A 72,089-nucleotide genomic window follows, 5' to 3' on the forward strand; every position below is an offset into this window, starting at 1 on the left:
AATAATTTCTGCAGTACAGGAATAAGCTCTTCCTTGAAGGTTTGATAGAATTCTGGAGTGAAGCCATCTGGACCAGGGCATTTTTTGGTTGGAAGCTTTTTTATTGTTTCTTTGATCTCAGTGCTTGAAATTGGTCTGTTCAGGAGCTCTATTTCTTCCTGGCTGAGTCTAGGGAGAGGGTGTGATTCCAAATATTGATCCATTTCTTTCACATTGTCAAATTTCTGGGCATAGAGTTTCTGGTAGTATTCAGAGATGATCTCTTGTATCTCTGTGGGATCAGTTGTTATTTCCCCTTTATCATTTCTGATTGAGGTTACTAGAGATTTTACTTTTCTATTCCTCGTTAGTCTGGCCAATGGTTTATCTATTTTATTTATTTTTTCAAAAAACCAACTCCTTGTTTCATTAATTTTCTGAATGATTCTTTTGTTTTCAATTTCATTGATCTCTGATTTGATTTTGGATATTTCTTTTCTTCTACTGAGTTTAGGCTTAGATTGTTCTTCCTTTTCCAATTCCATAAGATCTCTTGTGAGATTGTTGATGTGCTCTCTTTCAGTTTTTCGAATGTAGGCATCTAAAGCGATGAATTTTCCTCTCAAAACTGCTTTTGCAGTATCCCACAGGTTTTGGTAGCTTGTGTCTTCATTGTTGTTATGCTCAAGGAAGTTAATGATTTCCTGTTTTATTTCTTCCTGCACCCATCTGTTATTCAACAGAAGATTGTTTAGTTTCCATGCCTTTGGGTGGGGTCGAGCATTTTTGTTAGAGTTGAGTTCCACCTTTAGTGCCTTATGGTCTGAGAAGATACAAGGTAAAATTTCAATTCTTTTGATTCTGTTGATATTTGTTTTGTGTCCCAGGATATGATCAATTTTGGAGAATGTTCCATGGGGTGATGAGAAGAATGTATATTCTTTATCTTTGGGGTGGAGTGTTCTATATGCGTCTATCAAGCACAGTTGTTCTAGAGTCTCATTTAAGTCTCTTATATCCTTGTTTAATTTCTGTTTAGAGGATCTGTCCAGCTCTGTAAGAGGAGTGTTAAAGTCCCCTGTTATGATGGTATTATCAGATATCATATTGCTCAGACTGAGTAAGGTCTGCTTCAAGAATCTGGGAGCATTTAAATTGGGTGCATAAATATTTAGAATTGAAATGTCTTCTTGTTGTATTTTTCCCTTGACCAATATAAAGTGACCATCTTTGTCTTTTTTGACTTTAGTTGCTTTAAATCCACATGTGTCTGAAAATAAGATTGCAACTCCTCTTTTCTTCTGAATTCCATTTGCCTGAAAAATTGTCTTCCAACCCTTGACTCGGAGCTTTAATTTGTCTTTTGAAGCCAGGTGTGTTTCTTGCAGACAGCAAATGGATGGCTTGTGTTTTTTAATCCAGTCAACCAATCTATGTCTCTTCAGTGGGGAATTCAAGCCATTAACATTTATTGAGATAATTGACAAGTGTGGTAGTATTCTATTCATCTTATTTTGTGAGAGTCCATTGCTTAGTTTTATCTTTTGCATCAGTGTGGAGGTTTGGTTCTGTCCTTTAATTTCTGAGTTCTTACTTTGCTGCTGATCCATTGTGGTGGTCAGTGTGCAGAACAGGTTGAAGTATTTCCTGTAGAGCTGGTCTTGTTGTGGTGAATTTCCTCAATGTTTGTATATCCGTAAATGATTTGATTTCTCCATCAATTTTGAAGCTTAGCTTAGCAGGGTACAGAATTCTGGGCTGAAAATTGTTCTGTTTAAGTAGATTAAAGGTAGATGACCATTGTCTTCTTGCTTGGAAAGTTTCATTAGAGAAGTCTGCTGTCAATCTGATGGATTTGCCCCTGTAGGTCAACTGGCGCTTACTCCTGGCAGCTTGCAGAATCTTTTCTTTGGTCTTGACTTTGGAGAGGTTCATCACAATGTGTCTTGGAGAAGCTCGGTTAGAGTTGAGGCGACCTGGGGTCCGATATCCCTCTGAAAGCAGTGTGTCAGAATCTTTGGTGATATTTGGGAAATTTTCTTTTATAATATTCTCTAGTATGGCTTCCATTCCTCTGGGGCATTCTTCTTCCCCTTCTGGAATTCCTATAACTCGTATGTTGGAACGCTTCATAAAGTCCCATAATTCTGACAGTGAACGTTCTGCTTTCTCTCTCTTCTTTTCTGCCTCTTTTACTATCTGAGTTATCTCAAAAACTTTGTCTTCTACCTCTGAAATTCTTTCTTCTGCATGGTCTAACCTGTTGCTGATACTTTCCATTGCATCTTTAAGTTCCCTAATTGACTGTTTCAGTTCCTTCAGCTCTGCTATATCCTTTTTATATTCTTCATATCGTTCATCTCTTATTTGATTCTGTTTTTGAATTTCCTTTTGGTTATTTTCCACTTTATTAACAGTTTCCTTCATTGTTTCCATCATTTCCTTCATTGTTTTCAACATGTGTATTCTAAATTCCCTTTCTGTCATTCCTAACATTTCTGTATAGGTGGAATCCTCTGCAGTAGCTACCTCATTGTCCCTTGGCGGTGTAGTTCTGGACTGGTTCTTCATGTTGCCTGGAGTTTTCTGCTGATTCTTCCTCATGGGTGATTTCTTTTATCTGTTTACTTGCCCTAATTTTCCTTTCAATTCCTCTTGCTCTTTAAGTTCTTGTGCCTGTGGACTAAGGGTTACAGGACCAGAAGGGTGAGAAGGTTTAAGAGCAAAAAAGCGATGAAGGAAATGAGGACCGAGTGATAAGAAAAAAAAAAATGAAAAAAAAGAAAAATAGAGAAAGGAGAGTGGTTGGGTGAAAGGAATATTGACAAAAAGAAGAGAGGCACAGAAAGAGGGAGACAGAGCAATATAGGTGTACAGTAGGGTACTTTGATACAACCTTAAAAAAAAAAACAAAACACCTTCTGGGGGTGCCAAGTGGGGTGGTTCCCTTGAGGTCAGCAGCTCTTTGCTAACCTGATCAGACACAGTACCCCACCTCCACCAAGTAGAGAGGAAAGACAAAAATGCTATAAATCAAACCAAAACAAGCAAACAGAAAACTTTACGGGATAAAATTGGCTGGAAAAACCAAATAATAGTGGTAGAAACACTAACAAAAATGAAGTTCTGATTATTGAAATAGGCAGCAATGGGAAATTATAATTAAACTAGAAAAATTGAGAAAGAAAAAGGATCTGTATGGAAAAGGTTGAACTTAAAAAACAAAACAACAATCTATAACGTCAAAATAAACAAAAAAAACAACCAAACCAAAAAAAAACCAAACAAAGAAACAAAAAAAAACACACACGCAACCAAAAACAAAGCAGTATGTATATGGAATTGAATATTGTCTGGGCAACACGTGGTCTTCTGGGGTATGAGATGTTAATCACAGTTCTGATATGACTGGAGGCTGCTAGTTTCTCGAACCCCAGCAGGTAGACACCCTAAATCTCTCTTCAGCCCACTTAAAAGGCACTTTGAACTTGTTCACTTACTGAGCAGAAGCTTTCTCAGGGAAGTGCTTGTTGCTGGAATCACTGCTGAAGTGGCTATCCACTTACCCTGTGTGTCAAAACTGGTCTCCCTCTGCCCCCGAGGGTTAGGGCTGCAAGGCGGCTCAGACCCCGCCCTTAGGCTACTTGGTCGCTGGGTTACCAGCTCCCACCCAATTCCAGCTCTGCGACCCTGAGGGCGTAGCTTGCCAGGGCAGATCGCTCACAATGTCTGCCTGTGACCCAGAGCCAAACTCTATTAGCTCCGTCTGGCTCAGCGGCTCAGACTGGGGCCCTAGACAAAGGCCAGAGTTCTCCGCACTCCCGCTCAGGCTCTCCCCAAGGCAGTTCAGCTGAGTGCCAAGTCCAAAGACACCAAAACAGTTCACAGGTAAGGCCTTTCTGGTTTGCAGTCTCGCTGCTACTGAACTTACAGTTGCGGGCGGGTTTAGGCGGATTGAACACACGCGACCACTTGCCGGTTTTCCACTGTTTTAGTCCTCCTCTTGGGGTCCAGAAGTCTCTCGCTGACTCCCTGTATCCTCTCAGGGGTGATGATAGGCAGATCCCACCAGCCAGAGATGCCTGGAGTCCTATATCCCCAGACTCATGGTGCCCAGATGCAAGGAAGCTGTTACTCGGCTGCCATCTTGCTCCACCCGTCTGTTGACTTATTTTTCAAGTTTGCTTGAATAAAGGGTATCCAAACTGGAAAAGAGGTGATCAAACTTGCTTTTCACTGACAATATGATTTTGTATCTAGAAAATCCCAAAGATGCCACCAAGAGACTTCTAGAGTTAATAAATTCAGCAAAGTCTCAGGTTACAATATCATTGTATACAAATCAGTAGCATTTTTATATACTAATAACAGTCAAACAGTTAAAGATTCAATACCACTCACAATAGCTAAAAAAAAAATACATAGGAATATACTTAAACAAGGAGGTGAAAGATATCTACAAGGAGAACTACAAAACAGGAAAAAACAGATGATACAAACAAATGGAAAAACACATCATGCTTGTGTGATCAGGAAAATAAACATTAAAATGTCCATACTGCACAAAGTGACTTACAGATTCAATGCAATCCCCATCAAAATACCAACATATTTCACATATCTAGGAAGAATGATTTCACACTTTGGAACCAAAAAAAGAGCCCAGATAGCCAAGTCAATCTTAAGCAAAAAACAAATCTGAAAGCATCACATTACCAGACTTCAAAGCATACTATAGTATGCTATATAGTAACCAAAACAGCATAGTATTGGTAGAAAAACAGAAACACAGACCAATGGAACAGGACAGAGAACCCAGATATAAAACCATCTACCTACAACCACCTGATCTTCGTCAAAGGAGACAACATAACACTGGGGGAAAAGAAGCCCTGTTCAGTAAATGGTGCTGGAAAAACTGGATAGCCACAAACAGAAGAATGAAACAGGACCCCTATCTCTCACCACTTAGTTAATTCAAGATGGGTAAAAGACTTAAATGTAAGGCATGAAGTCATAAAAATTCTAGGAGAAATGTAGGAAAAAACTCTTCCAGATGTTTGAAAGCCCGAGATGAAAGTAGAATATTCTGTTGTGCCAGAAAGTAAAGAATTGCTTAAAAAATTATAGATCCTGTCACAAGGACAGTCAGGTTAAAGAAGTCACTGACCAAATCTTAGACAATTTGAACATCAAAATATTGTGAAGTGAATGCCTAAGTCCATCCTGATAATACAGGGACTTCTTGACTTATAATTTGGCTATGTCCCAATAAGCCCATTATGAGCTGAAAATAATGTAAGTCAAAAATGCATTTAATACCCTGATAAACCTATTTTAAAGTCAAAGTATCAGAAGTTAAACCATCATAAATTGGGGACCATCTGTATATAGTTAAATAGGGCAAAAATAGGACTCTCTTAGCAAATTTTTTCCTAATAAGTGTGGAGGAGATGCACAATTATTATTTTGCAACAATCATAATAAAAACTAGACTAGCAAAATTATTAATGCTGCTAAATCAGAAGAGAGGTGTTTGATGAGGGGCAGGGTAGTTACATGAAATTCTAGTGTCTCCCAATAAATTGTTTATTACTTGCAAGTAGAAAGACAGCAACTTTTACAGTGGAAAAATGGGACCAAACTAACATCACTAATGAAAGACAAACAACATCACATGCCTTCAAATGTGGTACCCTGTAAAGAATATAATATCACTTATGTAATCTTACCAACAGGAATGCATAACATGAATCTAATCATGAGGAAACATCAGATAAACCCAAAGTAGGCAACATTTATATAAAATCATTTCCTTGTATCCCACCCCATACACACTCAAATGAAACTATGGTAATAGATGTATTTGCTAGTGAAAATCATTTCACAGTGTACAGGTATATTAAATCATCATGCTGTACAACTTGAACATACACAATTTTTATTTGTCAATTATACCTCATTAATACTGTAATAATGAATAAATAACTGGCCTGTCTTGGCGCCCGTTGCACAGTGATTACAGTGCTGGCCACATGCACCAAGGGTAGTGGGTTTGAACCCAGCCCCCAGCCAGCTAAACAACAATGACAACTGCAACAAAAAAATAGCTGGGCATTGTGGCGGGCACCTGTAGTCCCAGCTACTTGGGAGGCTGAGGCAAGAGAATTGCTTAAGCCCAAGAATTTGAGGTTGCTGTGAGCTGTAATGCCATGGCACTGTACCCAGGCAATGTAGTGAGACTCTGTCTCAAAAAAATAATACGCCTGTGGCTCAAAGAGGTAGGGCGCTGGCCCCATATGCCAGAGGTAGCTGGTTCAAACCCAGCCCTGGCCAAAAAACATAAAAAAATAAAAAATATATATAAAAAAAATAATAATAAATAAGTAAATAAGTAACTGGCCTGTACTTTTTTTTTTTGGATACAGCGTCTTACTTTGTTGCCCTCAGTAGAATGCTGTGGTGTCATAGCTCATAGCAACCTCAAACTCTCCAGCTCAAGAGATTCTCTTGCCTTAGCCTCCAGAGTAGCTGGAACTACAGGCACCAGGCCATAACACCTGTCTATTTTTTATAGATGGAGTCTCACTCTTTGGCTCAGGCTGGTCTCCAACCCGTGAGCTCAAGCCATCTGCCCTCCTTTGCGTCCCAGAGTGCTGGAATTATAGGCATGAGCCACCATCTAAGGCCTGGCTTGTACACTTCAAAAATCTCAATGTTATCAAAAGACAAAAGCTGAAGAACCCTTCCATATTAAAGGAGACTAAAAAGACATGGCAAATAAATGCAATGTGTGATCCAATGCTACATCTGTACTGGAGGGAAAGAATGCTTAAAAAAAAAAAAAAAAAAGACTTTGGCTAGGTGCCTGTAACTCAGCAGCTAGGGCACTGGTGGATTCGAACCCAGCCCCGGCCTGCCAAACAACAAGACAACTGCAACAACTACAACAAAAATAGCCAGGTGTTGTGGTGAGTGCCTGTAGTCCAGCTACTTGGAAGGCTGAAGCAAGAGAATTGCCTAAGCCCAAGAGTTTGAGGTTGCTGTGAATTGTGATGCTACAGCACTCTTCCGGGGCGACATAGTGAGACTCTGTCTCAGAAAAATAAAAGACATGGGCGGAGCCTGTGGCTCAGTGAGTAGGGCGACAGCCCCATATACCAAGGGTGGCGGGTTAGGGCCCTCCACCCCCCCACCCCCCCCCACCGGCCAAAATGCAACAAAAAAATGGCCGGGCATTGTGGTGGGCGCCTGTGGTCCCAAGTGCTGGGGAGGCTCAGGCAGGAGAATCACCTAAGCCCCGGAGTTTGAGGTTGCTGTGAGCTGTGTGACGCCACAGCACTCTACTGAGGGCGATAAAATGAGACTGTGTCTCTACAAAAAAAAAAGACATTGGAACAAGTGACAAAATCAGAATATGGATTGTAGATTATATCTGATGTTAATAGTGTAATCAATGGCAAACGTTTTGATTATCATAAAAATATATATATCCTCGTTCTTAAGAAATTTACACTTTAGGAATAAGGGGGTATGCAAACTATTCTAGAATGATTCAGATATACAGTAGGCTTATTTATACATTACTACATAACGTATGCATGTACATTCCATACTGAGAATACTAAAACGAGGCAAAATGTTCAGAACTGGTGAATCAAGAACAATTAGGAGTTCTCTATTCTCATAACTTGTCTGTAAGTTTGAAATTATTTCAAACCAAAACACACACAAAAAATGACAAATTATAAAACTTCTGGAAAGTCGGCAACAAAAACAACTCTTAACTGGAAGAGTAGAATCTGGGATCTAAATAAAAACTGCGCAAACATTGTAACATACAACCTTTAAGGAAGGATTTCAAGAAAAGGAACAACGTTTACTTTTCTTCACAGAGAATTTTTTACAGCTTTTATGTAGACAAACTTGATGCATTTACTGACATAGAGCTTTTAATTTAGAAACAGGGTCTGTGCACTAGTTAGAAACAGAGGGTCTGTGCACTAGTTCTATTGGCTAGACCTCCTTCCTTAGCATCACAATTTTCTCAATACTTTACTAATTTAAAGAATGGAGTTCGTTAAAGTACCGTAAACATTATAGTTAAGAAAAACATGGAGTTTTTCATAGTAATAGTGTAAATGGTGTTCGTTAAAGGTCATAATCTTTTTGCCTGTGCTTTTCTGTCAAGTCTAAACATTTGAAATTTTAGAATAGTTTAAACATTTTCCGCAATAAATTGCAAGTAGTTCTTCAGACCGTGAAGTAAGTAAGCGGTCGGGTGGCTGTACACATCTCTCGTCTCTCAGGCGGCCAACTTTCCACAGACTGCCGGCTCGCGCCTCCCCTGCCAAGCTTGAGGCAGCCAGAGCGCTTCCGGGCCTCCGCTGCGAGAGCTAGAACTCCCGGCGGGCCACGTAGAACCTACTGCGCATGCGCGCCCCGGCGCAGCCGCTGCGGAGGGACCAGTCTGGTTACGTCACCGCCAGCCTAGCTAGGACGGCTACAGGCGGGAGTTTTTCAAAATGGGAGTACAGGGGCACCGCCCAGGCTTTGGATTGTGTCAGGGAGAACTTTTAGTGCCTTTACCGTCGTCGCCGGGAGCGACGGCCTAAAGAGCCAAGCCTGATGGGCGCCAAGACCGGCTGGCTGCTTGGAGCGCTGCCTCGAAGGGACTGCGTGAAGGGAGCTAATCCAAGAAACACGAGCCGGGGCTTGGAAATATGGCGACCTGCATCGGGGAGAAGATCGAGGTCGGCACTCTGCAACGGGGCGGGAGGGAGCCGAGCGGCTGGACTCGAGACCGCTGTGGGAAGAGGGACTAGCGAAGCTAACGGCTGCGGGGCGGGCGCCGAGGTGCTTTGGTAGGGTCCCAACCGCCGAGGCCCCTGCTGTTTGTGGGCGGAGCGGTCCGCCCTTCAGAGACTGTAGCGGGGGCGGGGGCGGCAGGACAGGTGAGTGGGTGTCATCTCGGCCCTTGTCCCCAGGCTCTGTGGTTTTCCTTTCTGTAATCCCGCCCGAGCTGCCGCGCTTGAGTAGGGAAAGGAGGCTACCTCCCCCTTCTCCAGGGGGATGGCGGTTACCTCCGGCGGGAGCTGCGGCGGGATTCTTAGGCTCTCAGTTCTCACGGGTTGGCTGGAGATGGGAGGAGAAAGCTGAGGCTGCACTGAAGTTTTGAAACCAGGTTATTAGTGTGCTTCACCACTAGCACAGCCTGGAAGCTTAGAATCCCGCAAGGCGGCAACATGCCTTCCACTTCAGACACCTGCTGTATTGAGGTGTAATACCTGCTTGATGTCAAATTGCTCTCTCGATCCATTTATCTTCTTTTTTTTGCCCCTTTCCATCTTCCTTTCTATTCGTATGAGTCATCCCACATAATCTTTAATTTTAACTTTTAAGGATTTTAAAGTTGGAAGTCTGCTGGGTAAAGGATCATTTGCTGGTGTCTACAGAGCTGAGTCCATTCACACTGGTTTGGAAGTTGCAATCAAAATGGTAAGAATATATTACTCAGCTTCTCTCCTGTACCGTTTAATTAAAAGATGTCAGAAATTCCTTACTCATCATTCTTTTCATTGATTATGGTGTAAAGAACACGTTGCATAGGCAGAGACAGAAATATCTTAAGGACATCTTAGGAAAACCTTGATCTTGGGTAAATAAGTTTATCTTCATTAATGTTCAGTAGATCTGGTATATGTTGTAGTTATGCATACTTGTAATAGTGGGTAGAAATCAGATAACTAATTTGTTAATAATAAGAAGAATATACTGTGTATACATCTATATTGTACTGTGACAATTCTTGTTAGAAGTCCATTTAATAGTAACATAAAATGGACGAATTAATCATTTATCTGAACTAATTAGAAAAGAGAGAAAATTTTGTTTTAAAGCTTTGCTAAATTTGGATTTTTTTTTGTAGATAGCATAGTTGTGTTATTAAATTCTTTACATTGAGAGAGGAAATTAAAATGCATTGAGCAAACTTACATAGTGTCACCTCTGTTGGGCACTCTGCTAGGTGCGTGGAGAATATGGAGTAAGATGATTTCTTATGGAGTAAGAAGTAGACCAAAAGACTCCAGACTATTTTAAAGTTGGCTTTGAACTGCACATTTGAAAGCTTACCAACATTTAAACCTCTTCTCTGTTATTTTTAGATAGATAAGAAAGCCATGTACAAAGCAGGAATGGTACAGAGAGTCCAAAATGAGGTGAAAATACATTGCCAATTGAAACATCCTTCTATCTTGGAGGTAAGATACAAATTCTATATAAGTGGCCAAGAAGACTGAATTTTTATTTTTTTTTTTTAAGACAGTCTCAACCTCTCGCCCTGGGTAGAGTGCAATGGCATCATAGCTCACAGCAACCTCCAACTCTTGGGCTCAACAGATCCTCTTGCCTCAGTTTTTCTTTCTCTTTCTCTTCTTTCTTTCTTTTTTTTTTTTTAAGAGACAGAGTCTCATTTTATCGCCCTTGGTAGAGTGCTGTAGTGTCACACAGCTCACAGCAACCTCCAACTTCTGGGCTTAGGCAATTCTCTCTTGCCTGAGCCTCCTGAATAGCTGGGACTAGAGGCTATTCAGGCTATCCAGGCTAACACTGGATATTTTTTTGTTGCAATTTGACCTGGGCTGGGTTTGAACCCGCCACCCTTGGTATATGGGGCTGGTGCCCTACCCACTGAGCCACAGGTGCTGCCCCTTTTAAAATCTTCCATTTTTTTTTGCAGTTTTGGCTGGGCTGGGCTTAAACCCACCACCCCCAGTATATGGGGCTGGTGCCCTACTCCTTGAGCCACAGGTACCACCTCAGTTTTTCTGTTTTTAGTAGAGCTGGGGTCTTGCTTTTGCTCAGGCTGGTGTTGAACTTGTGAGCTCAAGCTATCCACCCACCTCATCCTCCCAGAGTGCTAGGATTATAAGCGTGAGCCGCTGTACCCGGCCTGAATTTTGATGTAATTTATTATGCCCTTTCACGTTTCAGCTTTATAACTATTTTGAAGATAACAATTATGTGTATCTGGTATTAGAAATGTGCCATAATGGAGAAATGAACAGGTATCTAAAGAACAGAATGAAACCCTTCTCAGAAAATGAAGGTAGGCTTCTCTGGGGGGGAAGGGAAAAGATAAAAATTTTGCATTTTAAAATACAGTTTTGAAGTATGTGCTATTTTATGAATCTGGTAAAACTGCTTCAATTATTGCTTTAGGCTTCCCCCTGCAAAAGCTGTTAATTACAGTAGTTCAAGCATTACAGAAGTAAAGTAAGAAATTGATTATCCTGCTTCTACCTCCTAAGTCACACTTTAAATTAAATCATTGTTAGCAATTTATCGTGTATCTTTTCTGATGATGACTATAAAGTAATTGTAAATCAAGCACAAATAACCACTAAAACCATTTATGTAGATAATATGAAACATTTCACAATGAGCCCCCTTGAACACACAGCTGCCCAAACTGCTGACTTAAGGTCAGATTGTTTCATCTGTACCCTTTTTACTCTCCTGATTTGCCAGAGTATTTTGAAACAAATTATAGACATCTTTTTCTTTTCTTTTTTTTTTTTTTTTTTTTGAGATAGAGTCTCAAGCTGTTGCCCTGGGTAGAGTGCTGTTGGCATCACAGCTCCCAGCAACCTCCAATAGATCTTGGGTTTAAGCGATTCTCTTGCCTCAGCCTCCCAAGAAGCTGGGCACCCGCCACAATGCTTGGCTATTTTTTGGTTGTAGTTGTCATTGTTGTTTGGTGGACCCGGGCTGGATTCGAGCCCACCAGCTCTGGTGTATGTGGCTGGCACCATAGCCGCTTGAGCTACAGGCACCAAGCCTAGACATCTTTTTAACTATAAATTTTCTAGAATATGTCATTACAAGATTGAGACTGTTAGAAAAACATAACACAAAGTCATTATTGCACCTAATAATTCCTTACTGTCAAATACATAGTTTCAAACTTACCCAATTTCTCATAAATAACTTTTTACGGTTTAAATCAGAATCACATAAGATCCATACATTGTCACACAAATGATTGTTTTCAGGTTGTCTTGCCCTGTAAGATTGCAGCTTACATAAGAAAGGTAGTTGCATAAGAAAAGTATTTGCTGATAGGCTTTTTGTATATTTGACTGTAACCCATTTGAAAAACAGTTTAATCATGTGTGTAAGAGTTATGGAAATGTTCATAGTTTTTGACTCAGATTCCATTGTTGGAATTTATTTTGAAGAAATAGTGTGAGTTGAAAAAAATCCCTACACCCATTGATGATTACCTTTTTCATAATACTTTTATAATTAAAAAGGTCTTTTAATTAAGACAGAATCTGCAGAAGCCATAAAGGAACAGAATTATCAATTTGACTGAAATAAAATTAGAAACTTTGTGTGACAAGAGATCCATTCAACAAAGTTAAAAGAGAACAATAGGAAGAAAATATTTGCAAGGCATATGGCTGAAAAATTAATACTGTATTAAAAGATATAGGGCATGCCTAAAAAGAAAAAAAGATAATTGAATAGAAAAATGAATAAATGATATGAGCAGACTATTCACAAAAGAAAAAATAAAAATGGCCAGTAAACATGAAAAGATGCTAAAGCCCAATAATAACTGTAAGAATGCTAACCACAATAATGAGGTACCCATTTTTTTACTTACTGAATTGAGACCACCTAGTGTTAACAAAGTTACTTGTGAAAATACAGCCTTTTCAAATGTAATTTGGCAATATAGGAAAATACTAAATTTTCTTATCCTTCAACCCAGTGATTCTATATCTTGAATGTACTGTAGAGAAACAACCCATGCATATATACAAGAAAACAATCATGTACAAGAATATTTATTACTATATTTTTTTGTAATCTGGAAATTTCAGAAATGGCCCAAATATTCATCAATAGCAATTAAATAAAATTAAGATCTGTGGTACCAACATAGAAATATATCTAAGAAATATTGTGAAATGGGTAAAAAAAGTAATGAAACTATATATTTTATATCATTTTTATATTTAAAAAGCATTTATTAAATTGCCATAGATTTAAATGTATATAAACAACCAGAAGAATATTTGAAAGAATGCATACAAACTTGACAGTGATTACAAAATGTAATCACTTTTGGGAAGCATCAAAAGAACTTTTGCTTTTCTTTTATACAATTAGAAGATGTTTGTGAATTGTTGTGTAATAAATAAATAATTTTCTTAATTGCTATGGACTTAAAGTTACCCTGGTTACCCTAATGATTTCCAATTGCTAAAAAACTTAATCTTAACTGTATGTGGACAGCTCATTGGTTGAAAAGGACAAAGATTATAAAAGGAGTCCCTAGTTCTCTTAAAGAAAATTAGGCAATACTATGTATTATGATACCATCAGAGTGGTATTTTGGTTGGGAAATCTAAGCTTCAAGTCAGTAGTCTATGGCTAATGTAATGTAATGAGTTTATATATCTAATATAATATAATATTATAGCATATGTACCTAGATTCATAATATATTTCAAGTACATATTTCAAATATACTGACTTTCAGATTTTCTAAATTGTAAGTTCTCTTTTTTGCATCCTACAGCTCGACATTTTATGCACCAAGTAATCACAGGAATGTTGTATCTTCATTCTCATGGTATATTACACCGGGACCTCACACTTTCTAATCTCTTACTTACTCGTAATATGAACATCAAGATTGCTGATTTTGGATTGGCAACTCAGTTGAAAATGCCACATGAAAAGCACTATACATTATGTGGAACTCCTAATTATATTTCACCAGAAATTGCAACTCGAAGTGCACATGGACTTGAATCTGATGTTTGGTCCTTGGGGTGTATGTTTTATACATTACTTATTGGGAGACCACCTTTTGACACTGACACAGTCAAGAACACATTAAATAAAGTAGTATTGGCAGATTATGAAATGCCAACTTTTTTGTCAAGGGAAGCTAAAGACCTTATTCACCAGTTACTTCGTAGAAATCCAGCAGATCGTTTAAGTCTGTCTTCAATATTAGACCATCCTTTTATGTCCCAAAATTCTTCAACAAAAAGTAAAGATTTAGGAACTGTGGAAGACTCAATTGATAGTGGGCATGCCACAATTTCTACTGCAATTACAGCTTCTTCCAGTACCAGTATAAGTGGTAGTTTATTTGACAGAAGAAGACTTTTGATTGGTCAGCCACTCCCAAATAAAATGACTGTATTTCCAAAGACTAAAAATTCAAGTGATTTTTCTTCTTCAGGAGAGGGAAGCAGTTTTTATAATAAGTGGGGAAATCAAGAACAAGAAATCAGTGATCGTGGAAGGGGCAGAGTAATCCAAGATGCAGAAGAAAGACCGCATTCTCGTTACCTTCGTAGAGCCCATTCCTCTGATAGGTCTAGCACTTCTAACAGTCAATCTCGAGCAAAAACGTGTATAATGGAAAGATGTCACTCAGCTGAAGTGCTTTCAAAACCCAAAAGATCAGGAGTAGATGAAAATGAAGAGAGATACTCACCTACAAATAACAATATCAATGTTTTCCCCTTCTTTAAAGAAAAGACATCCAATAGTTCTGGATCTTTTGACAGACCTGCTAACAATCAAGCACTGTAAGAATAATTCTATCAAAAGCATTTTATTTTTCAGTAAGCATTGTACTATCACAAATATGAAGCTATATCTAAGGGGAGGCTACCAGGGTAATGAATGTCTTTTTTTAAAACACCGTCAGAGGCTCCTGAGGCATTTGTTAATTATGATTTCTATAATGATTTTGAATTGTGATTAAGAAACTTTTTAAAATGAATATATGCATTCACGAATGTTTTTATAGCCAGTCCCCAGCTTATGAACAAGGTATGTTCTGTAGGTTCTTAAGTTGAATTTGTATGTAAGTTAGAATAGGTACATTTACTTATTACCTGTAATAGCCTCCATATCTAAGTGTAAGTCAAACATCATTGAGGTGTTTTTAACTCGGGGACTTACTATAGCCTCTGTAAGAATGAGTATATATGTAAGTAATTTGGGGACTGCCTATATAGCATGTGTTTAATACCTGGGAATTTTTAGTTACATTTATTATACATATGGAGCAAATCTCTGGTGTAAAGTACCATATATTAGACATGTCTGAACTCTAAAACGCTCTATTAATAACTATATATATGTAGAAAAAATGAGCCTGAGTGATGAGTAATGATAATTTTGACAGCTTCTAACATGAAAACTAATTTTTTAGTTAACTGTAGTGTTTTTTTTTCTTTTTGTTCTATTTATGTTTAATTATGAGAGAGCAATAGTGATGTAGAAACATTGTCACAGTGCCATGAGTATTTTGGTATGAGATTTTAGTGTTTTAGAGACATTTTAGTGATGCAAACATTATTTTCTACAATTCTAAATTTCAGGTATTAAAATCAGAAGAAATCTCCCTTTTCTAATATTTTTATCTTAAAATATTCCCTGATAATTTTGTATTAGCTTACGTCATTTGTTTGTTTGTTTAGCTCCAATCATCTTTGTCCAGGAAAAACTCCTTTTCCATTCTCAGACCAGACACCTCAGACTGAAATGGTACAACAGTGGTTTGGGAATCTACAAATAAATGGTGAGTTTTTAGTGGAGTAGTTAGCCAGAATTTAATTTCAATGGATAGGATGAGGGGGGCAAAATTAATTAGTTGGACACTTGCTAAGCATTGCAGCTTTCTATTTTCGTTGTCTTAATAAATCCGTTTTGATAAATTTTAATAAAGCTATATTATAATAATAGTAGTAAGAAATTTTAAATATTTACCATAAGTCAGCCAACTGTGCTTCATGTTTAATGTATATACTAACTTATTAAATTCTCACAAAACAATATATGAGGAAGATACTGTTATTATGCCAGTCTTAATTGCCCAAGCTATATAACCAGTAAGAAGCAGGATTCTAACCCAAGCAGTCTGGCTCAGAGGCTTTGCTCTTAACCCATGTGCTCTTATAGCCTCTATTTAATAAGCACCTCCTATCAATGCTCATTAAATAATCAGAAGGTGGTTGACCTTAATTTTTTTTTTTTTTTTTTTTTACTAAAAGATTAGCTTCCTATAAGTTGATCTTAATTTTTAAGTAAAAGCTGATATGGACATTATAGTCTGTCAATGCAGCCTCACACTAAAATACACATACTAAAACCTGAACATTTTTAAACAACTATCATCCAAGTCATTATTTTGTTCATAGACATATAAAGTTTGAAGGTTAAAACCTTCCTCATTAATGAACATGACAGATTCACAGGTGGTGGGTTGGGAAATAATGATGGAAAAAGGAGAGAATAAAAAAGAAACATATGGAGAGGAGGTTTAGTAAGTATTGTGTTACCTCACAAAGAGGTATAATACAGCGTATTTTAAACAGGGTGTGTATGTCATCTCAAAAGTCTATTCTTTTTTTCTTTTCTTTCTTTAAAAAAACATTATTTTCCAGAAGCCCAAATGGGAATTAATCTTTTCATTTATATGTGTTAAAGATAATTCAAGTTTGTTTTTTAAATTATGAAACTGTCATGTACCTAATCTTGTACATCTGTTGTGTTTACGGATACTTTTACTTGTAACATGGACTTGTCTGAGATGAAGAAATAGCCTTGTTTGTAAATCTAGAAGTGCTACTGCACTTTTAAAGTATATTATTTGATAGCAAATATTTTTTGTCATAATGGGAGTGGGGGGAGATGACTTTTTCTAAAAGTTATTTAAGAAAAAATTGTAATGCAAATTTTTAGAGTTTTGCATGGAAAAATTGCTTTATAAACTTTTACGTAATTTAATCATTTAAAGCCTTTAAAAAATAATGTTCCGCTGGATATGGTGGCTCACGCCTGTAATCCTAGCACTCTGGGAGGCTGAGATGGGTGAATTGCTTGAGCTCAGGAGTTAGAGACCAGCCCGAGCAAGAGTGAGACCCTGTCTCTAAAAAAAAAAAAAAAACCAACAACAACAAAAAACAAAAACTAGGGGCATTGTGGCTGGTGCCTCTAGTCCCAGCTCCTCGGGAGGCTGAGGTAAGAGGATCACTTGAACCCAGGAATTTGAGGTTGCTGTGAGCTATGACACTATAGCACTCTATCCAGGGTAACAAAGTGAGACTCTCTCTCAGAAAATAATAATAATGTTCCTATGTGAAATCTAAAACCACATAAAGGGCGGCACCTGTGGCTCAGTGGATGGGACGCCGGCCCCATATACCAAGGGTGGCAGGTTCAAACCAGGCCCCGGCCAAACTGCAACAAAAAAATACCCAGGTGTTGTGGCAGGCACCTGTAGTCCCAGCTACTCAGAAGGCTGAGGCAAGAAAATTGCCTAAGCCCAGGAGTTGGAGGTTGCTGTGAGGTGTGTGACGCCACGGCACTCTACTGAGGGCGATGAAGTGAGACTCTTGTCTCTACAAAAATAAAAATTAATAAATAAAACCACATAAAGTATAAATTGGTAAAGTTCAATAAGAACTTTTTAAAAAATATGGGTGCAAATAAACATGTAATATTAATAATATTAAAGCTGTTTATATAATGTTTTTGCTTTTTGTTGTATATTTTCTAAGTAAAGTTGGGGTAGATAGTCCTTAGTTTAGGGAGAGTAATTTACATATTTTTCTTATGCAGAATGAACTCAAGTGTGCTTTGTTGAAGCCTTGAATTGCTTGCTTTAGACTCTCTAGTGACTAGTTATTCCCTTGATCGAAAAATTAAATTTCATGTTACTATCTTTTCTTAGTTTTAGAAATACCAAAGGTATTCCTTTAGGATCTGGCTTAAAATGTCCTTTTATAGTTACTATCTTATGTCATATCTTAAACCATTTGTTAGAAAAATTACGAGCTTTTTTTTTTTTTTTAAACTAGGTTTCTTTTGTTAAAATAAATGTTGTTACAACCAGCATGACTTTGTTTTCTGAAGACTTGGTTTTTTTGGTTATTTACTAAGTTGCTTTATTCTATGTATATCATAGCTCATTTAAGAGAAACTACTGAATGCAACAGCATTAGCTCAAAACAGGACTACCAAGGCCAGCCAGATTTGCAGAAGGACATGTCAAGAAGTGCTTGGACTGATATAAAACCCAAAAAGAACTCTAATGCTTCTGATAATGCACATCCTGTAAAACAGCTGAATACCATGAAACATATGACTGCACTTCATAGTAAACCTGAGATAATTCAACAACAATCTGTTTTTGGCATAGATCCTCTTTCTGAACAAAGGAAGACTAAGGGTGTGGAGCTATCGTTGGGTTATCAGAAACGTACATTACGAAGCATTACATCTCCTTTGGTTGCTCACAGGTTGAAACCAATCAGACAGAAAACCAAAAAGGCTGTGGTATGTCTATTATTTTTCTAAGTTCCTATATGATATTTTTCTTGAGATTTCAATTCTTGACAACATGATATTTCTTAGTTCCCTATAATATCCCTGTACTTTGGGGTATGTACTTGATAAACTTATTTAAAGAGAAAGACTAGATATTTACAGAAAGATAGCTCTTGTTTCCCTCTGACTTCTTAAGAATGGTGAATTGCTATTGATAAGTTTTGAATTTTAAACTATAAGTTTAAATAAAATAGATTTGAATGAAAAACATTTAAAAATAATATTGACTTAATGCTGTTAAATTTTTTAGTCATAATTCCAATCAGTGAGTTAATATTTAATATCCTTTGCTTTTATATTTTACTGTTTCTACATTTAATCCAGCCTTTAGTAGGTATACAAGAAAATAAAGCTTTTTTTAACAACTGAAACTAAAGAAAAGGAATATGCACTTTAGGAATATGTAGAGTTTAAAAACTGTCCTATGTGATTGAATTTTTTTTTTTAATTCCATTTTCATCCTGTTCCTTGTTTTCTGTTTCACTTCTCATTTCGGCCTTGCCTTTGTTGGGCTTGCTATTGTCTTTTCAAAGACCTTATTCTCCACCCTACCTTCTGCTTTCTTTCTGCTGACTGGTTGTCATTTCACACTTCATTATATATCTTACCTTTGCACCTTCTGGTTCACAGTTGTGCTTAAATACAAGACAGGGTCTAGACTGTTGCAGTGAAGCAACTATTTGATTTTGACTTTAATATTTGTTTCTACCATGGTAAAGTACTTTTCTTGTTAGAGCTGTTCTAGTAAACAAGAGAATTGTTACTAATTTTGGTGGATTATTAATTTTTGTGGATTTTTTTTAGGTGAGCATACTTGATTCAGAGGAGGTATGTGTGGAGCTTCTAAAGGACTATACATCTCAAGAATGTGTGAAAGAAGTTCTTCAGATATCTAGTGATGGAAATATGGTAATGAAGTTACTTTATTATCTTATAACTTCAAATTATCGCTTAAACATTTAGCATTCTAATTCATTCACAATGGTATCTTTCAGGGTTTTTTGATAGGATAATGTCTCTGGAATTCAAAAACAGAGAGCATGCTGAACATATTTAAATAAATTAGTGTAAAAACAATTATAGCAAAAAAAACAAAACAAAAACAATAATAGTAACAAAATCTAAACTTTTGGCTTAAGTTTATAAAGGAAAACAATTACTTTTAGAGAATATTTAACATTTTCCTATAAAATAATATTCAATGTTACATTTGATCTCTTACGCTTTTTAGTAACAAAATATATTTCTCTAACTTAATGGCAAATAATTAGAATTCTTAAAATATTTTTTGGCAGATCACTATTTATTATCCGAATGATGGAAGAGGTTTTCCTCTTACTGATAGACCACCTTCGCCTACTGACAACATCAGTAGGTACAGCTTTGACAATTTACCAGGTATGTAAGTTTACCAGGGAATAAATGTAGATAGTAGATACATATGTATATATATAAAAATTCTACATAGAGATACAATAGATTATAACTATCTTGGCTTTAGTCAGACTATAGGTCATGTTCTTGTACTTTGTATTTGGTGAGATTTGGTGTACCTTTTTAATCCAAAATTTATTTTTCATATTATGTTATAACATGTTTATTATATGTTTTTTTTCCTTTTTTTTACTCTTCTTAAATTATTTATTTTTGAGACAGAGTCTAACTTTGTGCAGTGATGTCACAGCTCAAAGCAACCACAAACTCTTGGGTTGAAGTGATTCTCTTTTTTTTATTATTATTATTAAATCATAGCTATGTACATTAATGCAATCATGGGGTTTTATAGACCATTTGACATATTTTCATCACACTGGTTAACATAGCCTTCCTGGCATTTTCTTAGTTATTATGTTAAGACATTTATATTCTACATTTACTAAGTTTCACATGTACCCTTGTAAGATGCACCGTAGGTGTAATCCCACCAATATGTTTATTATATGTTATGTGTTTCATATTATGTGTTATAATGTTTATTCTACTTACTTAAGTAAAACCTAATTTTGAAATATTAATCATATTACACAAATGTAATTTGTGCAGTTTGTTTAGAATTTGATTAGAGTCGTGTTAAAAAATTAGGTATAAACTGGTTTTTGACCTTTGAAATTATTGGTGTGCTACATAAATACATAAATGATCATTTATAACTATGGTTAATCAAATACCACTCCTAGTTCATTATGGATATTATGGATTGGGGAAATAATCCCTAAATAGAAGGGCTTCATTGGAGGTGATTTTTAGAAATGAACAGGAAAACCTATCTAATCTAACTCTATTAGAAATCAAAACAGGTAGATAAAACTACATATCAGGTCAACACTTTCTTTCCTCATATTAAGTAATTTGTTTTCTTTTTTCCTTTCAGAAAAGTACTGGAGAAAATACCAATATGCTTCCAGGTTTGTACAGCTTGTAAGATCCAAATCTCCCAAAATCACTTACTTTACAAGATATGCTAAATGTGTTTTGATGGAGAATTCTCCTGATGCTGATTTTGAAGTTTGGTTTTATGATGGTAAGTAGTATTTAAAAATGATAGTTTTTTTGTTTGTAATTTAGTAAGTAGTATGTGTGTCTTTTTTTATTCAACACAATAAATTTTAAAGATATATATACAACCGTATATATAAATTGCACAGTACAGTATATGTCAAATCATGTTATATAGAACTTATATATACAGTACCTTTCTATAAAGTTTTTTCTACAATATGTATATTAGTTCTCTTTTCCTACTTAGCTCCAATTTTTTTTTTCTCAAAATTAGAGCTAATTAAGACCTTCACATTCAGTCAATATAAGGTCCAATTTAACTACATCCACATTGGTGGTATAGAAATCACATGAAATAAGTAATATCCTATTTCTTATTGGAAAGTCAAATGGATATATACCAAATCATGGGACAAATGTGGCAAAAAGGATAGGGTAAATCAATCGTATTTTCCTAAATATGTAAAGATTATTTTTAGTGTATAAAGCTTCCTTCCTACATAGCATATATATCACACAGTATACATATTATTATAGCTATCCTTCAATTAAGGTTTTTTTGTTATTGTTGTTGTTTTTGAGACAGAGTTTCACTATGTCGCCCTCAGTAGAGTACTGTGGTGTCACAACTTACAGCAACCTCAAACTCTTGGGCTTAAGCAATTCTCTTGCCTCAGCCTCCCAAGTAGCTAGGACTACAGGCACCCACCACAATGCCCAGCTTTTCAATTATGTTTTTGCATTGAAAGCAATGGTTTTTAAAATGTCATAGAAGTATCAGACTTAAACCAGGTCTATGCTGGAAAAAAATGAATCACCTAAATTTCTTGAATACTCTTAAGAGTCTCACTTTGGCGGCGCCTGTGGCTCAGTGAGCAGGGCACCAGCCCCATATACCGAGGGTGGCGGATTCAAACCCAGCCCCGGCCAAACTGCAACAAAAAAATAGCTGGGCGTTGCGGCGGGCGCCTGTAGTCCCAGCTACTCGGGAGGCTGAGACAGGAGAATCGCTTAAGCACAGGAGTTGGAGGTTGCTGTGAGCTGTGTGACGCCGGCACTCTACCGAGGGCAATAAAGTGAAACTCTGTCTCTACAAAAAAAAAAAAAAAAAAGAGTCTCACTTTATTAATGGTCAGTGAATGAATATCAATATCTTAATCTAGGAGCCATTACATACTGGTATAATAAGTTTAGGAATAGTTAAGAAAATGATAAAAGAGTAGTTTTTTGCTTATTTTTTAGGAGCAAAAATACACAAAACAGAAGATTTAATTCATGTAATTGAAAAGACTGGGAAATCGTACACTTTAAAAGGTGAAAGTGAAGTTAATAGCTTGAAAGAGGAAATGAAAATATATATGGACCATGCTAATGAGGTACATACTTATTTATGGGCTTTTCATACCAATGAATAATAATAAATGATATGGGTGAAATAATGACAGAAAGCATTCTTCTTTTAAAATAGGGTCATCGTGTTTGTTTAACACTGGAATCCATAATTTCAGAAGAGGAAAGGAAAATTAGGAATGCTTCCTTTTTCCCAATAATTATAGGAAGGTAAATGTATGAAAATTTTAAGCGTATGTCTAAAATATGTAAGATAAGAAAATGGTGTTTATATATAAATATTCTTTATTTTTCTGTAAATTGAAAGCTAAGACAAATATTTGGATGTTTCTCCCTCAGAAAACCTGGTTGTATTAGTTCACCCACAGCTTTATCACCTCCTTCTGTGGATCCAAACTACTCAGTAAGGGATAGACCAGCTTTGAGTAGAATGATGATGAATAGTGCTGCTTCTGCAACACAGGCACCAATACTTAATCCTTCTGTAAGTACATACCTGTCACTTCTATATTTCAGACCTTTCAGTGACTTGCCTGATTTCCTTCATGTAAACTTAAAATGCCTCACTCTGCCTTTTCTTACTACTTCCCTGCTTTTCCAGGCTCATTCTGAGCCACTTTATCTCTACTACCTGTGCTTGAGTGTCAAAGGACTTTTTCCTATTCTATTCTCTTGACCTAGAACTCTTTTCTCAGCTCTTTAACTTCATGTGACCAATTATTTCTCATCTTTCAAGTCTCTGTTTAAATGTTACCTCATTGAGGCCTAATCTGACCCCTCTAGGAAAAAGCTCAATATATTAACATGTATATGTGGTTATTTCATTTTTACTAGTAAAAAATATTTAACTGCCTAAATATGCGTGATAGGCTCATGGTTAAGTAAATTTATTATATACTTACTGAATTATTATGCCAGTGAAGAAAAATGCAGTGTTAAAGAAATGCGGGAGGAGTGTGTGTGTGTGTTTATGTATGTATACTCACATACACACATGCTGATTATAGCTATGAAAATATATGCCTTGGGAAAAAAAACATAAGTCATCTACCAAAATGAAAACAGCAATTATTTTTTTCTTTTCTATGTTTTTCTAATTTTCAATAATGTTATATTTTAATTTTGAAATCTTTTAAGAATTACTTTAATGAAAATCCTGTAATTTTTTACTTTTGCTGAAGTTGGCTTATAAAAATGCTGAGGAATAATATTTTTCTGTCCTTTACTGTTTGTAGATGGTTATAAATGAAGGACTTGGTCTTACAACTATAGCTTCTGGAACAAACATCTCTTCTACTAGTCTAAAAGATTGTCTTCCTAAATCAGCACAACTTTTGAAATCTGTTTTTGTGAAAAATGTTGGTTGGGCTACACAGGTGAGAACTTTCTTAAAAAGTGAATTTTCTCATTATGAGTTTTTTTAGTTTTCATACTGATTACATAATTACTAGTTACCTTCATGTAAAATTACTGGGGCTTTACTATCACTTATGTATTTTTCCAGTCTTGTCTTTTGTTACTTTATCTCATACTATATGTAGTGATTATTTTATTTTATTATTTTACATAATTATTTTAATGATTTCACAAAGAAGTTTTTACAGTTTTTTTTACATTGGTTACATCATTAGCATTTTTAATTTTTGTATTGTTTGTATGCAGTTGGAAAATTCCAGATATTGCTGATCACAGAACGCCTTCTAAGGCCTAGGTGACCTGATTTTGCCCTGTGTTTTTACTTATTTTACAAAAATGTGTTTATTTACTATACATCACAATAGCTCAACCAGGGACTTAATTGAAAAAACAATAGCACAGCTCAAGATACAGAGTCCTATACAGAAATCAAGAAAAGGACAGACTATCTAAGGAAAAAATATAAGAAGAGCCCGGACAGCCTGGTTCAGAGCTCCTGGCTAAATACCTATTTTGAGTAGCAGTTTTCTTGCAGATACTTCTTAAAAGCTGTGAGATTTTTTCCAGAGCTCAGAAGTGTATATGTAGAAAGGGCTGTCAATGTTGAATTCTTCTAGCAGGCTGTGCAAAGAAAGTAGTGTGGTCCTGATGTCACATAGGGCAGACCACTTTCTTTCAGGATGTATAGGCAGATATTACCCATGGTGTCCACATTGGGGTGGTTGCAAGGCATAAGGAACTTTAATATGGGTGCATTCTAATGGTAACCGGTAAGGAACCCTAGGGAGAGCTTATGCCTCAGGTCTTCATATACTGTGCTAGCTGCTCCATAGGTGGTCCCTACCAATTTGAAAGTCTGAATCAGGGAAGAGAGAAATCCCTGCATCATGAGTGTCATCAGCTCCTCCTATTGTTTGCCCATGGGTTGAGATTTTTGTGAGCCCATCCTGTCCTTTGTTTTTAAAGTAGAGGCCATAATAAGGACTAATTGTGAGGAGTTGAGGGCAATTAGGCATTTTAAGTTTTAGAAATTATTTGTAATCTCTATTAGTGGAGAAACTTCCATTTGGTAAAAACAGGAAAGGATTCTTATATTTAAAAGTTAAGTGAAAGGTGCATGCCTGTAGTCCCTTATATTCAGGAGGCTGAGGTAGTAGGATCACTTTGAGTCCAAGAGTTTGAGGCCAGCCTGGGCAACATAGGAAGACTCTGTCTCATTTTTAAAAACAGTTAGCAATGGACGACATGATCTTATACTTAGAGAACCCCAAAGACTCAACCACAAGACTCCTAGAAGTCATCAAAAAATACAGTAATGTTTCAGGATGTAAAATCAATGTCCACAAGTCAGTAGCCTTTGTATACACCAATAACAGTCAAGATGAGAAGCTAATTAAGGACACAACTCCCTTCACCATAGTTTCAAAGAAAATGAAATACCTAGGAATATACCTAACGAAGGAGGTGAAGGACCTCTATAAAGAAAACTATGAAATCCTCAGAAAGGAAATAGCAGAGGATATTAACAAATGGAAGAACATACCATGCTCATGGATAGGAAGAATCAACATTGTTAAAATGTCTTTACTTCCCAAAGCTATCTACCTATTCAATGCCATTCCTATCAAAGTACCTACATTGTACTTTCAAGATTTAGAAAAAATGATTCTGCGTTTTGTATGGAACCGGAAAAAACCCCGTATAGCTAAGGCAGTTCTTAGTAACAAAAATAAAGCTGGGGGCGTCAGCATACCAGATTTTAGTCTGTACTACAAAGCCATAGTGGTCAAGACAGCATGGTACTGGCACAAAAACAGAGACCTAGACACTTGGAATGGAATTGAACACCAAGAAATGAAACTAACATCTTACAACCACCTAATCTTTGATAAACCAAACAAGAACTTACCTTGGGGGAAAGACTCCCTATTCAATAAATGGTGTTGGGAGAACTGGATGTCTACATGTAAAAGATTGAAACTGGACCCATACCTTTCCCCACTCACAAAAATTGATTCAAGATGGATAAAGGACTTAAATTTAAGGCATGAAACAATAAAAATCCTCCAAGAAAGCATAGGAAAAACACTGGAAGATATTGGCCTGGGGGAAGACTTCATGAAGAAGACTGCCATGGCAATTGCAACAACATCAAAAATAAACAAATGGGACTTCATTAAACTGAAAAGCTTCTGTACAGCTAAGGGCACAATAACCAAAGCAAAGAGACAACCTACACAATGGGAAAGGATATTTGCATATTTTCAATCAGACAAAAGCTTGATAACCAGGATCTATAGAGAACTCAAATTAATCCACATGAAAAAAGCCAACAATCCCTTATATCAATGGGCAAGAGACATGAATAGAACTTTCTCTAAAGATGACAGACGAATGGCTAACAAACATATGAAAAAATGTTCATCATCTCTATATATTAGAGAAATGCAAATCAAAACAACCCTGAGATATCATCTAACCCCAGTGAGAATGGCCCACATCACAAAATCTCAAAACTGCAGATGCTGGCGTGGATGTGGAGAGAAGGGAACACTTTTACACTGCTGGTGGGACTGCAAACTAGTACAACCTTTCTGGAAGGAAGTATGGAGAAACCTCAAAGCACTCAACCTAGACCTCCCATTAGATCCTGCAATCCCATTACTGGGCATCTACCCAGAAGGAAAAAAATCCTTTTATCATAAGGACACTTGTACTAGACTGTTTGTGTCAGCTCAATTTACCATTGCCAAAATGTGGAAACAGCCTAAATGCCCACCAACCCAGGAATGGATTAACAAGCTGTGGTATATGTATACCATGGAATACTATTCAGCTATTAAAAAAAATGGAGACTTTACATCTTTCGTATTAACCTGGATGGAAGTGGAAGACATTATTCTTAGTAAAGCATCACAAAAATGGAGAAGCATGAATCCTATGTACTCAATCTTGATATGAGGACAATTAATGACAATTAAGTTTATGGGCTAAAGAGGGATGGAGAAAGAGGGATGGAGGGAAGAGGGTTGGGCCTTAGTGTGTGTCACACTTTATGGGGGCAAGACATGATTGCAAGAGGGACTTTACCTAACAATTGCAATCAGTGTAACTGGCTTATTGTACCCTCAATGAATCCCCAACAATAAAAAAAAAAAAAAAATGTTAAAAAAAAAAAAAAACAGTTAGCAATGAGTTTCAAACTTACAAAATGTTATGTAGCTGTAAACCTATGTGTACATTATCCAAACACTTAAAGCATGTATATACTTTTAAGTGTGATACATGTACTTATTGAGATAAAATGCAGTGCAGGTCTTCATGGGGGTGGGTAACATTTGTTGAGTATGTGATACCATGTTTTTCACATACATTGTCTAGTTTGTCCCTCAGAATAACTTAGTAAAGTTGATGTTATTTGCTTTTATAGATACTAAAATTATGGTTTAAAATGGTAGTTTTACTTGCACAATCTTACGCTATGCTTATAAGTTACCAGAGTATGGATGTAAACCTTGGTCTGTTTGATTTCAGTGTCTATGGTTTCTTCTCTGTACAATGTGCCTCCCTGTTTTAAGTGACACTTTATAAATATTAATGATTAAAAGAAGTTTCAAAGGCTAAAATGTAACATTCTTAGGCAAGGGAGAAATTCTTGTGGCCTAAGGACAAAGAGTATTGCTTTAGTCATGTCCTAAATCCCTTTTCGGTAAGAAATACTATGTGAGAAAAAAACAACCAAAAACCTAGTCAGATACCCTAATGGAAATTATTGGGAAACAGGATTCATTTTAAAAAATTAATTTAAATTTTATAATATCCTAGCTATTAAAGGAACAATCTGGAAAAAACACAAATGTTCTCGATGTTGCTGCTACTATCATAGCACCAAAATTTGTGGTCACCCACTAGAATTGAGGTTTTTTTTTTTTTTCTTTTTTTATAAAAAGTAAATTTTTTTCAGGTTAATGTAAGGGTATAAACAACCAGTCAAAATGTTTGATTTTGTTAGGTAGATTTTCTCTTTTGGTTATGTCCCACACACAACAGGTGTGCCAAACACCCCTACCCCGCGCCCATTCAGTGAGAGTGCCCCAACCCCTTCCCCTCTTCTTCTCTTTCCCTTCCATCTTTACCCGTCCCCTCAACTTGAATTGAAATGAGTTTTTCTTCTATGTGGGCATGCATCGGATCTTCTACTGACTTCATATTGTACTGAGTACATTGGTTAATTGCTTGTCCATTCTTGTGATACTTTACTAAGAATAATGTGTTTCAACTCCATCTAGGATATTACAAAAGATGTGAAGTCACCATCTTTTTTATGGCTGAAAATTCACAGTATTCCATAGTGCACATTTACCAAAATTTGCTAATCCATTCCTGAGTTGATGGGCATTTAGGTTGTTTCCATGTCTTGGTGACTATAAGTTGAGCTGCGATAAACAATCTAGTGCAAATGTCCTTATGATAAAATGATTTTTTTTCTTCTGGGTAGATGCTGGAGTGGAGTTTTTTAAACTGTAATATGAGTACCTTTTAAAAACCTCAGACCTTCTATTGTCTGGTAATTGTATGCTTATTATTTTTCTAGTTAACTAGTGGAGCTGTGTGGGTTCAGTTTAATGATGGGTCCCAGTTGGTTGTACAGGCAGGAGTATCTTCTATCAGTTATACATCACCAGATGGTCAAACAACCAGGTAAGGTCTTAAAATACTAATTTTAATATTTGAGATTTAGCCCTTTGCTATAATTTTACGTTATGTGTTCAAATAAATTATTTAATAAAATTACTGTTTTTAGTTTGGCAGTGATCCTATCATTAAACTGTTATACTCACAGTTCACATAGTCTTTTACGCATGTTTTATGATTATCTATCTTCATTAATGCAGGGAAATTGGCATGAATAATCCATTCCAAGTGGCTGGATTCCTGGTAGCCTTATTGCATAGTCTTAATTAGGTTGACCCTTTCAGGAGAAATGGACTTCTAAGTTCAAAGTAATATACCTTTGGATATATGTGTTTATGATTTACTTAAAAGAATATAGAAACAAGAAATCTTTCTTTTAAGAGATAACCTAATTATTTCTCCCAAATAAAAGGCTAAATTCCATGATGTAATGTGAAGTGATTAATGGCTGAAAGACTTTTTTTGCATCTATGTATGTATTCTGTATGAAAATGTGTGCCAGGTGGCGTGCTAATAATAAGAATCTGGCATTAGGAAGAACACGCAGTTTGGTTTCCACATTTAAGCAATAACTTATTAAAAAGAGATAGGCCATTGATGATGCTAATACAAACATGCTACTGTATGAGAAGTACTTACGGTAGTGGGAATACTTGGGACAAATATAATTCATGGATTTTTGTTAAATATACAGTACCACCACTTAAAGAACCATATAAAGTGATTCTTTATTGAAAGCTTTTTCAGATGTTCCAGGAAGTAGAAGGATGCAAATGCAGAGTAGGTAGAACCCACTTTCACAGGATAAATTTTGACATTGTCCTTGGTATGGTTGATGGAAATAGTTAACAGGTAACTTACTATTTTCTTTAGAATTAGGGCTTTCATTTTAATGAGGAATCTATATATTGGGTTTACTTTAGAAATTATAAAGCCAGTTCATGGTTTTTGATCTTTTTTTTTTTTTTGAGGAAAAACAAGTCTTTATTTTTATTAATGAATAGGTTACATAAAAATTATACCTGATCTAATTTTTTTATTATTTAAATATATTTAGGAATTGGTATTTTTTTTTTAAAGTGGGTATGCATCACTTGATTTAGGTATCAGACAATTTTGTATAATTTTTCTGAGGTTCTTGTCATTGAAGAATTATTGAAAAAATATATAATATGCTTTTTGATACTCTCATAAGAAGCAAGTTATGTTTTTGTCTTTTTTCCTTTTGCTTCACTTAGGTATGGAGAAGATGAAAAATTACCAGAATACATCAAACAGAAATTACAGTGTCTTTCTTCCATCCTTCTGATGTTTTCTAATCCAACTCCTGGCTTTCATTAATTAAAACTCCTTTTAGACGTATATTTAATAAATAACTTTTTGTTAGCTTGAAGTAAAATGACTTTTTTTATTCACTATAGCTTTTTCAGAAAGCCTTTCTGTGAAAGAGAATTTTAATCTATACTTAAAGAATGTATTTTGAGAGAACAAAGCAGAATAAAACTTGAATCACTTACCAAATACAGTGATCATGAGGAAAAGAGAACACCTTTGTTCTTAGAACATATACCCCCAGACTTACTGTGTTATACATTTGATTGAACAGTCTTTTAAAAGCAGACATATAAATGGTATGTGGTATATTTGTGCTTTTATTGTTTTCCTTCTCAGACATGTTAAGAATCATGGACAAAACATGCTGGAGTTTTGGAATTTTTGAATTTGTAAATAATGTGTATTTATGTTATAAGTAACATATGTAAACGTGTATATTTGTTTTATATTTATTTTTGTAGTACCAGTGTCTGATGAAACGTTTCTGCAAATACATTTTATAAAAAATAATAAATACAGTGATAAGTTACTTTATCTTTTGATTTATTTAATTAAATATTTTAAAGCAAATTACTAGTAAACTCAACTTTAAAATTTTTTTGTGTTTAGGGGTCAATTAAATTTTAAAAACTAATTTTGCAAGTGTTAAATACATCATTTACTCAAAATATCTGTATATTTTAACGATAACCATTTTAACACTGAAGAATTTAATGATGCAATTAATTTTTTAAATGATGCAGTTAATTAAAATGAAAAAGAATATTTGATCGTAGGATAGACATTCCTAATGAAAAAAATAGGAATATAATGAAATTACTTAAATATGATAAAAGATGCCAGGTACAGCAGTTCAACTTTGGGAGGCTGAGGCCAGAGGATTGCTTGAGGCTGGAAGTTTGAGATCAGCCTGGGCAACATAGCAAGACCTCATCCTCACAAAAAAAAAATTTTTTTTTAATTCAGCAAGATGGCATGTACCACCCATAGTTCTAGCAACTTGGGAGGCTAAGGCTGGATTCCTTGAATCCAAGAAGAGTTCAAGGCTGCAGTGAGCTGTGATTGTACCACTGTATTCCAACCTACACAACCCCATCTCTTAAAAAAAGAAAAATGGGCCGGGTATGGTGGTTCACACCTATAATCCCAGTACTCTGGGAGGCCAAGGTGGGTGATTGCTTGATCTCAGGAGCTCAAGACCAGCCTGAGCAAGAGCAAGACCCTCTCTCTACAAAAAATAGAAAAAGCTGTCTGGGTGTTGTGGCAGGTGCCTGTAGTCCTAGCTACTCAGGAGGCTGAGGGAAGAGGATTGCTCAAGCACAAGAGTTTGAGGTTGCTATGAGTTATGATGCCATGGCACTCTTTCGAAGGCAACAGAGTGAGACTCTGCCTTAAAAAAAATAAAAAATGATATAAAATGTTTAAACTACATTTTCCTGTTTAAACTACTTTTTCTCTGTCATAAAAAAAAATGATGAACAATGTTTAAACTATTTTATTTATAATCAGAGAACTATTGGAACAATTTCTATTAAGTAAATAATGCCATAATTATTCAAGATTGGAGGGTTTTGCCTAAGGCTGTGAGAATAATAATAATTATGTTTGCAACATAAATTGCAGAGTTAAGAAGAAGACAACCTGATACAAAAATGAACAAAAGAAAATATTTTGACGAGGAAATTCATATGGTCAATAAAAAGGAAATATACTCAACCTCATTAAAACTGGGAAAATGCAAAATTAAAACAAGGGAATCATTTCCCTTTATTAACAAATTGGTAAAAAAAATAATATTTCTCACAAAGTTATACAGGATATTCTCATGTGTTTAGTATAAATGATAGCTGTGAAAGTAAATGGTATCTATTAGAATTAACACATTGGTAATCAACTTTGAAGGAGAACACTGGAAACCTTAGAGAAAGTATTATCAGAAATAATATTTTTGGCTCAGTGCCCATGCTCAGTGGTTAGGGCACTGGCCATATGCACGGGGGTTGGTGGGTTTGAACCCAGCTGGAGCCTGCTAAACAACAATGACAACAGTAAAAAAATAACCAAGCATTGTGGCAGGCAGCTGTAGTCCTAGCTAGTTGGGAGGCTGAGGCAAGAGAATTGCTTAAACCCAAGAGTTTGAGGTTGCTGTGAGCTGTGATGCCATAGCACTCTGCTGAGGGCGACATTAGTGAGACTCTGTCTCAAAAAAAAAAAAAGAAAGAAACTATTTTTCCTTTAAAAATGAAAAAAGTAGGGTGGTGCCTGTGGCTCAAAGGAGTAGGGTGCTGGCCCCATATGCTGGAGGTGGCAGGTTCAAATTCAGCCCCAGCCAAAAACTGCAAAAAATGAAAAAAGTAATTCCTAGTTAAATTTTGAAGGTTAAGGACTCAAAACATACTTATGCTTTGACAGAACTTAACTACACATACCTTTTATTATCTCTTCCCATGTTTGAGTATTTTTTTTTAGATATTTCTCTTTCACATACTTTACATGTGTAAGTTTGTATATCTTAAACTTTATATTTAACATGTTTAAGAGATCAATACATATACAAGTATTTTAGGTACATATATAGCTAAACATTGTTTTTTAATCCATTTAAAAACCTTGTATTCTGTTTACATTATTTCTGATGTGTTTTACTGTTTTTCATTACAGTTCTAGTAGATTTATATCTACCAATTTATTTTGTGCTGTGTATCATACTTCTACTTTGCTTTGCTTTTATCTCCTTCCCTTCCTTCTTTCAAGCTGAGTTTCCTTTAATACCTTTTTTCCCTCTACTGGTTTTCTTTTTTTTTTTGTGGTTTTTGGCCAGGGCTAGGTTTGAACCTGCCACCTTCGGCATATAGGACTGGCGCCCTACTCCTTGAGCCACAGGCACAGCCTCCCTCTACTGGTTTTCTTTGGGAGAAGGGTATGGTATTAGTTTAATACTTAGTGTTTCCATTATTGTGACTATGAAAATATCAGTAGGTGAGCTATATTCTATACTAGCATTACATTTCTTGAACAACCTTTATTTTTTTCTGGAGTTATTTTGTTTTCTTCGATATATCAGGTAATCTATGCTTGTTTCATTCTCCAATGAGAAGGGAGCACTCATGCATTGTTGGTGAGACTGCAAACTTGAACTGCCTTTATGGAGAGAAGTATGGAGACTCCTCAAAGAACTAAAAGTAGACCTTCTGCTAAGTGCAGTGGCTCACACCTGTAATCCTAGCACTCTGGGAGGCCGAGGCAAGTGGATTGCCTGAGCTCATATGTTCGAGACCAGCCTGAGCCAGAGCGAGACCTTGTCTCTAAAAATAGCCAGGAATTGTGGCATGGGCCTATAGTCCCAGCTACTTGGGGGGCTGAGGCAAGAGAATCAGTTAAGCCCAGGAGTTTGAGGTTGCTGTGAGCTGTGACGCCACGGCACTATACCGAGGGTGACAAAGGTCTACTTCTTATATATAAAAGTAGAACTTCCATTTGATCCTGCAATCCCATTAGTAAATACCCACAAGGGAAAACAAAGTCATTTTACCAGAAGGACATTTTCATTTGAATGTTTACAGCAGCTCAATTCACAATTGCAAAGATGGGAACAACTCAAGTGCCCTTCAACCCATGAACAGATTAATAAACTGTCGTGTATATATACCATAGAATACTATGCACCCATAAAAAGATGATTTTTTATCTTTTTTAACAACTTAGAAAGATTTAGAGAACATTCTCTAAAGTATTAACAAGAATGCAAAAACAAGCATCCCATATATTAAATACAAAGTTCAAACTAGAAGATTAGTAACTACAGGCCAAATGAGAGGAAAAACCCATTTAAATTCAAGAAGGCGGGGAAGGGGTTCAGTAAGTTTTCACCCAATAGGTACAATGCACGGGTACATGGCATACTTCCCGGGTGAAGGACACAATACGATTTGGACTGTACAAAAGCAAACAACATAACCTAATTGTATGTACTCTCATAGTAACCTGAAGTTTTAAAGTTTTTGTGATAAAATATACATAAAATTTGTCGGTTTCATGATTTTAAAGTGTGCAATTCAGGGACATTAAGTGCACTCGTATTGTTGTACAACCATCACCACTATCTGTTTCAAGAACATTTCATCTCTCAAACAGAAACTCAATACCCATTAAACAATAACTTCACATTTGCCCCTTTGTCTCGCCCTTGGTAATCTCTATTCTACTTGATTTTTCTACGAGTTTACCTATTTTTAAGTACCTCATATAAGCAGAATCAAATAATGTTTGGTCCTTTTGTGTCTGGATTAGTTTATTTAGTGTAATGTCTTTAGGGATCATCCATGTTGTATCATTTATCAATATTTCATTCCTTTTTAAGGCTGAATTCATTTTAGTTATATACTGTACTACATTTTGTTTACCCATATATCCAGTGATGGATGCTGGGTTGCATCCATCTTTTAACTATTATAAATATATCTGGCTTTCAGAGCTGGATACATAATTATTTTATTTTCTACTTTCATTTTTATTGCTACAAATTTTAATGTAATTAATTTTTCTGTGAAATCTATATTAGCTGAATCCCATTCTGATGTCATCCATTCAGAATTATTTTTTCAAGAAGTTCTGTGATCTCAGTGTTTATTTCTTCTATGACCCAAGTATGATACATAGCATGTTTTTCAAATTAATTATTAAGGGAATTTCAAATATATACATGTGTAGTAGTAGATAGAATAGTATAATCCATCTCCATGTGCTTATCACTAAGCTTCAAAAATTATCAACTCATCAATCTTGTCTCACCAGTAGCCCCCATTTCCTTCCCTAAACTGAATTATAATCATGTTACTTAATGATGGAGATACATCCTGAGAAAGGTGTCCTTAGACAATTTTCATTGTTGGGTGGACATCATAGAGTGTACTTAAACACAAACCCACATGGTATAACCTACTATGCACCTAGACTGTATGTTATAGCCTATCGCTCCTAGGCTACAAACCTGGACAGCATGTTACCCTATTGAATACTATAGGCAGTTGTCACACAGTGGTAAGTATTTGTGTATCTAAACATAGAAAAGGTAAAGTAAAAAATATGGTAAGATAAAAGATAAATGGTACACTTATGTAAGGTACTTACCAGACTTGGGGCTTGTAGGGCTGGAAGTCACTGTGAGTGAGTTAGTGAGTGGTGAGTCAATGTAAAGGCCTATAATATTACTGTACACTCCTGTAGACTTCATAAAAACTGCACACTTAGGCTACACTAAATTTGTGAAAATATTTTTTTCTCCAATAATAAATTAATGGCCAGGCACAAGGGTTCATGCTGTAATTCTAGCACTCTGGGAGGCCGAGGTGGGAGGATCTCTGGAGTTCAGGAGTTTGAGACTATCCTGAGCAATAGCAAGACCTCTTCTCTACTAAAAATAGAAAACTTAGCTGGGTGTTGTGGTAGGCAACTGTAGTCCCAACTTCTCTGGAGGCTAAGGCAAAAGGATTGCTTGAGCCAAGAGTTTGAGGTTGGTATGAGCTATGAAGCCATGGCACTCTACCCAGGGTAGCTTTTTTCTACTTTTTAAATTTCTTTTTTTTTTTTTTTTTTGTAGAGACAGAGTCTCACTTTATGGCCCTCAGTAGAGTGCTATGTCATCACACAGCTCACAGCAACCTCCAACTCCTGGGCTTAAGCGATTCTCTTGCCTCAGCCTCCCGAGTAACTGGGACTACAGGCGCCCGCCACAACGCCCAGCTATTTTTGGTTGCAGTTCTGCTGGGGCCGGGTTTGAACCCGCCACCCTCAGTATATGGGGCCAGCGCCTTACCAACTGAGCCACAAGCGCCGCCCAACTACTTTTTAAATTTCTAGTTTTTATTTTTACTTTAAAAACTTTTCTTTTTTAACACTAAGACACAAACACACCCATAAGCCTAGGCCTGTAGACTATAAAAACTTAAATATCACTCTCTACCTCCTCAACATCTTTTTTGTTCTTTTTTTTTTTTAGGTTTTTTTTGGCTTGGAATATTTTTTTAATTTAATTTTTATTAAATCATAACTGTTTACATTTATAGGGTACAATGTGGAATGCTTAAATCAACTGGTTAACATACCATCACCTCACTTATTTTTTGTGGTAAGACATTTATAACATACTCTTAGTTGTTCTGCAATGTACCCTCGCATTGTGCATTTTAGGTGAGATCCCACCACATACCCTCCCTCCACTCACCCTCCACCCCCCCCTCCTTCTTTCTGGACTATATTTACTTAAAGGTTTTCAAGGGCAATAATACCCATGGAGCTGTCATCTGTGGTAACAAGGTCTTCTCAAAGTTTGTTTGAAGGGCTGCCTGAGGTTATTTTACTGTTAACTTTTTAAATAGAAGGAATACACTCTAAAATAACAATAAAAAGTATAAATCACAATTCAGTAACATAGTCATCAAGTGTTATGTATTATACATAATTCTATGTGCTATACTTTCATACAACTGGCAGAAAAATAGGTTTATTTATGTCAGCATCACCACAGACAATGCATTGCACTATGATGTATGATAGCTGTGATGTCACTAGCCAATATGAATGTTTCTGATCTATTATGATCTTACAGCGTCACTATCATATAATTGGCCTGTCATGCAGTACCTGATTGTATTTAAAAATAAATGTCAAAGATCATATGTTTTTAAGATAAAGATCTTAGTATGTATTTAAGAGATTTTTTAAATTTTCAGGTAGGAGGTTTCTTATTATAGTTTTATGCTATTTTTATTTCTTTTTTATAAATATATTAAGATTCTATTTGCAGTCTCTTATATGGTCAGTTTTTATGAATGTTGAGGAAAAATAAGGTATTCATTAGTACCAAAGTTCTGTAAGAGCTACCTTATCACTTACGTTGCCTAGGTCTTATTTCTTCTTCTCTTTCTTATTCTTCTTTTTATTTATTTATTTATTTTTTATTTTTTTGCAGTTTCTGGCCAGGGCTAGGTTTGAACCCACCACCTCCGGTATATGGGGCTGGCATTTTTTTTTTTTTTTTTTTTGAGACAGTCACACTCTGTCACCCTGGGTAGAGTGCCCTGGCGTCAGACTTCACAGCAACCTCAAACTCTTGCATCAGCCTCCAGAGTAGGTGAGTAGCTGGGACTACAGGCACCCCACATTATGCCCTGCTTATTTTTTCTATTTTTTAGTAGAGACAAGGTCTCGCTCTTGCTCAGGCTGGTCTCTAACTCCTGAGCTCAGGCGATCCACCCACCCCACCCTCCCAAAGTGCCAAGATAACAGGCATGAGCCACCGCGCCTGTTCTCTTCTTTTTAGGAGATGGGGTCTCTTTCTGTCATCAATCTTTTAGAAAGTTTCTTGTTCATCTTTCACCTAATAGTTTCAGCATTCAAGTCTCTCTCTCTCTTTTTTTTTTGCAGTTTTTGGCCAGGGCTGGGTTTGAACCCACCACCTCCGGCATATAGGGCCCATGCCCTACTCCTTTGAGCCACAGGCGCCGCCCATGGCTCAGCATTCATTAATAATTTTGCCTACATCTATTATTTCACTAGAGTTTGCTAAATGGAGATATTTTTCTAATTCTATTATTCTTTTTGTATTTATTAGCTTAAATTCTTCTACAGAAAAAAACTTTCCTCATCAATATTTGATTCTCCAGTCTGGGCATGGTGGCTCACTCTGGGAGACCGAGCTGGGTGGATCACCTGAGTTTAGGAGTTGGAGACCAGCCTGAGGAAGAGTGAGACCCTATCTCTACTAAAAATAGAAAAACTAGCCCGGCTTAGTGGCAGGCACCTGTAGTTCCAGCTACTTGGGAGGCTTAGGCAAGAGGAGTCTTTAAGCCCAAGAGTTTGAGGTTGCTGTGAACTATGATTCCCCAGCACTCTACCCAGGGTAACAGAGTGAGACTTTGTCTCAAAGAAACAAACAAATAACAAACAAAGCAACTTGATTCTCCTCAAGTTTAGATACAGGAAAGGCAGAATAGATGCTTGAATCTTTCTTTTCTGGTTTTCAGAAGGAAGAGCAGAAGACCTAAAAGTCTCCACAGGCACTAATAAATTTCCTTTTTTATTTTTGAGACAGAGCCTCAAGCTGTCACCCTGGGTAGAGTGCTGTGGCATCACAGCTCACAGCAACCAACTCCTGGGCTCAAGCGATTCTCCTACCTCCGCCTCCCAAGTAGCTGGGACTACAGGCACCCACCACAATGCCTGGCTATTTTTTGGTTGCAGCCGTCAGTGTTGTTTGGTGAGCCTGGGCTGGATTCAAACCCACCAGCTCAGGTGTATGTGGCTGGCGCCTTAGCTGCTTGAGCCACAGGCGCTGAGCCTAAATTTCCTATTTTTAATATCATTTTGAGCTCATGGATTTTTATACATTTGATGTGTTTAAATCTACTGTAGATACTATTCTTTTGATGCTTTAATTACCCCCCATCTGTGGCCAGTAGGAGCCACTTTGACTTCTTTCTGTCTCCTTTGGCAGTACTTCAGTAGTCTTTGATAACTCACTTGGGGCACAATAAATGTCTCAGGTTCTCCTCAACCTAGACCTGAAATCAACCATTTTTATAAAGAGCCCAGGTTTATTTTAGAGAAAATGTTACCTAAAATACATATTCTATTTTTCTTATGTCCAAAATACCTAACATTGTTTAGGACCAGGCTTTCTAACATTGGTATAATCATGAAAGAATCACAGGTGCATTGGTGATTGGTAACTTGATCCCTTTAGGGCAGTGGTCCTCAAACTATGGCCCACAGGTCACATGTGGCCCATCAAGGACATTTATCGGGCCCGCTGGGTGTTTTTGCCACAGCTGCCTGTCTTGCTTAGCAGCTGACTTGTCCCAGCCCTACAGCTATTTTTGCCATCTTGCCTGTTGTGCTTAGCAGCCGACTTGTCCCGAGCCGCAGTGCGCATGTGTGGAATGTGCGCCAACTCTCCGACTCCACTCCTTTTCTGTGTCTCTCCCGGCTGGGTGTTTTTGCCATTCTGCTTAGCAGTCCACTAGTCCCGGCCCACAGTGTGCATGTGTGGAATGTGCCCCACACTCTCCAACTCCCCTCCTACTCTCAGACTCCTCAGTCTCTGGTGTAATCGGAAGAGTCACCAGGTTGCCAGTGCAGAGCCTGCTGCTTCCTAAGGACCCAGGTAAGAACAAGTTAGGATTTTTTTTTTTTTTTTAAGTTAGGAGGTCTTTTTTTTTATTTTGCAGTTAGTGGGCCTTTTTTTTGCAGTTAAGGGGGACCTTTTTTCTGAAGTTAGGAGGTCTTTTTTTGCAGATGGGGGGCGCCTTTTTTTTGAAGTTAGGAGAGCTTTTTTTTTAAGTTGGTTAATTGGTTGGGGGTGGTTTTTAAGGGGGTTGCATCACAGTGATAACGCAAATAGTCAGTGCTCAGTGCTAATGCAAATTGTTAGTGCTCAGTATTAATGCAAATTGTCAGCAGTCAGTGTTATCGCAGATGGTCAGCAGTCAGTGTTAATGCAAATGGTCAGTGCTCAGTGTTATTGCATGGGGGCCCCAAACTGGTAATCTGCCTAGGGCCCCATGGGAACTTAATCCGGCTCTGCAGATAGCCGAGAAGTAGGAAACCCAATTTAATTGCCAATAAGTGCATTTATATTCTGATTGCTATTCAGTTGTGTATGATGTTGTATGTTGTGTGCTGTGTAAGCCCCAGTTCACACTGTTGCAATCTCTGAGCAGTGTGAGTTCAGCCATATTCTTGTATGGCTGAACTCGCATTAGATTCGAAAGAAAAAAGGCATACATGCCTTCTTTTTTCCTGCAGTGAGGTGAGAAGACCCATGCGATCAGATTCCTGTGCGAGTTCACAGATTGCAATGCGGTTCTCACAGGGTAGTGTGAACTGGAAAGGTGGTGGAGGAACTGGCTCTATAATCGTGCCTGTTCCCATACTGCACCAGTGTGAGCCTGAGGTAAAAGCGGAGTTCCACCATATGGGCACTGGTGAGCCTAAAATGATGTAGACTGGCAAGGCTGCATTCATGGGCACTGATCAGACTGCATTGATGGGCAAGTCTATATGTCTCTGTGTGGGCAAAGTTATTGCTGGTATATTGTGTTTGAAGCGCTGTATGTGTATATATATATATACACACACATTGGTATTTTACTAATAGCAATTTGGAATTCCTAGGAAACAATGATATCAAGAAAGAGAAAAATTGACTCAGAGTGTAGGCTATTCAAAGAACAGTGGACTTATGATTACTTTTTCGTGCAGTACAATGAAAGAGCTATGTGTTTGATATGCCAGAATATAGTGCCTGTGTTCAAAGAATACAATTTGCGTCGACACTATCAAACTCAACATAAAGATAAATATGATTGGTTGGTTGGAGAAGTGAGAAAAGATAAAATATTAAAACTGAAATATACATTGACAACTCAGCAAAATACTTTTGTAAGCAGAAACAGCTAAATACTTCATCACTGCGAGCAAGTTTTCAAGTTGCCAAGCAAATAGCGTGCACTGGCAGACCATTCATGGAGGGACAATTTGTTAAAGAATGCCTTCTTTCTGTTGCCAAAGAGATGTGTCCAGAGAAGGCTGATTTATTTAGTACAGTGAGTCTTTCAGGACCCTCAATTACACAAAGGATTGAAGAAATGGGAGACAATTTGCATCAGCATTTGCAAAACTCCACAAAAAAACTTTCCTATTTTTCCTTGGCACTCGACGAAAGTAATGATGTTCATAATTCTGCACAACTTCTAATTTTTATTCATGGGACGAATGACTATTTTGAAGTCACAGAAGAGCTTGCTGCACTGCAAAGCATCAAAGGAACAACTACAGGACAGGATATCTATGAAAAGGTTTGCCAAACTGTGAATAGTTTGGAGCTGGACTGGGCAAAACTAGCCAGTGTGACAACTAATGGTGCTCCTAGCATGGTGGGGTCTAAGAAAGGAGTAATTGCTGGCATTAACCAAGAGATGGACAAACATAACCATTCTCATCCAATAGCCATACACTGCCTCATCCATCAACAAGCGCTGTGTAGTAAATCACTGAAGTGGGACTCTGTTATGAAAACTGTAGTATCTTGTGTTAACTTCATTAGAGGTAATGCACTAAACCACACAGACAATTTCAGGAATTTCTTTCTGAGCTAAATGTTGCCTGTGAAGATGTTCTGTACCACACAGAAGTCCATTGGCTGAGTTGAGGGAGAGTTTTGAAACATTTCTATGACTTACTTCCACAGATTACAGCTTTTCTGCTTTCAAAAAACAAAGAAGTACCAGAGCTCAATAATGCAGAATGGAAATGGCACCTTGCCTTTCTGACAGATGTAACAGAGCTACTCAACAGTTTCAATGTGCAACTTCAAGGAAAAGGGAAGCTCATCTGTGATATGCAATCACATGTGAAAGCATTTGAAGTAAACTTAGGCCTCCTCATCAAACAAGTGAAGGAGAAAAATTTTTGCCATCTCCCCACAACTCAAAATCTGTTAGTGGAAAATCCATTGGTTGCATTCCCAAATAAAACAGATGAAGTTGCAAAAGGATTTCCAATTTAGATTTAAAGACCTTCATCTCCATGAACAGGACACAGCTTTTCCATAACCCATTTTCTTTTTTATTTTATTTTATTTATTTTTTTTTTTTTTGTGGTTTTTTGGCCCGGGGCTGGGTTTGAACCCGCCACCTCCGGCATACGGGACTGGCGCCCTACTCCTTGAGCCACAGGCGCCGCCCGTATAACCCATTTTCTATTGACATTGAACATGTGGATACAATTTACCAAATGGAACTGGCTGAACTGCAGAATTGTGACTCTCTGAAAGACACAGAGAGTGTGTGTCTTAAGTCAAGCAGCCTTCCTAATTTCTATGCATCTCTCCCCTCTGAGACATATCCTAATCTCAGGAACCATGCACTCAAAATGGCAACCATCTTTGGTAGCACTTAGGTCTGTGAACAGACTTTTTCCGGAATGAAACATCTGAAATCTCCAACCAGATCTAGACTAACTGATGAACACTTGCATCACTTGTTACAACTAGCAGTGACGAATATGGAACTGGACATTGACCATCTCGTTAGCCAAAAGCAGGCCCATAGTTCCCACTGAAATACTGGTAAGTTTGTTGATTTAACTTTACTTGTTCTGCATTTTAACTATTGTATTTGTTCCCATTTTGTTTTTTTACTTCAAAATAAGATATGTGCAGTGTGCATAGGAATTTGTTCATAGTTTGTTTTTTTTTAACTATAGTCCGGCCCTCCCAACGGTCTGAGGGACAGTGAACTGGCCCCCTGTTTAAAAAGTTTGAGGACCCCTGCTTTAGGACTTGGAGTAGATTCACTGAGCCTGTTAGCTAAAGAAACTGGGTATAAGCAGCTTCATCCATTTTCCACAATGGTGCAGATACTATTGCTACAACTGAGCCCAAGTATGAAAAGTTGAAAGGGGTAGTAGTTTGTCAGCAAATCTTTCTTTGATAGAACCTCCTCTTCTCCATCCAGTTATAAGTCTTTTTTAGCCCCTGTAATTGAAATGAGACTGACAGGGTTTTTCTCTTCCTCCCTCCCATAATAGGTTAGGTTACCTGTTATACACACTCATATTCATATTCATAAGTTTCCCTTGCTTTGATTATAATCATCTGAGTAATCATCCCTTTAATATCCAGTTTTCCCACTGGTGTGTCAGCCTCATGAGGGTTGGAGCTTTGTGTATTTTGTTTACTGCTCAATCCCCAACAATTACATGGTAATTGACACGCAGTGGGTGCTCCCTTGAATATATTGAAAAGCATGACTAAATAAAGTTGTAAGGCTTCAAGTATATATACAAAATAATCTTATTTATTAGAAAATAAGCATTCACAATGTAAAATAGCCATTAAATTACAAATAAGTCTTCTATAGTCAAAAACTGTACCTGGAATTAAGTTAATCTATTTTTGAACAGATGCAAATGCATAGTTTATCCTCATTAAAACAAAACAATTACATATAGATTTGTTTCACTTTATGCATTAGACAAGTTTTATACAAAATGAAAGAATTCACTTTTTAAAAACTGAAAAGGATAGAATGGTGATGATTTGTGAAGTTATAAATCCCTTACAAACATGAAAACTGCCCTTTCTTCTCAAGTTTAAGTTCAGGTTTTCAAAGCATTATCTTCTCTTCTTAAATGTATTACATTCTTAACAGTTTTTTCATACCTTAAAATTTCTCATCACCTTTCTTAATTTATACTCACCTTTTCCTACCTAAGAAGTGAAAACTTTACCTTCCTGCTCTTTCCCCATGTCACTTCCTTGTCTATAATCATTTGTGCCAAGATAAGCACTAGTATAATCCTCCAAAGAAGAAAGTGCTCTCAGTAAAATGGTGGCAGTCAGTTTTGCAAGGATATAGTTTATCTTCATTTTAATCAATATTATAAATCTTTAGAAGTTAGGAAATCTTTCTATGTTATATTTTTGATGGAAATAGGCTATTATGCTAAAACAGAAGCCCATCAGTGGGTTTGTTTCCCAAATCTTTCTATTAATAGGAGTCACTGGTATAGATAACTTAGTTTCTCCTACAATTAGTAATATACTGCAACTTTCTGGGCTATTTTCCCCACTACAAAAAAGATAGTGGTTAAAAGTATAGACTTTGAAGACAGACTGTTCCTTCGTCAAGTAACTTCTCTACGTCCCCATTCTTTTATCTGTACATTCTTTCATCTTAATAGTATCTTCACCCAGTAAGACTGCTGTGAGAATTAAGTTGTATATTACATATTATCTCAAATACATGTAAAGAATTCCATAAATGTTTGCTTATTGTTTTCATCATTACCATTACTGTTGTTATTTCTATCATGAACAGTCTCCAAACCAAAGGTGGAGTTTATTCATTAAGATTAGAAGTGACCCCAAAAATGTTAAGATAAAGGAAAGAGCTGCAGGACAATAGGTAAGAGGTATCCCAGAACTTGACCAAATAGCCAGAAATCTGTCTACAGTTCTGATAAACCTATAAGCTAGGTGAAAAAGAGTGAAAACAATCTCTAATTTTTAATTATAGAATGATTTCTATTAAATTAAGTATTCTATTAGAGCTGTAGAAATTGAGTTTAAGAGCACAGCAAATTTAATTTACTAAGGTGCAGATTCTAGTGTTTACTCTTTTTCTTAATTTTATTTCTGTGAACACTCTGAGGAAAATAAACTAGTGTTTACCCTTAAATTTAAAAAAGATTTATAACTTAGCCAGGTGTGGTGGCTCATGTCTGTAAGCCTAGCATTTAGGGAGGCTAAGGCAGGTAGACTGCTTGAGCTCAGGAGTTTGAGACCAGCCTGAACAAGAGCAAGACCCCATCTCCACTAAAAATAAAAAAAACTAGCCAAGCATTGTGGCAGTTGCCTGTAGTCCCAGCTGCCTGAGAGGCTGAGACAAGATTTTCTTTTGAGTCCAAGAGTTTGAGGTTGCTGTGACCTATGATGCTGTAACACTCTACCCAGTATTACAGAGCAAGACTGTGTCTCAAAAAAAAAAAAATTATAACGTAAAGTAGGAAACATTTGGACAAGTAGAATTTTTTTTTCAGTTTTTATAACATTTATTATCCATATACCTAGTTATAGACTAGTTCCTTTTATCAGCATTCATTACAAAGAGGTAGTAATGTATACAGAAAGTGTCACATATTTAGCCAAATATAGGTAAACATTTTGTGAACCTATAGATTAAAGCCATGTTGGGCCAGCCACAGTGGCTCACGCCTGTAATCCTAGCACTTAGGAGGCCAAGGCAGGTGGACCGCCTGAGCCAGAGCAAGACCCCATCTCTAAAAATAGTCAGGTGTTGTGGCAGGCACCTGTCACAGACTTGGGAGGCTGAGGTAAGAGGATTACTTGGGCCCAAGAGTTTAAGGTTGCTGTGAGCTGTGATGCCATGGCACTCTACCGAGGGTGACAAAGTAAGACTCTGTCTCTAAAAAAAAAAAAAAAAAAAAAAAAAAAGCCATTTTGCCTCAAATACCTATTCATCTGACTAGATTGGGACTGTTAGTGTTCATGGGAATTAAAAATCCTGCTAAAATTCTGCAGCTTTAAATAACTACATAGAGAGAGATTGATAACCATTGTGTTCCTCTTCACCAGTACTGAGAGATGGGAAAAATACCTAATTAGAGTGAAAATTTTTCTCTAAAGTTTAAGGGAGTTGAAAAACAGCAATAATTTCAATAAACCATTGACTGTGTAGTATATATATGTAATAACACATGTCTGGCTCATGTTACTAAAGTAAATCATTTACTGACATTTGAAAAAGAAAGGTAGTTAGCCCTACTTAAAGTAGTGAAATTGTCTTGATCTCTTAATCTTCTGTATTGCTCAAATATTAGCATTATTACATTGTTAATTTAGGGGTTTACTTAGTGAGGTCCTGAACTAAAATGAGGTAGTGGTGCAGTTTAGAATAAAGACTTGTGGAATGCAAGTTTGGATGGCATGTATGCTAAATGGAAAATTTAAAGTTCATGATTTTTATTTCATAAGTAACCTTACAGAAGGAAATGCATTGTTACAAATAAAAAGTATCTTTGAATAAAAAATACTTCTATTTAGGTAAAAAAAAATTTTTTTTCTTTAATTTTAGTCTGCTGTAGCTAATTCATATAGAACTTTCCTTCTGGTCCCACTGCTTAGATAGTGCCTCATTATTTTACCGATACCTCTAGAGTCTGTATTCAGAGTAGAACTTCACATTTATAGACTACCATCCATTCCCTCACTAGTTCATGCAACCCCAAAAAGGTGTTGTAAGAAGAATATATCATTTTTGAGTTTAGAAATTATAATCCAGAATTTTTCATATGTTCTACTATTCATAATTACATGTAGAATTCCCTCTATATATATTCAATATATAGAATTCAATATATATTCTTGTTATTCAATATATGCAATATCCATGGCCTGACTTTTGGAGACTGGCTCATACTAAATCTGTAGCAGAGCCTTAGACTCGAAAGTGCACAAGGCAAATACTTTCCATCACAGTCTTAGCTAATTTACTCTTGAATCCTCCCATGCCTCACAGAAAAAGCAATAAGTCTTTTGTAAACCATTCCCAGGAGGATGATGGTGAGCACCACCATTCCACTCACAAGGCTGAATGCCCACCGTGGTCCCCAGTGAGCATACACTTGGCTGATGAACACAGGCCCAAGAATCCGTGCTCCACTTCCAGAAGCTGTTAACCAGCCCATGTATACACCCTGTGGGAGATGATGTGGGGGAGAAGTAGATTGTTACCCAGGTTTAATTATTAATAACAGGGATAATGCTTTTGCCAAACTATGGCTAACTCATAAGAGCTATTTCCCCATCTTTTACATTTAAACATAAAATGCTTCTCTATGAATATAGAATATAACTAATAATAAACTTATTTGATATTAAGCCAGTTTAAGAAAAATAAAAGGAGTGTAAGGAACAAACAACATCTGCCAGATCCCTGGGAACAATATAATTGATTAATATATCTTTTAGAGCTAACATTCACTTTTTACCTCCTATGTACCCAACACTGAGGGAGATGCTTTTCATATATTGACTGTATGTTTCACAAGTTTAGACAACAGGTGTTATCCATTTAACAAAAGTGGAAACTGAAATACAGAATATTTAAGTAATTTGTCTAAAGAGATGTGAAACTATGTTTGAATCCACTGTACCCCATTATGTTGTACCACGACGCTCCTATGACCACTGCATCCAAAATTATAACTTATACAATGTATCCAAGGATATTCAGTGCGGTGTTACTTTTAATAGCCCCAAATTAAAAACAACCTAAATGGCAATGATGGATTAAGTAAATAAATTATGGGGCGGCGCCTGTGGCTCAGTTGGTAGGGCGCCGGCCCCATATACCGAGGGTGGCGGGTTCAAACCCGACCCCGGCTGAACTGCAACCAAAAAATAGCTGGGCGTTGTGGCGGGCGCCTGTAGTCCCAGCTACTTTGGGAGGCTGAGGCAAGAGAATCGCTTAAGCCCAGGAGTTGGAGGTTGCTGTGAGCTGTGTGATGCCATGGCACTCTACCAAGGGCCATAAAGTGAGACTCTGTCTCTACAAAAAAAAAAAAAAAAGTAAATAAATTATGGTATATTTAATGACCTGTATACTAAGCAGCTGTTTAGGGAATGAGATTAAGATCTTATAAGGATAAAATCCTTATATAGATTAAGATCTTATAAGGATAACATCTATATGCACTGACATAAGAAAAACATGTAGACTCGGCGCCTGTAGATCAGTGGCTAGGGTGCCAGCCACATACACCAGGACTGGTGGATTCGAACCAGCCCAGGCCTGCCAAACAACGACAACTACAACAAAAAAAAAGCTGGGTATGGTGGGGGCCTGTAATCCTACCTACTCGGGAGGGTGAGGCAAGAGAATCTCTTAAGCCCAAGAGTGTTTGAGATTGCTGTGAGCTGTGATGGCACAGCACTCTACCAAGGGTGACATAGTGAGACTCTGTCTCAAAAACAAAAAACAAACAAACAAAAAAAAACCTGGCTTGGCACCAGCTACATATACCAGGGGTGGTGGGTTCGAACCCAGCCCAGGCCAGCTAAACAGCAATGACAACTGCAACAAAAAATAGCTGGGCATTGTGGCGGGCTCCTACAGTCCCAGCTACTTGGGAGGCTGAGGCAAAAGAATCGCTTAAGCCCAAGATTCTGAGATTGCTGTGAGCTGTGATGCCATGAGACTCTACCAAGGGCAACATAGTAAGACTCTGTCTCAAAAAAAAAACAAAACTAACAAACAAAAAACCTGTAACATATTAAATAAAAAATAATCAAGAGGCAAAACCAAATATATATATACACATGATATAATCTTTATAATCTTTTTTATTTTTTTTATTTTTTTTGGTTTTTGGCCGGGGCTGGGTTTGAACCCGCCACCTCCGGCATATGGAACCCGTGCCCTACTCCTTGAGCCACAGGCGCCACCCATAATCTTTTTTATTTATTTTTTAAAAGGCATGAGTGCGGATATATTTAAATAGGCACAGAAAAATGTCCTGAATGGAACAAATGAAGTCAATACTGGTTAACTGTGATGCAGTGAGGCTAAGGGAAGCCCTCTGTTTCTGTTCTATGCATTTCTAATTCCTTTGAATTTTGTTATATCCATCATGAATTACTTTTGTAATAATATGCTTTTATTCTTCATTTTGAAAAATTGAAAATACAAGATATTAGGTTAAAAACACACACAGGTCGGGTGCAGTGGCTCACGCCTGTAATTGTAGCACTCAGGGCAACCAAACCTGGTGGATCACCTGAGCTTAGGAGCTTGAGACCAGCCTGAGCAAGAGACCCTACTTTTACTAAGAAGTTGAAAAAAAGCTTAGCTGGGCATTGTGGCAGGTGCTTCTAGTCCTAGCTACTCCAGGAACTGGGGCAAAAGGATCACTTGAGCCCAGGAGTTTGTGGTTGCTGTGACCTATGACTGCCACCGCAGTCTATTCAGGGCAACAGAATGAGACTCTGTCTCAAAAAACATAAAAAAAAAAAAAAAAGAAAAGAAAAATACTAATTTTTGCTCTGAAAATATAAGGCTATCAGTTTCATTTTTAAAGAGGAAGACAATATTTTTATTTTGTTGCCATTTAAATAACTGCTACTAAAAAGAAGAGTTATAGCCCAAACCCGAAATTAATCTAAATGTGCCATATGAGAAAGATCATGAATAAATGATGGTACATCCATAAAACAGAAGATAATGCTTCCTTTCAAGAATTCTCTAAAAGAAAATTAATGGCATTGGAGAATATTCACAAAACATTGGGTTTTTTCTTAAGGAGATTACAAAGTAATGTCCATGATATAATACTATTTTTGTGTTAAACACACATACCCATACCCATTCACATAGACAGAGATAAAAGACTGGAAGTGGAAGTATAATTTTGCCAAAATATTAATAGTAATTGTTTCATTGGTATTGTTCATTTGCTTTTATATATATATATTTTTTTTTTGTAGAGACAGAGTCTCACTTTATGGCCCTTGGTAGAGTGCCGTGGCCTCACACAGCTCACAGCAACCTCCAACTCCTGGGCTTAAGCGATTCTCTTGCCTCAGCCTCCCGAGCAGCTGGGACTACAGGTGCCCGCCACAACGCCCGGCCATTTTTGGTTGCAGTTTGGCCGGGGCCGGGCTTGAACCTGCCACCCTCGGGGCTGGCGCCTCACCGACTGAGCCACAGGCGCCGCCCTGCTTTTATATTTTTTTATCATTTTATATAATAAACATGAAAATTATTACTCAAAATTATAAAAGTACATAGCTGCTGTAAACTTTTTTTTTTTTTTTTTGCAGTTTTTGCCCGGGGCTGGGTTTGAACCCACCCACCCACCATATGGGACCAGCACCCTACCCCTTTGAGCCACAGGCACCACCTCAGCTGCTGTAAACTTTTAAGACTATTATATTTTCATCTCTTACTAATTACCATGGTGCCAGATATATTTAAGACTAGATAGGCCACTCTGGGAGGCCAAGGAGGGTGGATTGTTAGAGCTCAGGTGTGGCTTGACCAGTCTAAGCAACAGTGAGACTTCAGCTCTACTAAAAATAGAAAAACTAGCCAGGTGTGGTAGTGCACACCTGGAGACCCACCTACATGGGATGCTGAGGGAAGAGGATCACTTGAGCCCATGAGTTTGAGGTTGCTGTGACCTGTGACACCACAGCATTCTACCCAGTGTGACAAAATGAGACTCTGTCTCAAAAAAAAAAAAAGACTACACACAGACAAATTTTGCTATCTGTCTTGGTTCCCTAACTATTGGCTAGTTAAAGAATGTGGTTCAGAAATTTATGCTTCATATTTTTCTTTTCTGTGAAAATTATTTTGTTCTCCATAATCTCTGAGTTCAAGACACCTTTGAGTTCTAACTTAGGGTACTCTTTGTCAAATTTCAGCATATAAATTTTTTAACTACTTTATAAAAGGTTGGGTTTTTTAACTTAAAATGCTGAGAATGATTAAAAAAATAAACTCCCCAAATCAGCCTATGCAAAAACAGGGAATGGTAGCAAAAACTGTGAGCGCTTACAAGTATATTTCATATAATCACAATGTCAGGGTAGCTGGCTTACCTGAGGTTTTGGCCCTATAATTTTTGAATACAACGTATAGGACATCAGGTTGCAGACTGGATAGCCTATTCCAATTAGCACAACTGATGTGAGGAACTGGGCCAGATGGATCACTGGGGTGTAGAGGCACCAGGCTTGTTCAATTGGGCAACCAGTTGATCTTTCATTGTGATCTTCTCTTGGAGACTTGCAAAGACCAATAATAATTTCCCCAAATGTGGTATTAGGGATTGAATTATTATGTAAATCTGTAAAAATAAGATTACTACAGTGCCTTACTTGTTAATTTTAAATAAACAACAAAGGCTAAAATTATAGAATTAGGTATGGCTATACCTTCCCACTGTATTTTGGGAAAATGACTTCCCCAAGGTAACAAGATAAAGAAGCCTGCCCAGACAATGATGAGTCCTCCCAGTAGAATAGCACGTTCGCCAATCCTGTTAAAGAAAAGAAACTTTATAATTTTGAAATGGTATGTTTCAATACTTTTATAATTAAAAAAACTATAGGGCGGCACCTGTGGCTCAGTGAGTAGGGTGCTGGCCCCATATACCAAGCGTGGCGGGTTCAAACCCAGTGCTGGCTGAACTGCAAAAAAAAAAAAAAAAAAGAAAATAGCCAGGCGCTGTGGCAGGTGCCTGTAGTCCTAGCTACTTGGGAGGCTGAGGCAAGAGAATTCCCTAAACCCAAGAGCTGGAGGTTGCTGTGAGCTGTGACACTACAGCACTCTACCGAGGGTGACAAAGTGAGACTCTGTCTCTAAAAAAAAAAAAAAAAAACTATAAGTAAAATAACATCTTGATACTTTCAGTAGTATATCAATTAATATGAATGCTAAATGTAATTTCCCACTAAAAAGAACCAGGACACTACTGAAAAATGGCTGGTTTCAGGTCTGGGACAGAAAATGTAGAAGATGAGACTGGACATCCTTGCACACTAAAAGGCACAGAAGCTAGTTGTGACTAATGGGTCAAGATAAAATGACTCAGCCAATTTGAAGAAGCTAGTAAAAAACATGACAATGTGAACACCAAAAAGGAATAATAATGGCAACATACAGAAACACATAAAAGTGTTATAATCTATGAAATCGGACTATGTTAAAATAAAATACTCATTGATTACTTTTCAAGGATGCCAGGGAAACAATTCATTATTTAAAAAAACAGTTAACAAAAGAAAAGGCCAAGCATAGTGGCACACTCCTGAAGACCCAACTAAGTGGAAGGCTGAGGAGAAGGATTGCTTGAGCCCAAGAGTTTGAGGTTGCAGTGAGCTGTGATGGTGTCACTGAATCCAGCCTGAACAATAGAGTAAGACCCTATCTCATTAATTCATACATACATATATACATAGATAAATGGAAAGAACCAAGCCTTTGTCCTGTCTTTCCTATGTAAGCTGTAGCTCAGGTTTCTCTTCATAGAAAGTTCATGGGCAAATAAATAAAGGATAGAATTAGAATACTAACATTTTGCAATGATCCATTAATAACTTAATAGATCTATGGAATAATCAATGGCCTCTTAAATATTAAGAAGAGATAGGGTGGCGCCTGTGGCTCAGAGGAGTAGGGCACCGACCCCATATACTGGAGGTGGCAAGTTCAAACCCAGCCCTGGCCAAAAACTGCAAAAAAAAAAAAAGAAGAGATAAATAAAACACTATCTTCTGATAGAAGCACATAACACTGCTATGAGGTATTCTTGCCAAAAACTTGAATCCAATCTCATCAAGCTCCTAGATCTAAGTACCAGTTTTCAAGAATACAACAAACAGAGGAACATTTTTATAATAAAACACCACAGTGATGCAATCAGCAAAACCCAAAATGTGGGAAACTATAGTGCAAACCTCCTGGTTTCTTCAATTTGTAAGAGGAGAAAAGAGAAAGAAAAATGGAGATGGAGAAGAAACTCTAATGATTAAAAGAGACTTAAGAAACTTAAGAGCCTGAGTCAAGTGAACACAAAGAGAACCAAAATAAAACAAAACAAATAAAACTCTAGATAGAGGAGAAAGAAAATTTGAATACTATCTGGATAGTTGAAAATATTAAGAAATCATTGTTAAGTTTTTAGATGTGATAATGTCATCACATTTAGAAATATATATATATATATATATATATGCTGAAATATTTATGGAAGACATGAAATGATGTCTTGAATCAGCTTCAAAACAACTCAGGTGCCAGGAAAAGTATGTAGCAGAGATATAGATGAAACAAGATTGTCCAAGTAACCAACATTGCTGAAGCTGGATAACGGATACTAGAGATTCAGTATATGTTGCTCTCTAGATCTTTCTATATGCTGGAAATTTTGCACAATAAATAAGTGCGATAATCTTAACCAGAATTTTCTAAACTTAAGCATTGAATCTTGTGTATTACATAACATATATTATCATACAGGAGAACAATGCTTTATGAAATATTTGTTAAAAACTAAAACAATTTTTTATATAATTATATATATTACATACACATAATATATAAATATATTTATATTACATATACATAATATATAAAAGGAGACAATAATTTACTATGTAATATATTTTGCTTCACCAAAGAAAAGCCATAGGGCATAGAAATATCATATTATCCTAATAAATTTTTTTTTTTTTTTTTTTTGTGGTTTTTGGCCGGGGCTGGGTTTGAACCTGCCACCTCTGGCATATGGGACCAGCACCCCACTCCTTGAGCTACAGGCGCCGCCCTATCCTAATAAATTTTTAATATGTCTGTAAACTTTCAAGGACTACAACTAATAAATAATGAGAGAAAAGCTTTAAATTATTTTATTAGCACATTTGTTTGCATTGTTAACTCTGTTTCACGTTTTATTTATTTATTTTTTTTAAATAGACTTGACACAAAACCAAAAACATGAAACTTACTTTTTGGAAAGTAATTTAGCCCCCAAGAAAACAACAACTGCCTCAACTCCAAGGGCAGCAAGTATTATTCCATCATATAATACAGCTTGTTCTTGAGTCCAGGCATACATATCCATTGTTAGTGGAGTAATGATGCTAAGAAAAATAAAAGAGAAATTATTTTTATTTTATTTAAATTATAGTAATTATTATACTTAAAGTAAAATATAAGCTTTAGTAACGATACCTACACATTCAAGAATTTTCATCCCTTTTAACACTGACACCAGACCTAGATAAGCAAAAGTTTGAAGATATTTTAAGCACATTTTGTTGTTATATACAGAAGCTACTAAGTTTGCCTAGTCATGTTTTTCTTTTTTAATGTTTATCTTAATTATATATCATAGTCACTTTTGCAAAAACTCTAAAAAATAGGAAAAAGAAATAAACCAAACCAATCGCAACTCCTACCATGCTAATATAACTAAATAATCATGGTTAAATTTTAGATTAAATTGGTCTCTGTTTAATGCAATAATGCCACTATTATTAAGTTATTAGAACTTACTGGATTTTTTTTTACTCTTCCTCAATCTCTTCCATCCCTACCTTGGACTTTACACTTTTTCTTACTACCTCTGACTGTCATCTTTATGACTGTGTCTTTCCTTGGCAAGCTTCTTTTCCTACATTCTATTAACAGACTACAAAATGAGATTTATATTTTGTGTAATTTTTTTTTTTTTTTTGGAGTTTTTGGCCAGGGCCAGGCTTGAACCCACCACCTCTGGCATATGGGACTGGTGCCCTACTCCTTTGAGCCACAGGTGCCACCCCTTGTGTAATATTTTTTAAAAGAACAACACCACTTAAAATTTTGAAATTGTATCTTTCTAGAAAATCAAGTAAAAATAAACAGATAAAACTTTGAAATCAGGTAAGCTAATAAAAAAAAACAGTTTGGTAGTTTTTCAAAAAGTTAAACAGAATAGACAAGGCCCAGTGGCTTATGCCTGTAATCCTACCACTCTGGGAGGCAGATGGGTTTCCTGAGCTCAAGAGTTTGAGATCAGCCTGCACAAGAGCAAAACCCTGTCTCTAGTAAAAATGGAAAAACTAGCTGGGTGTGGCAGGTATCTGTAGTCCCAGGTACTCCGGAGGCTGAGGCAAGAAGGTCACTCAAGCCCAAGAGTTTGAGGTTGCTGTGAGCTATGATGCCATAGCACTCTATCCATGGCACAAAGTGAGACTCTGTCTCAAAAAGAAAAAAAAAAAAATGTTAAACAGAAGTACTAGATGATCGGGTGGTGCCCATAGCTCAGTGGGTAGGGTGACGGCCACATACACCAAGGCTGGCGGGTTTGAACCTAGCCTGGGCCTGCTAAACAACAATGACAACTGCAACAAAAAAATAGCCAGGTGTTGTGGTAGGCACCTGTACTCCCAGCTACTTGGGAGGCTGAGGCAAGAGAATCTCTTAAACCCAAGAGTTTGAGGTTGCTGTGAGCTGTGACACCATAGCACTCTACCCAGGGTGACAGCTTGAGACTCTATCTCTAAAAAAAAAAAAGGTATAGGGTGGCACCTGTGGCTCAAGAAATAGAGTGCCGGCCCCATATACTGGAGGTGGTGGGTTCAAACCCGGCCCTAGCCAAAAACTGCAAAAAAAAAAAAAAAAAAGAAAGAAAGAAAAAAAAAGTATATACCTCAAGAATTGAAAGTAAAGATTGCAATAGTTACTTATTCTTTATACCATATATCGATGTTCAGAGTAGCATTATTCACCACAGCTAAAAGGTGTATATAACCCAACAACAGATAAAGGGACAAATAAAATGTGGTATATACCTCTAAGGGACTATTATTTAGCCATAAAACATTATGAAATTATGATACATGATGAACCTTGAAAACATCATGCTAAGTGAAACAAGGCAGACAGCAAAGAAAAATATTGTATGATTCAACTTGTATGAGATACCTAAACTAGGCAAATTCATAACAGACAGAAGGTAGAATAAAGGTTACCAGGTACCCGGGGCTTGGTGGAGGGAAGACAGGGAGTTGCTGTTTATTGGTTATAGAGTTCCTGTTTAAGATTCTGAAAATGAATAATGGTCATGATTGTACAACATTGTAAATGTACTTAATACCACTGAGTGGTATACTTTAAAAGTAGTTAAAATGGTAAATTTGGGCCAGGCGCGGTGGCTCATGCCTGTAATCCTAGCACTCTGGGAGGCTGAGGAGATTGCTGTGAGCTATGACATCACAGCACTCCACTGAGGGCAACAAAGTGACACTCTGTCTCTAAAATAAATAAATAAAATAAAATGGTAAATCTGATGTTATATACGTTTTACCACAATTAAAAATCACCCCAAAACTCAGATGAGTTGAAACTTTCATGTATCTCAGTAATTTGAAAATAAAAAACAGCAAGCAAAATGTCATAATGTACTGATAAGGAAATAGATGAAGTTGTCAAATGATAATATCACATAGTCTGTGAGTTTAATAAATACAAACACACACATACATACTCTGGGAGTTGCACAGAAAAAAATGTTTGTAAAAATAAAAGAGTAGATGTGGAAATACAGTGTAGTGTTTAGAATTTTTACAACATGAATGTACTATTTTTATAATTTAATGGAAAAAAATTATTTTTGAGACACAGTCTCACTTTGTCACCCTCAGTACAGTACTGTAGCATCATAGCTCACAGCAACCTCAAACTCTTAGGCTTAAGCAATTCTCTTGCCTCAGCCTCCCAAGTAGCTAAGCCTACAGAAGCCTGCCATAACACCTGGCTATTTTTAGAGACGACTTCTCCCTCTGGCTCAGGCTGGTCTCAAATTCATGAGCTTGGGCAATCTACCCTCCTCGGCCTCCCAGAATGCTAGGATTACAGGTGTGAGCCACCGTGCATGCCTGGAAGATTAAAAAGGGCCATGTGATAAATAAAGGTCAATAAAGCCTACACGAGGCAAAAATTTTGCAATATACTAGATTTTTTTTCAAGATTAGGGATTAAATAAACTTGCCAAGGAAGGACACAGTTATAAAGGATGACAGTCAGAGGTAGTAATCATGATATAATAGACTTTAAGCTGTATAATTCAGTCATTAACATTTTATGACTATGTTTATCATAAAACTCAGATGACAGGGGAAATATTAGTGAAACAGATTCCTTAAAAAGAAAGTAAGGTAAAGTAGTAAAATTATGGATAAAGAATGAACTACATTCAAGTTAAAAAACGTAACTCATACATACACTTTTTATGTTATGGTAAGAGAAATATGACTTACATAAAGTTTTTTTTTTTTTTTTTGTAGAGAAAGAGTCTCACTTTATGGCCCTCTGTAGAGTGCTGTGGCCTCACACAGCTCACAGCAACCTCCAATTCCTGGGCTTAAGTGATTCTCTTGCCTCAGCCTCCCGAGTAGCTGGGACTACAGGCGCCCGCCACAACGCCCGGCTATTTTTTGGTTGCAGTTTGGCCGGGGCCGGGTTTGAACCCGCCACCCTCGGTATATGGGGCCGGCGCCTTACCGACTGAGCCACAGGCACCACCCGACTTAACATAAAGTTTTAAATAACATCTATCTGCCTAATTAACACTGCAGTAAGCAACAGAATACAGATTAATACATAATCTGATTTAGATGAAGACAGAATAAAACTTACGTTTCAAAAAGGGCAAAGATAAATAGAACCACAAAAAACAGAATATTAGTGGCCACAACAGCAACTTGATCGATATTTCCTTGAGAAACTTCAACTTCATCTGTGTTATCTATAGATAGATAGGAGAAAAATTATATCACCTTTATATCTAATTTTTCTTATGACAATAAAATAATGTAGGAATTATATGTAGCAAATTCTACAAACAAATATTTAAAACCCATTTTTAAGTAGTTTAACAGAAATAGGATTTATATGACAGGAATAATTTTTTTTTTTTTTTTTTAGAATTCTTTTTTTTTTTTTTTGGTTTTTGGCCGGGGCTATGTTTGAACCTGCCACCTCTGGCATATGGGACCGGCGCCCTACTCCTTGAGCCACAGGCGCCACCCAGGAATAATTTTTAAATGGCATTTAAAAGTAATTTTCTTCCCAGGAGATATATTTAAATCTTATTTTCTCAAAACATACACTTACGTTTTATTTGATGTCTCTAAAACCAAAATAGGAATGTATTTGGTAGAATTCTATAATATGGTGGTATCATACTAAACACATCTACTTTAAATTTCAGTTGCAGATGTTAAATCTTACCTAAATCTTAAATTTACAAGAGTTTCATAAAGAACTCAAATAATATATCAAATCAGCTCCATTTCTTCTTTTTTTTTTGAGACAGACTCTCACTATATTGCCCTAGGTAGAGTGCCATGGCGTCACAGCTCACAGCAACCTCAGACTCTTGGGCTTAAGCAATTTTCTTGCCTCAGCCTCCCAAGTAGCTGGGACTACAGACACCCAACACAACACCTGGCTATTTTTTTGTTGTAGTTGTCATTGTTGTTTGGCAAACCTGTCACCCCCGGTGTATGTGGCTGGCGTTCTAGCTGCTGAGCTATAGGCTCCAAGCCTAAATCAGCTCCAATTCTATGATTCACTTCAGTGGACATATATTTGGAATTTCAATGGTATCTGAAATTAGTATTAGTAAAAACCCTATGTTTTCTTCCAAACATAGCCACATTAAAAAAAAAAGAAAAAAGAAAAAAGAAGGCTTGGCGCTTTGTAGCACAGTAGTTACAGCACTGGCCACATACACCCAGCCTGGTAGGTTTGAACCCGGTCCAGGCCAGCTAAACAACAATGACAATTGGAACAAAAAATAGCCAGGCATTGTGGCAGGTGCCTATAGTCCCAGCTACTTGGGAGGCTGAGGCAAGAGAATATCTTAAACCCTTGGGCGGCGCCCGTGGCTCAGTCGGTAAGGCGCCGGCCCCATATACCCAGGGTGACGGGTCAAACCCGGCCCCGGCCAAACTGCAACCAAAAAGTAGCCGGGTAGGGCGGCGCCTGTGGCTCAGCGAGTAGGGCGCCGGCCCCACATGCCGAGGGTGGCGGGTTCAAACCCAGCCCCGGTCAAACTGCAACAACAACAAAAAAATAGCCGGGCGTTGTGGCGGGCGCCTGTAGCCCCAGCTACTAGGGAGGCTGAGGCAAGAGAATCGCGGAAGCCCAGGAGTTAGAGGTTGCTGTGAGCCGTGTGACGCCACGGCACTCTACCCGAGGGCGGTACGGTGAGACTCTGTCTCTACAAAAAAAAAAAAAAAAAAAATAGCCAGGCGTTGTGGAGGGCGCCTGTAGTCCCAGCTACTCGGGAGGCTGAGGCAAGAGAATCGCTTAAGCCCAGGAGTTGGAGGTTACTGTGAGCTGTGGGAGGCCACAGCACTCTACAGAAGGCCATAAAGTGAGACCCTGTCTCTACAAAAAAAAAAAAAAGAGAGAATATCTTAAACCCAAGAGTCTGAGGTTGCTGTGAGGTGTGACACCACAGCACTCTACTTAGGGCAATATAGTAAGAGTTTGTCTCAACAAAAAAAAAAAGAAAGAAAGAAATCCCTCTTTTCTCATCACCATTTAAAAAATTCTTATTACTAACACATCTTAAGTAAAAATGTTTAAAATCATGATGTTCTGGGAGGCCAAGGCGGGTGGAATGCCCGAACTCACAGATTCCAGACCAGCCTGAGCCAGAGCAAAACTTGTCTCTAAAAATAGTCAGGCGTTGTGGCGGGTGCCTGTAGTCCCAGCTATTTGGGAGGCTGAGGTGAGAGAATCACTTGAGCCCAAGAGTTTGAGGTTGCAGTGAGCTATGACGTCACAGCACCCTAATGAGGGCAGCAAAGTGAGACTCTGTCTCAAAAATAAATAAATAAATGAAATAAAATCGTTATGTTATCATTTATATTTCTGGAAAGAAATAATCAGGATTTGATGGTTTTATAAATTAAGAGGGCAAGGTAAATGCACTGACTTTTCATCTGGAACAATGTAGTTTAGCTACATACTCAATTTAAGCTATTCCTAATATGTGAGAAGCACATAGACATATACATCTACCCATACCTATCCATGACAGTTTTGTAATTCATCCACTTATTCAGAGTAAACCAAGTAGCTATTAGAAGAATGTGTTCATTTATGTCTTTGAGCATCTGTGTAGTGGCAGTAGGAGGTGGGGGGGGGATAATTTACCTAATATGCAGTAAGTTTCTATAATTTTTTTCACTATAGTGCCTGCCTTTATATTTCAAGATTCTTATGGAGTTCCTCCTCCAATAATAAGTATACATGCAAATAGTCTGCTATACTTTGGGGGAATTAAGTACTCAGTATATATGATCTTCCTTTCTAACCATATAAAGAGAACTGGTCACCTTTGTCCAAATCCTTTTTTAGGGTAGGCCCTGATCCTTGTGGCCCTCTTGGATAGACCACCCTGATTTTTTATCCCCACCTAAAAGACAATATTTCTTCAAATCAAATATCAAATATCAAAATTGCCCCAAATTAGACTGCAGTTTGCTTCAAAATATGTGGTTAGTTGATCTTGAGACCAGGTGTTTTGACACCAGACTGGGCAACAGAGTGAGATGCTGCCTCTACAAAAAGTGGGGAAAAAAAAAAAATAGCCAACTGTGTTGATGCATGCCTGTAGTCCTAGATACTCAGGAGGCTGAAGCAGGAGGATCACTTGAGCCCAGGAGTTTGAGGCTGCATGAGCCATGACTATCACTGCATTCTAGTCTGAGTGACAGAGCAAGACCCTGTCTTGAATGAATGAATGAATGGCTAGTGGCTACTGTTTGGGGACAGCATAGTTCTAGATGTTGTACTCAAGGTGTGGTTTTCATACCAGCAGCATCAACTCACATGGTAGTTTGTTATAAATGCTGATTCTCAGAATCTTACTAGGGTTGCCGGATTTACTAAAGAAAAATACAGGAGACCAAGTCAAGCTTAAATTTGAGATAAATAACTAACTGGTTAGTATAAGTATGTTCCATGCAATATTTAAAATTTAAGACTATCCCATAAAATATTGGGATCATATTTACATTAAATATGATCCCAATATTTTTGTTTGGCAAACCCGAATATTTTGTTTGCCAAACAAAAATAATTTGCTTATCTGAAATCCAAATTTAACTGGGTGGGACAAACATATAGTAACATTATTATAATAACATTATTCAAATATAATTGTGGGGTTTTTTGTTTTTTTTGGGACAGAAAAACAGTTGGCTATTTTTTTTCTTCACTTTTTGTAGAGGCAGGGTCTCACTCTGTTGCCCAGTCTGATGTCAAACACCTGGTCTCAAGATCCTCCCACCATTCTCTCTGAAAGTGTTGGGAATATGGGTGGTGAACCACATGCCTGGCTATTTAAATTTATGTTAAAGTACATTTAAGAAATTACTACCTGTCACTCTGTCTTCCCAGGGTAGAGTGGTGTGGCATCATAGCTCACAGCAACCTCAAACTCTTGGGCTCAAGCAAACCTTTTGCCTCAGCCTCCTGAGTAGCTGGACTACAGGCGCCCACCACATGACCAGCTATTTTTAGAGAGGGGTCCCCCTCTTGTTCAGTCTGGTCTTGAACTCCTGAGCTCAGGCAATCCACCTGCCTCAGCCTTCCAGAGTGCTAGGATTACAAGATGTGAACCACTGCGCCTGACCCTGTAGTTGTGTTTTATCTGGCAAAACTACTTAGGCCTCACGCTAGACCTAATAGGAATCTGCATTTTAACAGGTTCCAAATGACTTCTAAGCACATTAATGCAAATGAAGCACTGTTCTATATTGTTATCCCCTTCCAACTTCTAAAAGATTGCCTTTTACACATCTCCTTCTCATACCTGTCATACCCTCTTACCTTCCTTATTCCCTTAGCTGATAGCTCCGTTAAGTTTGCATCCTATTTGTCACCTTTTAAAAAAGTAGTTTTATACCCACTGCTAGCACTTCCTCACCTTTCATACTTGCTTTCTTTTCATTTCTTTCATTCTTTTAATTAATTAATTGTGAGATAGGCTCTTACTATGTTGGTCAGGCTGGTCTTAAATTCCTGGGCTTAAGAAATCTACCTGCCTCAGACTCTGAAGTAGCCGGGACTACAGGCATGTGCTACAGCTCCTGGCTTCTTTTCACTTTTTATTTTGAAAGATAGCAAACACATTCTCATATATCCATCCCCAAGATTTTACAATATTTTGCCACACTTGATACATCTCCCCTTCCTTCCTTCCTATTGCTCTCTCTTTGCTGCTGTAGTGTTTTGTTTTGTTTTTTAAGCTAAGTAATTCCTACCTTTGTATCTCCAGCTATGATCTCTACTGCCAGAATTATGAGTACCTCTGGGATTTTTTAGTTCTCTTAGTATATAGTAGAACCTCCATAGTTGACCTCCTCCCTACATTGACTACCTCCTTAAGTTGACTTAATTTTCATAGAGTGGACATGCACCACATGCACCTATATCAGAACAACAGGCCTAGTTCCTTACGTTGACCACCTCCATATGTTGAACAGTTTGTTACAGTCCCTTGGGTAATCAACTTACAGAGGTTCTACTGTATTTAGCTTAATCAAAACCTAAATCATCTATCTTTCCTTTTTGGCCAGCTTCCCTTCCTGAATTCCTGCTCTCTCCCATTCTTCCAGTTTTCTAGAATTAAACCAGGCAAATATCTTAACTCCATCTAATTCTTAATATTCTCTATCTAATCTGTCAAGAATCTTGATTTTTCCTTTAGAAACTCCTATTTATCCTTTCTCCGTTCTCAGTCACTGTCCTGGTTCAGGCTCTCACACATCTGGATTAGCTTCTACATGCTATTGTCATACCTTTCTTATGTTCAAAAACTTACAAGTGTCCAGGCTAGGTGGCTCACGTCTGTAATGCTAACACTCTGGGAGAATGAGGCAAGTGGATTGCCTGAGCTCGGCAGTTCAAGACCAGCCTGAGCAAGAGTAAGACCCTATGTGTACCAAAATTGGAAAAACCAACCAGGTGTTGTGGTAGGCATCTGTAGTCCCAGCCACGCTGGAGGCCAAGAGAGTTGGAGGTTGCTGTGAGCCATGAAACCATGGCACTCTACCGAGGGCAACAAAATGATATTTTGTCTCAAAAAAACAAACAAACAAAAACTTACAATAGCTCCTCATCACTATAATTACCACCCTACTACCTTTACCTTTACTTTCCATTATTTCTGGTGTTAAAATGAAATAAAATGGCTATGAAAGTACTTGGTAAAATAATATCATGTCTTTTCCATAATTTTATAAACTCTTTGTGGACAGGAACCTCCCAAAGGAGGACACAAATATTTAATATTTAAATAACAGTTTATTTGATAAAATATACCTTCTTACAAGGTTTTCTGACTTATATGAATCAATGAAGATCCAAAGGATGAAAATATATATTTGTACTGAATATCAAGAGTTCAAAATAAAAAAGAGAAACCATACCTATTGTCATGATTAAGGGAGTAAATAACTGCTTGAAATAGAAAGATACATTCATTTGATAGCTAAGTTACTAAAGTCGTTCCAAAAAACTCTCAAAGGTTTTCGGATATTGGCTCTTGGAAGAAAAGATAAAGTGATTTTTAGCAGTGGTTTTAACATTGTTAATTATGAACACCAAATAACTGATATAGGTATGCTTTCTTTAAAAACAAATCAATTTAGTTCACATTCAGCTTTGAAGATATTCCCTAATCACACACTATACTGTCCTCAGAAGCAAAATACAAGTAAATACCAAACAGAATCATTAGAAGTGCTTTCATAATGTTACAGCAATTCAACCAGGCTAATAATAGTACCTTCTTCAAAATTAATATTTTTACATTGTCGTCCTGAGTCATCCACACGATGTTCTCTTAAAAAGAAAAACATAAATATATAAATAATCTGTAAAATGCTTACTATAACAGAGAAATGGTTGAAATTTATTATTAGCATTCTATTTTTTCACATTCTAATATAGTTTGTTTCACTGGCTTCTGAGAAATGACATTATTAGCAATGAAATATAACCAATAAACTTTACAGGACAGAAGTTACAATTCTTACTATATTGTCAGATAAAAAACAAACAAACAAACAAAAAACCAATTAATCTAAAAAACATGTAAGATCTAGGCCGGGCATGGTGGTTTACGCTTGTAATCCTAGCACTCTGGGAGACCAAGGTGGGTGGATCGCCTGAGCTCAGGAGTTTGAGACCAGCCTAAAAATAGGAAAACTAGCTAGTTGTTGTGGCTGGGGCTTGTAGTCTCAGCTACTTGGGAGGCTGAGGCAAGAGGATTGCTGAAACCCAGGAGTTTGAGTTTGCTGTGAGTTATGATGCCCTGGCACTTTGCCCAGGGTGACAGAGTGAGTCTCTTGTTTCAAAAACAAAAATAAACAAACAAAAACAAAAAAATAAAATAAAATAAAAAATACAAGATTTACCTTAGTATTTCAACTTTTTCAGTGATTTTAAACATTAGCTATGTCTTTAGATTATTGGATAAAGCACTCTAAAGAATAAAAATAACAAAACTTCTGTAGTTCTAGAAAATTTATTTTAATATATAACTAGTAACCTTCGTATTTAAGGCTGATATTAATCCATTAATCTACTTAAAATGTTGCTTTCATACCATTCCTTTACTTAGAAACATATAGTTAATAAATGAAGACCAAACCTTGAATCTGCAAAGACTTTTGTAATCTGTTCTCATTTATCAGGCTGTCCATTAAATGTATTTTAGTTGCTAATACCACATGCTTTGGCTGATTAAAAACTATAACACAACTATAGACACAAAAAAACCCCAAAATTCATAAAGACAATTAGACTACAAAAATTACAAAGCTTATTAAATTTCACAATCTCAAAAAGCAGTTTTATCATTTCTATCTGATTACCTTAAGATAGCAAGGATCAGAATAATATTTATAATTCCCAGGAAGGCACCAAGTAAAACTGGTGCTGTGTACATGTTTATCTGCAGCTTGATCACATCCCATGTCACGCCTTTTTCTCCAATGAGTGCAAAACAAGTCTGAAAAACTTAATAAAATACACATAGAAAAATTATTATATGGGAGGAGTAGGCTAAAAAGATTAATATAAAAAATTTTACCATAGACTTTGGAGTAACATTATAGCATCATCCAGATACATTATGGTTTCTAAATAGGTATAAGAAAACTGGTTCTTGAGGTGGAGGATAGAACAGTTACTCTTTGTGTTTATATATATAAAGCTTACATATATACACAGCACATAAAAGATATATGATAGATACGGTACTAAAATTTTATGGAAGGGAGTGATCAGGGAAAAAATTGTCTAAGAAGGCTCCTTAGGGAGAACATAACAGAAAAAAGGTAGAGAAACACTGATGCACATGCATTCACAAAGAACTGTATCTAAAATAACTTGTCAAAATCATTTTTAGAAAAACACCTCCATTGGAAATTTAAAGTATGCAGTTTCTTCCATAAAGCAACTATAAAAGTTTAATCAATTTTATTATATGAAAATATTACATTCTGAGTGAAATCCTCTATATATAGTTATTGTGTAGATGGTACTTAAATTATAATTATTTTAATATCATTTAAATTTAGATTTGTGGCAAAAATTGGATTGGAACAGTACCAGTTTGCTCTCCTGGTTTAGATTCTATAAGTGTCTCTATAATAATCTGCATGGGAACTGAAGGTGAAGATTTAGATACTGTACCTAATGAACTTAGAACAGTGCCTAGCATACAGAAAGCATTCAATAAATGTTAGTGTTTGTTGAGTAGTTATTATTATTAGGAAAGTTGCCTAATCTCTTGAGGCTTATACTTACTATCTATAACACAAAGTGTTTACACGACATAATCTTTAAAATGCTTTTAAGGTGTTCATAAATATTTACTGAGAACCTAAGTCTGAATGGCATACTGTGCTAGATACTATAGGTAGACTGGTAAATAAAAAAAAGACCCAGACATGTCTTCATGTATTTTATAGTATGGGATTAAGGTTCAATTATTCTAAATTTATGCATATATCTATTCCAGAATATTACATTGAAATATTAGGTTTTAGTAAATGATAATTTAGATTCTCTTCTGTTGAGCCTTTTTTTAGCTAAATGGAAGGAAGTAATTGAAACTGAGGGGGTAGGGTGTTAATGATGAAGTAAACTGAGCTGAATTCAAACTGATGACATTCATAATTGCAATATTAAAATATGGACCAATTATACATTTTTCAATATTATTCTAGGCATAAAAATGACAAATTTATCTACTCACTTAGAAGAAAATTAATTTGTCTTGGGGAAGTATTAAATTTCATTAATTTTTTTATACTCAGCAAAAGGGTGACCTTCAATAATTTACTTAGATTCTCTATGCTTGGCATCCTCATCTGTAAGACAGGACTAATAGTACTATATTTAGAGGACTGGTGTCAGGGTAAAATGAGCCTAGCTTCACTGCTGTGTCAAAAAATAGTAGTTTCCCCCCTTTTCCCTTTAGCTTTGAGGTTTGACACTTAGATTACACTCAACATTTGAGCCTCAAAAGTTTTCCCAATTCAAATTTAAGTAATAATAAGTGAAGAACACCTACCTGGACCTAAAATAAAGCCTAATGCTTGACATGCACTTGTATTTGCCATGGAACTTGTTCTTTCCTGAAGGGAAGTAGCACCAGCAATATATGACCTAACGACTGCTACATTTCCTGAAAAGGACACAATAATACAGTTTTTGAAATTCAATCTAATTTGATTTTATTCAGAAGAAGAAATATTGGAATAGTATGGTTATTGCTTCCTTTTTAAAATACAAAGCATGTAAGCTATTTTTATTGATCATTTGCATAAATTAATGGAACACAGTACTTTTAACAACATGAAAACACAGCTAAACATTTGAGTGAATGAAAAGTAATACAAACATATCAAATTTTCTTCGTTGTTATATGTAGTTCACTACATAAGTTTGAGATAGACTGTGTTATAGTCAATTATTTCACTTCCAATAAACACAGTCATTAGCATCCTTTCTGATTCACCCATGCAAGTTTCAACTTGTCTTAATGGTACTATTGGGCTTCATTTATTTCTATCCACATGAATTTTACATTTCTTGATTTTTCTGTATTTCAAAACTTTTGTAATGACCCACATATTCTATGAAAGCACTGAGTGAATGGCATACTACTGATTGCTACTATTTTCAAAAGAAAGGTGTCACAAACCCTCTAGGCATACACCTTGAGAATTTTTTTTTAAAGGCACCAATAATTTACTGAAAAATTGTATTGAGTACTTGTTACATCCAAGAGACTCTGTTAGAGGCCACAGAATACTTAAAAGTATTAGAAACTTCTCTAATTTGTAAAAGTTTACTATTTGGTTGATGAGAAAGAATAAAAACAGTATAAGACTACAAGTAAGTGCCAGGGACATGTCAGAGAAGACAAAAATGTGTTATGCGGCAAGGTAGGCCAGGATGGCTTTGTAGAAGATGTGGAACTTAAACTGAATTTTGTTTTGTTTTGTTTTTGTTTGAGACAGGGTCTCATGGTTTTGCCCAGGCTAGCCTCAAACTCTTAGGCTCAACAGATCCTCCTGCCTCAAGGACTACAGGTACATGCCACCACATCTGGCTTGAATTGAATGTTGAAGGATGAAGAATAATGGGAATAGAAGAGAAACCATAGGTAATGGAAACATCATGAGCAAAATGCAAATGACAGAAAAGATTATCTGTCTGTTTGCAATGAGAGATTGGCATCTGTATGTTGAACTGTGAAATATGATATTGAGAAGGTAAAAGACCATGTGAGAGAGGGCCATAAATGTCAGGATCATTGTGAGACTGAAACAACCAAACATACACATACAAACATATTACCTGCTCCGAATCCCACCAAACCACGAGCAATCAGCATGTAGTATTTATTATGAGAAGCTGGGACGTGGACATATGCATAGAGGCAGTTGGCTGCCACAGAAATGAAGATGGAAACAATAAGAGGTTCTTTTCTTGGTCTATAATTAGACCACAAACCAAATATAGGTGAAGCTACCATTTGGCCAAGACTAAATGAAGCAATAACCCAGCCCAAAAAACTTGCATCAGCTGTCTGATCAATCTGCAGAAAAAAACAAAACATCTTAAGAACTGTTACCCAAGAAAAATAAAATTTAAACACACAATTCTAACATATAGATTTTATAACACTATTACTTATAGAAAGATTCAATTTTTTTTTTTTTTGAGACGGAGTCTCACTTTGTCCTCCTGGGTAGAGTGCCATGTCATCATAGTTCACAGCAACCTCAGCCTCTTGGGCTCAAGCAATCCTCGTGCCTCAGCCTTCCAAGTAGCTGAGACTACAGACACCCACCACAACACCTGGCTATTTTTAGAGACAGGGTCTCACTCTAGCTTAGGCTAATCTCTAACTCCTAAACTCAGGCAATCTACCCACCTCGGCCTCCCAGAGTGCTGGGAGGCATGAGCCACTGTGCCTGGCCAGAAAGATTCAAACTTTTGACAGTACAATTAAACATGCTAACAAGTCATCCTACACAAGGGAAAAACACTTTGGAAACTTCATCTTTTAGACTGATTATGGAAATTTATGGTTCATAAAAATCGTGTTAACAAAATGATTACCCTATATATGGAAGAATAACATCATGAAAAATAACAATCTATTCTTTAATTTTTTATTTTTGGGGACAGAATCTCAATCCGTCACCATGGCTAGAGTGCAGGGGTGTCATTGTAGCTCATAGCAACCTGAAACTCCTGGACTCAAGTGATCCGCCTTCCTCAGCCTCCTAAGCCATGAAACCTGGCTAATTTTTCCATTTTTGTAGAAATTAAGTCTTGCTCTTGCTCAGGCAGGTCTTGAAGTCCTAAGTTCAAGCAATCCTCCTACCTCAGTCCTCAGAGTGCTAGGATTATAGGCATGAGCCACTGTGCCTGGCTCTTTGATTCTTTTTAAAAAAAATTTATTACTTTTTTAGAAACAGGTCTCACTTCATTGCCCAGGTTGGAGTACAGCAGCATAATCATAGCTCACTGTGGCCTTACACACCTGGCCTCAAGTGATCTTCCTGCCTCAGCTTCCCAAAGTGCTAGGATTACAGGCATGAGACACCATACCCCAGCCCTAATTCTTATAATTCTAATATTATTATTTTAATTAATTACTTTTTGTTTAATTGTTGGGGATTCATCGAGGAAACAATGAACCAGGTTACATTGATTCCACTTGTTAGATAAAGTCCCTCTTATAATTATGTCTCGCCCCCAAAGGTGTGTCACACACTGTGAACTCCCACCCCACTGCCTCCTTCCCTCTCTCTGCTTGCCCCTTTCCTCACCCCCCACCAGTTACTAGATGATTAATTGTCCCCATATCAGAACTGAGTACATAGGATTCTTGCTTCTCCATTCTTGTGATGTTTTACTAAGATTAATGTGTTACACTTCCATCCAGGTTAATACAAAAGACACACAGTCTCCATCTTTTTTAATGATTATTACTTTTTTTAAGAGACAAATTCTCATGCTGTTGTCCAAGATGGGGTATATGATCATAGCTCCCTACAGCCTAGAACTCAAGAGATCCTCCTGCCTCAGCCTCCCAAGTAGCTGAGGATTATAGGCCTAAAACCACTGCAATAAGTTCTAAATTCTAGATTTATGCCACCCTATAAACTAAACAGTCATTATCACTGTAAATCTTTTTTTTTTTTTTTAACTGAGCACAATCATCAAATGCATAAGGAGGATAATCAAAACACAAAAGTGGACAGATAATTCTCTCATTAAACATATTACCTCCTATACCTCTAGTGGTTAGGAGAGGAAATTTTAAAAACCTATCCCTAATTCCTCTTTTCTACATGGACAAACCCTCTCACTTAAAGGGGGTTCACATATCATGATGAAATTTTTTTTTTGGAGGAAACAGGGTCTTTATGTTGCCTGGGATAGAGTGCAATGGCATCATCATAACTCACTGCAACCTCAAACTCCAGAGCTCAAGAGATCTTCCTGCCTCAGCCTCCCATATAGCTGGAACTACAGGCTCACACCTTGCTTGGCTAATTTTTCTATTTTTTGTAAAGATGGAGTCTTGCTATGTTGCTCTGACTGGTATTGAGATCCTGAGCTCAAGTGATCCTCCCATCTTAGCCTCCCCCAAAGTGTTGGGATTACAGGCATGAGCCACCACAACAGACCTTTTCTTTATGTTATTCAATTTCAGATATTCTGTTATAAGCATCAGAAAATAGACTAAGTCCAAGTGGTTTTAAGAAATAGGGAGAGGACAACAATTTCAAAAGTTGTCCTGATGTCACCTAAAGTAAGGGCTGAAAAGTATCTGTTATGATTAACAATTCAGTCATCAGAGACCTTACAAGAGCAGTTACAGGGTAGCAGAAAAGGTAATCAGAGAGTAGCAGATTAAGGAGTAACTAGGAGGGCGGCGCTGTGGCTCAGTCGGTAAGGTGCTGGCCCCATATACCAAGGGTGGTGGGTTCAAACCTGGCCCCGGCTGAACTGCAACCAAAAAAAATAGCTGGGTGTTGTGGCGGGCGCCTGTAGTCCCAGCTACTCGGGAGGCTGAGGCAAGAGAATCACTTAAGCCCGGGAGCTGGAGGTTGCTGTGAGCTGTGTGATGCCATGGCACTCTACCGAGGGCCATAAAGTGAGACTCTGTCTCTACAAAAAAAAAAAAAAAAGGAGTAACTAGGAGGTTAGGAAGTACCAAGGAACTCTATAAGAACCTTAAATCAGGGCCAGGAGTGGGGACTCATGCCTATAACCCTACCATTCTGGAAGGCTGAGCCCGGTGGATTGCTTGAGTTCAGAAGTTCACGACCAGCCTGAGTAAGAGTGAGACCTCCATCTCTAAAAAATAGCTGGGTGTTGTGGCAGCGCCTATAGTCCAGCTACTTGAGAGGCTGAGGCAAGAGGATCTTACCTCTTGAGGCCGAGTTGCTGTGAGCTATGACACCATGGCACTTTGAGGAGGGTGACAAACTGAGACTCCATCTCAAAAAGAACAACAGAAAAAGAAACTTAAATAAAATATTATTATAGAATAATGATGTAGCAAATTTACATACTGGTTTTCAATAAGTTATTTCCAGGCTTTTTAAGATAGAATTGACAGGACTTGATGATCAGTTAATGTCAAGATATGTACCGAACTTACATCTTCAAGTCACCCTTTCCTCCCCTTCTAGTACTAACAGTATCAAAATACTTCTATCCTTTTACAATGTTACTATTAACCCAAATTAATTCTGTGGGAAACCACTAAATTATTTCAGAGAAATATCCCTTGTCCATTATGGGAATTCAGACTATGTTTACTTTAGTTTCATTTTTATTAGGGAAGAGGCAGAGATGGGACATGAAAGTGGCTCATGAGTAGGAAACCATATATAATATTACATTTACCTGGGACTGTCAGGGTATAATCCTATTTTTCCTGGTATAGCACCTCTTTAACTTCGCAAGTATTCCGATTTGCACAGTAAAGCATATGATCACCATAATTATAAGCCTCTTTGGAGAAACCTTTATCTTGTTATTCTAGTGAAGATTAAACCTTAGAATACTAAGGAGACTCTGAAGAAAATACTTAACTACATAGGAGCTACTATTACTACAGTTACCTAACAGAAGAATAGATTGAAATGTACAAACCTTTTGGAGATACGGCCATATTGACATTATCACAATAGAAAACCCTGTTAAGAGGCAAACTTTATTATTTATACTTATAATAATTTAATCATTAGTACACATACAATTTTTTGAACTACAGCATAAATTTTAAAATATCATTCTAAACCTACAAATTTATGGATGCAAAAAACTCCTAATTCATCAGGCAATGAGATTTTAATTATCAGAAAGAAAATAATTACTAAAAGCTTGAAAAGAACATACAATTATAGTTCCTGATCATAATTAATACAATAAAAACAGAAGATCTATTTCTTCCTATTCATGTACCTTTAAATGGAAATTAATGAGAGCAGAGATGAATGGAGGAAAGGTGGCTTTGTTAGAAGGCTCGTGGCCTCGCTTGTTTGGGAGAGATAATTGACTGTAAGGAAGACTAGGAAGAAAGAAAATAGCCACCTAAAGGGGGCAGTGCCAATAAGGCACAAGGATACTTTAAGATGGCCACATCTTAGAAGAAAATTCATAGCCAGCTGCAGTAGCTCACGCCTGTAATTTTAGCACCCTGGAAGGCCAATGAGGGTAGATTGTTTGAGCTCAGGAGACCAGCCTCAGCAAAAGCGAGACCCCATGTCTACTAAAAATAGAAAAACTAAGGCAAGAGGATCGCTTGAGCCCAAGAGTTGGAGGTTGCTGTGAGTGGCACTCTATCCAGGACAATAGCTTGAGACTCAAAAAAAAGGAAGGAAATTCTTTATCTCTGCTAGTCTTTACAGTTTGAGAACAGTAATGATGAACTCCACTGCTTTTTGTCAGTTTTAAATGTCCGGCAAATTAAATCAGAAATTATACAAAAAAAAAAAAAATTTTTTTTTAAATACCTTTGTTGAGACATAATTCACATACTATGCAATTTACCTACTTAAAGTGTACAATTCAATGGTTCTTAGTATAATCACAGATATGTGCAACGATCAATACAATTAATTTTCAAATATTTTTGTCACCTCAAAAAGATATGCTGTCGCCTTTAGCTTTCACCCTGCTACCCTTCATTCCCTCTCCCATCAGCTGTTATGCAACCACTAATCTACCTTCTACTCTATATATTTTCCTATTCTGAATTTTCATATATGAATGAAATCATATACGTGGTCTTTTGTGTCTAGCTTCTTTCACTTAGCATAATGTTTTCAAGATTCATTTCCTTTTTTATTTTTTGAAATAGGGTCTCATTCTGTCATCCCAGGTAAAGTGCTGTAGCATCATAACTCACAGCAACCTCAAACTCTTGGGCTTGAGCCATCCTTTTCCCTCAGTCTCCCGCATAGCTGAGACTATAGGCACCTTCCATGATGCCTACCTAGTTTTTCTATTTTTAGTAGAGATCGGGTCTCACTCTCACTCAGGCTGGTCTCCAACTCCTGAGCTCAGGCAATCCACCCACCTCGGCCTCCCAGAGTGCTAGGATTAAAGGTGTGAGCCACTAAGATTCATACATGTAGCATGTATGAGTACTTCATTACTTTTATAAAGCCTATTTAA

The 72,089-nt window shown here is 37.0% G+C and overlaps 2 protein-coding genes across 4 annotated transcripts in view; one reads left to right on the plus strand and one right to left on the minus strand.

Annotated features, from left to right (window-relative positions):
• Positions 1–8,437: 8,437 nt before the first annotated feature.
• Positions 8,438–30,235, plus strand: PLK4 (polo like kinase 4). 3 transcript variants are annotated; one of them, XM_053578174.1, is made up of 16 exons: positions 8,438–8,732; positions 9,382–9,477; positions 10,146–10,241; positions 10,975–11,089; positions 13,574–14,600; positions 15,501–15,601; positions 17,990–18,360; positions 19,216–19,320; positions 19,707–19,809; positions 20,783–20,932; positions 22,153–22,286; positions 22,379–22,470; positions 22,600–22,744; positions 23,496–23,636; positions 28,271–28,377; positions 29,610–30,235. In XM_053578174.1, the coding sequence occupies exons 1-16, from the start codon at positions 8,703–8,705 to the stop codon at positions 29,710–29,712; spliced, it is 2,916 nt and encodes a 971-aa protein (XP_053434149.1). In that variant the 5' UTR covers positions 8,438–8,702; the 3' UTR covers positions 29,713–30,235. The 3 variants fall into 3 exon arrangements, with proteins under 3 accessions (XP_053434149.1, XP_053434020.1, XP_053434094.1); XM_053578045.1 differs by having other exon boundaries at positions 18,224–18,360; XM_053578119.1 differs by having other exon boundaries at positions 8,703–8,732; positions 10,150–10,241; positions 18,224–18,360.
• A 12,308-nt stretch (positions 30,236–42,543) lies between these two features.
• MFSD8 (major facilitator superfamily domain containing 8) overlaps positions 42,544–72,089 on the minus strand; it is a 41,891-nt gene continuing 12,345 nt past the window's right edge. The window contains exons 3-12 of the mRNA XM_053578256.1: positions 70,563–70,606; positions 66,738–66,978; positions 65,446–65,559; positions 63,740–63,884; positions 62,650–62,705; positions 56,478–56,586; positions 52,802–52,936; positions 50,228–50,331; positions 49,892–50,139; positions 42,544–45,984 (exon numbers count right to left, since the gene is read on the minus strand). Coding sequence (XP_053434231.1) covers positions 45,778–45,984; positions 49,892–50,139; positions 50,228–50,331; positions 52,802–52,936; positions 56,478–56,586; positions 62,650–62,705; positions 63,740–63,884; positions 65,446–65,559; positions 66,738–66,978; positions 70,563–70,606 — 1,403 coding nt within the window. The 3' untranslated portion in view covers positions 42,544–45,777. The remainder of the gene's footprint in view (positions 45,985–49,891; positions 50,140–50,227; positions 50,332–52,801; positions 52,937–56,477; positions 56,587–62,649; positions 62,706–63,739; positions 63,885–65,445; positions 65,560–66,737; positions 66,979–70,562; positions 70,607–72,089) is intronic.

Source organism: Nycticebus coucang, chromosome 1 (assembly GCF_027406575.1).
Source record: "Nycticebus coucang isolate mNycCou1 chromosome 1, mNycCou1.pri, whole genome shotgun sequence".
NCBI classification, from domain to species: domain Eukaryota; kingdom Metazoa; phylum Chordata; class Mammalia; order Primates; family Lorisidae; genus Nycticebus; species Nycticebus coucang.

Excerpts from the sequence above, each read along its gene's own strand:
- PLK4 (XM_053578174.1), top strand. The coding sequence starts at position 8,703 with ATGGCGACCTGCATCGGGGAGAAGATCGAG. Across the intron at positions 14,601-15,500 it reads CCTGCTAACAATCAAGCACT|CTCCAATCATCTTTGTCCAG; the intron begins GTAAGAATAATT and ends TTGTTTGTTTAG. Across the intron at positions 19,810-20,782 it reads CAGCTTTGACAATTTACCAG|AAAAGTACTGGAGAAAATAC; the intron begins GTATGTAAGTTT and ends TTTTCCTTTCAG.